Here is a 72,089-nt window from a genome sequence, read left to right on the forward strand (position 1 = left end):
ACTCCTGTAGAACAGCCGCCTTTCCCTTGTATCTACAACATCCTCCTACATCAGCCCCAGTTGTCAAGCCTAAGTGAGCACCCATTACCAGTGATGGCAAGTGCTCTTCAGATGGCAGTTCAAAGGCCTTCTGTTCAATAGGCTGAGGGGACAATGTACTTAGTGAAATTCCCCATTGATAGTTTATTGTGTACTTCCACAACTTCCTTGTGCATTGCACGGTAGACTCAGCCATCAGTTCTCTAAATATGGCGTCAGAGAGTGAGAAGCAGCGCATACCATGTCAGGACGTTTCCTAGGATCATTAACGGACTCTGTTCAATATTTGACACTGGCTGTAAGATGGGGTGCTCCAAAGAATATTGACGGGGACAGCTATCGGTGAGACCCAAGTTTCCTCCCCGTTCAACAGTATATTGTGAGCTACCATATTACATGTGTCCATTGAAACCTATTAGGACAATAATTGACACCTTTTCCAAGTCAACCTTAACATTATTTAGCATTTGGGTGAAAGCTAATTCTGGTTTCTAATTAGATTCGCTTCGACAGTTTGACAAAAAGAAAACCAATGAGTTCGACAGCAGTTTGTGATGGCTGGAGTCATCTTTCCAAAATCTGATAGGTAGCTGCTACAAGTTGCATTGGTAGTCCAGTGGTAGGATTCTTGCCTGCTACGCGGGAGGCTCGGGTTTGATTCCTGGTCAATGCAGTTTGCTGTGAGTAAATTCATACATACATACTCCACGGTCTTGAGCGGGTACAGGTCCAGGTGGTTTTGGCTGCACCAGTGGACCAGCTGCTCCACTTCTTGTCTGTACGCAGTCTCGTCACCGTCCCGGATCAGTCCGATGAGAGTGGTGTCGTCCGCATACTTCAGGAGCTTCACCGAAAAGTCGCCTGAGGAGCAATCGTTGGTGTAGAGAGAGAAGAGCAGTGGGGAGAGTATGCACCCCTGGGGGGCGCCAGTGCTGGTGGTCCGCGTGTCAGAAGTGATGGTCCCCAGCCTCACATATTGTCTCCTGTTGGTCAGGAAGCTGGTGATCCACTGACAGGTGGAGGCAGGCACCGCGAGCTGGATGAGCTTCTGGTGTAGGATGTCGGGGGTGATGGTGTTGAACGTCGAGCTGAAGTCCACAAACAGGATCCTGGCGTACATTCCTGGGGTGTCTAGGTGATGCAGGATGTAGTGCAGTCCCATGTTGACCGGATCATCCACCGACCTGTTTGCCCGGTAGGCAAACTGCAGGGGGTCGAGCAGGGGGCCCGGGATGTCCTTCAGGTGGCTCAACACTAGCCTCTCAAAGGATTTCATGACCACAGATATCAGGGTGACAGGTCTATAATCATTCAAACCTGTGATGGCGGTCTTCTTGGCCACTGAAACGATGGTGGATCTTTTGAAGCTTGAGGGCACCTCACACAGCTCCAGGGAATGGTTGAAGATCTGTGCAAAGGTGGGTGCCAGCTGTTCAACACAGACTTTCAGACAGGAGGGGGACACGCCGTCTGGGCCTGACCTTCTTTCTCCGGAACATCTGACACACCTCCTTCTCACGGATCTGAAGTATTGGCGCGGCTTCTGAAAGAGAGAGAGTAGGTGATAACGGAGATGGAGGTGTGAACAGGGGTGTTGTTGGAGGAGGTGTGGAAGTTGATTGTGCTGCAGGAGGTCCCGTTGTGTGGCTGGACCGTTCAAACCTGCAGTAAAAACTGTTTAGCTGGTTTGCAAGCAGGATGGGGGGTTGGTCTCTTGAAGCTTGTGATGCTCTGCAGGCCTTTCCACACTGATGAGGGATTAGGATTGGCAGAGAGGTGTCTCTCCAAACTCTGCCTATAGCTTTTCTTAGCTTTCCTGATCCCTCGGGTCAATGTGTTCGTGGCCTGCCTGAACAGGTCACAGTCCCCACACCTGTAGGCCTCCTCCTTGGCTTTGCGCAGCATCCTGAAGTTTGGTGTAAACCACCGTTTGTTGTACGTGCAGAAGATCATAGTCTGCACACAGAAGTCCTCAGAAAAGCTGATGTATGATGTCACAGTATCAGTAAATTCATGCAGGTCTGAAGTTGCAGCTTCAAAAACACCCTAATCGGTGCAATCAAAGCAGTGTTGGAGGTTCTGCTTTGACTCGACTGTCCATTTCCCCACAGTCCTCACCACAGGTGACGAACTAAAACAGAAGTTTGTAGCTTCTGCCTGTAGGCTGGGATCAGATGAACTAGACAGTGGTCCGAGTCCTAAAGTTGCACGGGGCACAGAGCGGAAAAGGAGTGGGGGTGGTGGGGGGGTGGGGGGGAGAACGCTAACAGAACAGATGCGCTTATAACTATGATGTGGATTTTAACCGTCTGTAAAGGTTTCTAAAACAATTCTGCTGGTCCTGTTCGTATATGCCTGCCTTCAAGTTTAGATACCACTACCTTTCGGGGGAGCATTAGAGATTAGGGTTAAACATAAGTCAAGTCAAGTCAAGTCAAGTTTATTTGTATAGCCCTAAATCACAAGCAGTCTCAAAGGGCTTCACATAGACAATCAATTGACAATTATTCTCAAAGCATCCCCTGATCTTGGGCTCCCAAAAATGGCAAGGAAAAACTCAAAAAACCCTACCAGGGGAAAAATGAGAAACCTTGAGAAGGGACCACAGATGGAAGGATCCCCCTTTCAGGATCACCAGGCTGCAATGGATGCAAAGAGGGCACATAAAATACATAATATGGAAATCAAAAAGTGGATGTCCAGGCCAAAGCCAAGAGCTGTCGGAGGTGCCTTCGATTGTCCTGGCAGTGTCCTCTAGGAGGGTATTCCGCTGCAGTTCCCTCATGCTGAATTGGTCCACGAGAATCTAGATAGCCGTCGTCAGCTTGGGTGTCACCTAACCACCTCCCCAGCCGGGGAGGGGTGGTGGGAGTGGGGTTGGGGAGAGGGAGCAAAAACACACTCCAGCCGAATCGGCTACTACAGGTTAATTAAAGGCCATATCATAGAAATACGTCTTTAAACGTGTCTTAAATGTTTCTACTGAGGTAGCAGTTCTAATATCCATTGGTAGGGCATTCCAGAGCTCTGGAGCCCGAATAGAAAATGCTCTAGCCCCTGCAGACATTTTCTTGGCCCTCGGTGTCACTAAAAGACTAGCGTTTTGCGAACGAAGGTTACGAGACAGAACATAAGGAACAACTAAGTCGACGAGATATGAAGGCGCTAAGCCATGCAATGATTTATAGGTTAATAGAAGAACCTTGAAGTCACATCTTAAATGGACTGGGAGCCAGTGTAAATTGGCTAATATAGGGGTAATGTGATCACATTTTCTTGTCCGTGAGAGCAGCCTTGCAGCAGCATTTTGTACTAACTGTAGACTTTTGATGCTGGACTTGGGAAGACCAGAGAATAATGCATTACAGTAGTCCAGGTGCGACGTGATAAATGCATGTATAATAATTTCCGCATCACCGGTCGAGAGGATTGGGCGAATCTTAGCAATATTACGAAGGAGAAAAAATGCTATTCTGGTTATATTCTTAATGTGCTTTTGAAAGGAGAGCGTTTGGTCAAATATTACCCCGAGATTAGTTACAGTATCACTCTGAGTGATAGTACGGTTATCTAGAGTTATAGCAGTTTCCTTAAATAAATGTTGATAACGAGCTGGACCAATTATCAACATCTCAGTTTTATCTGGGTTCAGACGAAGGAAGTTGAGAGACATCCATTGCTTGATCTCCGCAAGGCATGCCTCAAGATTACAACAGTCCCGCGGATCTGTCATTGATAATGGCATATATAATTGGGTGTCATCCGCGTAACATTGAAAACTAATATTATATTTACGTATTATGTCCCCAAGCGGAGTCATATAAATATTAAATAGAATTGGTCCTAGTACCGATCCCTGTGGGACACCACACGTAACTTTATAGAGCTCAGAGGATGCATTGCCATGGACCACTCGGTGCGTCCTGTCTGATAGATACCAATGAAACCAGCCTAGTGCTGACCCCGAAATACCAACACAACCTTTAAGACGCTCTAATAAAATATTGAAGTCAACAGTGTCGAAGGCAGCACTAAGATCGAGTAGTAACAATACCGATGAAGTATTTGAATCCATAGCTAAGAGGAGATCATTAGTCACTTTAGCAAGTGCTGTCTCAGTGGAATGATTAGCTCTAAACCCAGACTGAAAAGATTCATATCGATTATTAGCGACCATGTAATCAATAAGCTGCTGCGCTACTACTTTTTCAAGCAGTTTTGCTATGAATGGGAGATTTGAAACTGGCCTATAGTTACTAAGACAATCCAGGTCAAGATTTGGTCGCTTAAGTAGCGGTTTAATAATAGCGGTTTTAAAGGCTGTTGGCACTATCCCAGAGGAGACAGACAGATTAATTATATTTAAAACGGACGGTCCTAAGATTTGAAATAATTCTTTAGTTTGGCTGGAAGCAGGTCAAGTAAACATGTTGTTTGTTTAGCCGCACTAACTAATTGTGTAAGCCTTTCGAGGGACACGCTTTTAAAATTTGAAAGGAGGTTAGGTAAGGAGGTTACGGTTCGCGGGTTCGCAGGTTAAGGGTTAATTATTAGGGTTTGCTTATTGTGAGGGTTTTAGGGTTAGCGTTAGGGCTTGACGTTAGGGAATTGGGAGGCTTAGGCCAACCAGATTCCGTTTATTCCATTAATCACTGACATTCAGTCTTCAGGTCCATGTCACATGGGCTACCAGTCATAATATAACGAGGTCAGCTGGTCTACTATGGGGCTCATTGGTGCAGGGGAATGATTCTCCCTTAGGGTGCCTGATTACCTCGGAGTAACTCCCGGACGAGCTCTTCTTTGAAACACTGTTGTCCATTGTTGTGTGGAGTGTTTGACAGGCCAACGTTACACGGAATGTACCATGGTCTGCAAGCTTTCATTGCGGCTAAATAGTTGAATTGTGTTCATTATGTCTTCATTAATGATAGCCATTCTGTTGGCCTTCATTGCGCCTCGTTGGTCTAGGGCAGGGGTGGGCAAACTTCTTGACTTGCGGGCCGAATTGGGTTCTAAATTTTGACCGGGGGGCCAAACCAGAAGCAGATGAATGTAGTGTTTGTGTGAAGTAATATCAATGACACTTAAAGGTCATTGCATAAAAGGTTTTGGCCTTTAGTAGGTAGTAAAGCATGGATATTCAAAAAAAAGCTTTTTGAAAACAAATGCATTTATTAACAGCATTAAAAAAAATATTTCACCAAAAAACAACTATCAGTGATTCTCATTTAATACGACACCGTTATTATGAATAACAGTTCCCATCACTTCAGCGGCTGTGTCAGATGGCCCGAATCAATGCATGGTGGATGACGGCAGTAATAAACACAGTGATATTTGAGAAGTGAAATGAAATTTGTAGGATTTGCAGACAGTGTGCAATCATTTAAACAAAAGTAGGCAGGTGCATACATTTGCACCCCAACAGTAAAATGACATCAATATTTAGTAGATCCTCCTTTTGCAGGAATAACAGCCTTGAGACCAGGGGTTCTTAACCTGGGTTCGGTCGAACCCTAGGGGTTCGGTGAGTCGGTCTCAGGTGTTTGGCAGAGCCTCCAATGCGGAGGTCCAAACAAATCTGATTTATAAATTTGTGATAACGCATATCTGAACTGGTCCCGCAAAGGCAACAGCAGAAGTTGCACTGATTTGCTGGTATATTATTTTTTTGTGAAATCATGCATTGTGTTGGTTTTATTCTTTGAACAAGGGGATGTTCATACACGGTTTATTTTGTGCGCCAGTAAAGAACATCTATGTTTTGAATTTGAAAAAAACCCAAAAAAGATTTCCACGAAAGAGGTGTTCTGTGATTGCGCATATAAAACTGAAGGGATTGCTCTGAACACTTCCTATAGGTTCCAATGATAGTCTGGATTCTGTTTGAAGGTATATTTGACCATTCTTCTTGACAAATCTGTAACTCCTACAAACTTCATTTCACTTGACGAGTGACATAGAGGTTAAGATGGTGCGTGAAAAAGTGTTGGATTTGGCCTAGACCAGGGGTCGGCAACCTGCGGCTCCGGAGCCGCATGCGGCTCTTTAGCACGCCCCTGGCGGCTCCCTGGAGTTTTGCAAAAATGCGTAAAAATGGAAAAATACGTTTTTTTTGTTGTTGTTGTTGGTTTTTTAAATATGTTTTTTTAGATGGTTATCATGACACAAGAATTTTTATGCTTTAAAAGTGTATGTAGTTGTAAATATATTAAAAATACTGAATTTAAGAATGACGCCAAACAGGAAAATTGCGTCATAGCCTGCGTCACATCACAGATGAGTTGTAAACAAAGTGATGAGTGTGCGTGAGTGATGGGCCATGGATTCAAAAGGCAAAAAGAGAATGATTGATGATGAGAACAGAGGCTTTAAGAAAGAATGGACTGAACTCTTTGCTTTCATTGCCAATGCTGAAGCATTGCCTGCATGTTTGATTTGGAATGAGAAGTTGTCGAATAACAAGAAGAGGAATTTGGACCGACATTTTCAGCTAAAGCATGCTAAATTTGCTGTTGGAACTGAGAGGAAAGGTGTAATTTGAGGAACGAAAAAACAGTTTTAATAAGTGGATTGCATCTCCAAATTTTACTACTGCTGCAAGTTTTGTGGCAGCCCGGGAGATAATAAAGCGCGGAAAACCATTCACCGATGGCGACTTCATGACGGATTCATTCTTAAAATATCAGAGTGTCTATTTTCGGACTTCAAAAACAAAACCGAGATCATTCAGAAAATTCAAGACATGCTTCTCCGTACAAACAATATCACCGATCAGCAGATCAAGGACATCAATTCAGCTCCAGCTTTCTCAATTGCCTGTAATGGATGAGTTGTGTGACATGACCGATATCGAACAGACAGCTCTGCTATGCAGGTACGTGAACTCTAATGGGCCGCAAGAAGAAATTATCAAATTGATACCACTATTTTTCTTTACATTATTTTAATGGTAGGCATACAACTTGTGTATTGACAGTCTATGTTGCATTATAAAAGCCTTTTAGATTTTTGCGGCTCCAGACAGGTATGTTTTGTTTTTTGGGGGGGGGGGGGGGCAATATGGCTCTTTGAACATTTTGGGTTGCTGAACCCTGGCCTAGACAATTGGCTTGAATGAAAATCAAAATTTCGCCAGAAGATGGTGACAAAAGCTTGACATGAGAGACCTGAGGAAGGGGGCCGAGTTATAATAGGTTAATAGTTAGTTTTTCCAAATTAATAATTCATAATAATAACAATTTCACCAGCAGATAGTGTTAATGTTAAATTGACCTGATAATAGATCAGTAATCACAATTGTTAATTAATCAGAAGGACATATTCTGGATGAAACAGGGACACACAACTTTGGTTGACAAAATTTGAGCTTTAGAAAGGAGAAGAGAAAAGGATAGGCATAGAGAAAAACAATGCCAAATTAGGACGGCGCTTCTCTTCTCCGAGGCCATTTAGATTTATATAGAGATTTTGGAATTAGCTGACCTCTATGTTAAAATACCAATATCGCAATGGATAACTGCCAATATCATATTCCGTGCAGCAGTCATACTGTCACATAATTCATACTGACACATATGTAAACAGGTTCACATAAACAGAGAAATTATGCCAAGTGCAGACAGACAATCACGCTTAAGCCCTCGTTTATCAATGCAGTTTTGTTTCTGGTGGTACCCATTTGAATGGGCACATGTCAGTCTATTGTAATTTGGCAAAAAATATTGTTCTTGAATAAAAAACAATAACCATTACCCTCAATTGCACAAGCACTCCTCTTTGCTGTTCACAAACACAATCACAAGTCATCTTCATCCATAAGCACATCAGTCTTTTCTTGTTAAAACAGAGCAGCCCTTCAAAACATAATGTGTTCCATCAACCTCCAGTGATGGTATTTATTTACATATTGAAACACTATATTTCACCTGCTTCAATGTTACACGTGAATGCACATACAGAGAGAAGTTTTATTTATTTTGATCAGGTAACATGAAGCAAAATATAAAAGTTATTGTAATTCTCATTAATGGAATAAATGACTCATTTTGACCAGTAGGGTCGTTTGTGTCATTTTTTATGGTTTATTATTGTTGCTGCCATCACCACGAGATGGCGACTCTAAGAAAAAGGAGGTGAACAAAGGTGCTCGGGTCAGGGCAATTTCGGGTAGAAAAAGAAGCAAAGCATGATGGTAGTGTTTTTTAATCTATTTTTTTTACCTAATTTATAATGCTTTGGTTTTGTAATAACTAAAAGTACTATTTAAACAGTTCTACAAATTCTGCTTCATCCACTGAGTGTGTGTGTGCCACACGCTAGTAGCAATTAAGCCCGTGACTGAAGATGGGATGAAAACGACGGCCCGGCAACTTGTACAACTCATACTTACCTGTCAGGGAAGACACCATGATCAAAAAGGTGGTTCACCCAGGGCAAGCCTCAACCATTGCACTCCAGTTGTGCTGACCCCTACATTAAGTGGGAGTTCTCTTGTTTATGTTGTTGACTACGGTCCATCTCTCTCGACCTTAAATTTATGGTATTGCGGCTTTTGGGTGTCAAATTTAGCCATATTTGAAAAAGAGATTTCATTTGCTGAGTAGGAATTGAATACTCTGGACTTTTCCAGCTCACTATCTGGGCTCCCAGGCTTTCCTCTCTTTTCTGATGTCGACGGCGATTCAGAGGACCGTTCAGATGCGAGTCGTTTAGCTTTTTGCGCACAATGAATCTGGGTGTCTGCACTCAACTCATCTGTGGCTATTTTTTGTGACATGTCACTTTCCATTTGTCTGCTTCCCACATGCCCCTTTCCTCAATTGTTTCCTCTCCACTACTTGTAGGCATTTCTTCTACTTTATCGATTTCCTTTGCGTTCTCTGTTGGTGGTGGTGACACACGTCCCTTCCCTCTCCTCATCTGTTCCCTCATTACCTGTTCTCTCATCACCTGTTCCCTCATCACCTGTTTCCTCCTCACCAATTACAGGCCTTGGAGGGAAATTAGAATTTCCACAATGCTTGTTAGCTTCATTTTCCTTCACCTATAAATTCTCTCCCGGCCTTCAGTTGGCAAAAGACTTTGGGCACTTTCTGTAGAGATTATCAGGTTCTTGACAGAGATTGCACCTTCTGCCATTGGTACACTCTTCAAAAGTGTGACCAATTACTCTACATTTCCGGGATATTATTTACTCACACGCTTCTGTAAAGTGCCCATGCTGTCCACACTTGCGGCAGAGCTTGGGTTGGCCCTGATAATCTATGTAGCCTTGGTTTCCTCCCAAAACTATCATTGATGGGAGATTTTTGAGGCCCTGGAACCCCTGAGGGTCCTCCCATTGTTGAATGGGGGCCCGCCAGGAACAATTCCAGATGCCATCTTCATCTCTCACCGTTAGTGATGGGTCCATGAGGCCTCGTTTATCGTTTAGACACATTACCAAACTGTATTGACACTGTGTCGATACTGTGTCGCTCACTGCTGACACCCGGTAGACCTTAAAAATACTACAGGCAACGTTGCTGGCAGACTCGACTCACACTGATTTGATGACTTAGTACATACATTCATTAATTTAAGTAATTATATTTTATATTGTATTCTTTCACATATTCATTTAAATTGAAAATATATTTTATTTTTTAGTTACATTCAATCAATAATGTGAACATGTATCATAACATGAAAATCTAAGTGAACGTGTTGTGAAAGAGGATGCTAGTGCACTGGGATTAGTTTTTTACAAATCTTTATTTAAAACAATAAGTTTTTCGAATGTTTTGAAATTGAGCCTGTTGCACTTTTTGGACACAATTTCCCGCCTTTGAAAACACCCACTCACACGGCACAGATGAGGCTGGAGTGCAATGTCTTTTTATTGTCCCAGTATCTGGCTTGGGGCTGCTCCAGAATTCTTGATATCTTCAAGGATGAACCGCAAAAGATCAGATATTTTTTTAGCAGATCCATCCCGTTGACAATGCGCTTCCTTTAACAGAGCTTTGGCACGCTTCCTTGACAGACTATACTGCTGCTCCTTCGGTCACGTGACTTGTTTAAAGCGATACGCGGACCGACACAGGGCTTCGCTCTATGAGCTCGACACATGCGCCGACGCATCGATGTTACAGGACCCATCACTACTCACCGTCATAGCCTGGCCTTTAACCGTGCAATATCTTCCCAGAAAATAACAAATGTCCTCTGCATTCACTGTCTCATTAAACATTCTGACAATAACCGTTTTCGCAGCATTGTCGGTCAGCTTTTCTACATTAAACAAAGAGAACAGGGATTTAACATTTTTATACCCATTCCAAAACTCACGGAGGTTTACCGCAGAGCAAAAGCTCACATCAAAGCCTTTGCTAAAAGGCAACGTTATAATGCAGTTCAAATCATCTGCGTAAAATTTCAGGGTTTGTTGGATTAGCTTTCTGGAAAAGTTTAACCTTGACATTACCAGCGGCTCACCATTCATTTCCTTAAAAGTAAAGCGTACACTATGGTTCCTCCGCATGGCAGCATGGGGAGCTACCATAGCGGAAGCACCACTTAAAGAGATTTAGATTAAAGGAAAGAAACAAAGAATACCAAACAACTACAAAATAATGCAAAGTCAATTAAAGTAATTTACCATAGTAGATTCTGTAACAAAAGTATAAGGTTATTTGTAACACAATGCTCTGTCACTACTTCCTCCACAAACTGAGTCAAGTTCACTGCCATGGCTGAGAACTTGCAAATTAGTCGAGGTGATTGCCTTACGAGCTAGCTAAGAACAGATACTACAATTGATCTTAGCCTTAGGGCCAAGAAGCGATGGAATATATGAGTGACGGACTCGCTTACAGGCTTCCCTGTCTACCCATTCTCACAGACGGTTACAGTACGGAACAGAGTGCTGCTCTTCTGGGCACTAATAAATCGGCAAACTTGTCTGCCGACTTATTTGTTCACGAGGCATATATGTGTCTCCTTTCAGCAGTCTCTATCCAAATACACAGTGTAGGTACCTCTTAAAAAGGTAGTCCCGATGAACATGAAAGGCAAAGATTGATAAATCGCAAAGAACTTTCCAGGGTCATCATATGTAACCAACGGATGCGCCGAAAAGAGTCGGGCCATAAGTATAGAGTGAAACTGATGCAGAAGTGGCAGTGGTGGGATTTGAACCCACACCTCAGGAGAGACTGGAGACCAAATCCAGCGCAGTCACGAAAGGCGACGACAGCGGGAGCCTAATTTATGGTCCTTTTTCTTATTATTTTCTTCTTCTTCGTTTTCTGCCACCTACCACTTGCAGTTTCGACATTGAATTTTGTTGACAATTCTATTAAAACGTGAGGGCGGATAAGTTGGTTTCTCCACCAGCATCCAGGTTAGTGCTTCCCGACTGAGCTTTATTCATAATGTAATGAAGCCTGTACACAACAGAGGTGAAACAATATGACCTTTGAAGGGTCTTGATACTTTGCAGCTGCACTGATAGGAGTTGGGCAAGGAGACCAGACCTGAATTGATGCAGAAGGGGCTGTGGTGGTATTTCGAACCGACACCTCAGGAGAGACTGGAGCTTTAGATCCAGCACCTTAGACCGCTCGGCCACAATACTTAATTGCTGGGCCACTGTATGGAATTTTCTTGACAATTATATTAAAACTTTGGAATCGGAGGATACATAGCTGGTTTCCCCACCAACAACCAGGTTAGTGCTGTCCTACATCGCCTTATTTATAATGTAACAAGAAAGAAACAACTCGCAGAAGGCCTGGTGATCATCCACAAGAGCCAGTTACCCGGAAAGCAAAAATACGCAGAAGAGGTAGGTTGGTCCACGACCACCTACCCTGTTGAAGAGGGCTGTCGGGGCTACGCCAGAGCCAGCTATCCGGAAAGCAAAAATTGTGGTGCTACAACTTTACATTGTACCAAAGGGTCATGTGCAGTGTTCCCTCTTAGCTGCGCAGCTGCGAAATTGCGCACTGGTCGCGCGATCTCTGCGCACAAGAAACTAAATGCTGCGCACCAAATAACGTTTTGCATAAACTGATTGATTAATATCTAATGTTAGACGTAATCTAATCTAATTAAGTGGACGAATTATTTTCTTTCTCTGCCTTTTTGTAGTGTATATCAGTAATTGACAGGTGTCCAGCCAATGATATGATATGGTTCACTTACGCTACATAGCCAATCATAGGATTGACAGTGCCTGAACATTTGTCCTGCCCATTCGCAGGTTAGCTAACTATCGACAGCGGCGGAGTCAAGCGATGCAAATGCTAAATTAGCTAATCATGGTGAAACAAATGAGCAGCGACAAATCCACTCGCCAAGTCAAAATAAATAAGAGATGCGGCAGTTCTTTTTAGATTGAATGGCTGTCGGAGCGTGTGCGAGTACAAGAGGAAACGATGAAACTGGGTGACATTTTGTCTTTTTCGAATGAGAACGGTCTCTACAAAACATGCAGTGAAGCCAAAGTGGCGGCCGCGTTTACAGAGGGATAAATATGGAAGGAATGGAAGTTGGAGGCAGCTCGGTGGCGCATTGGATAGCACGTCCGCCTCACAGTTAAGAGTGTGAGTGGGAAAGGTTGTTTGTCTCTGTGTGCCGTGCGATCGGCTGGCAACCGGGTCAGAGTGTCCCCCGCCAACTGCCCGATGACAGCTGGGATATGCTCCAGCATGCCTCCGTGACCATTGTGAGGATAAGCGGTACGGATGGATGGATGGATGGATGGATGGATAGATGGATATTTAAGTGCATTGTACATTTAAAAAAAAACTGATTACAGTGATTGTACAATGTTTTAAAACATTTAGTCAACAGTTTTGTGGAACCTAAAAACACTGCCTTGGACGTTAACCACATCTAAATTTAGAAATCAACGAATTTAAAATCCATTTTCCACACACTTGAAATTTCAAGTGGCAGCTGTTTTAAACAGACATTTGATTAAGTACATATTGCCCCTTCTCTGTTAATGCATAACATGTAAAAAAAAAAACACACACATAGATAACATATGTGCCATGCATAAGACATAATATTTCACTTAACAATACTCTTCTCTTGTAAATCTGTTTCTAACTTTCACAGCAATTACCAGTGAAAATATTCACATTTGTTTATTTTGGAGTGCAACATTCAAAGCAGCATTCCATAAAATTCAGTCTTACTCAGTACTTCTCCCTGAACCTTGGCATTTTATAGCCTGCACAACTGCATCAATATCAGGCATCATATCCTGGGTAGTAGCCAATTTCAGAATCTCATTTAAGTGCTTATGTGTAAGCTTTGAGCGTAGCTTTGTTCATTTACTGTTCATTAGTGAGAAAATTTGCTCACAAAGGTAGGTAGTCCCAGACACGGACAACATTTTTGCAGCCAGTGCTGTCAATTTAGGATAGCATGGTAGGAGATACTTATAAAATGTGTCCAAGCCCACAGAGGCAAATGTATCCTTTAATTCTACATCACACTACAAATCAATGATTTCAAGTTGCATGTCAACAAGCACATCAGAAGCTCTGACTGTGAATGGTGAGCAAAAAACTGCGAATTCTGTCTCAAGTCCGCTAAAGACCTGAAATTGTTTCTCAAACTCCCTCAGCAACCTCGAAATCTTGTCTGTGTACGGTTTCACATCAGGATTACGCTTTCTGCGTAATCTTAGTCGCTCCGGAGTATAAGTCGCACCACCCATAAAATGCACAATAACGTGAAAAAAAACATATATAAGTCGCTCCGGAGTATAAGTCGCACTTTTAGGGCAAATGTATTTGTCAAAATCCAACACCAAAAACAGACACGAACCAGCAACAACAGGCTAAACGATACGGTATGCTAACGTGACATACACAAACGAGAGGCTTAAATTGTTGGAATTTATTTCTAATTTAACATAAACTCAAGTTACTAATCTGACTCCAATTTGTGACCTTACCCAACTGCCACTCATCCAACAATATGCGCGCTCGTTCTGCAATAGAAAGGTATCAGGAAGCCGGCCTTTAAAACACACGAGCGGATTTATTCCTAACACACAAACCTAATACATCACCTGGGTCTCGGGTCCCTCTCAATACACCTCTGTACGCCTCTGTTGCCACCAGCAGACGTACTCTACATCCGAGTTGCCCAGCCATGAGTTATACTACACAATATGCAAATGGCACATCAACAAAGGCATTCTGTCATTATTCTATTGGCTATGTGTAAACTGCAGTTAACTTTAGCTTGCTCTCATTGGTCTTTCTTCTCCTGCAGAATCACTTGCTCGCTCCTCCTGGTTGTAGTTTTCCTTCCAGGGTCACCAGTTGTTATCTACCAGCTGGCCCTGTGGTTATCTTGTCCTCCTTGCTGCTCCTGGGTTATCTTTTGTTTTGGAACTCAGACGTCCTTGCACCACATATCTTGTTTTGTTCCCACCGTCACACACTCAGCACTTTACAGTTTCATACTCTCATGCACAGGATGTCTAATGAACTACTTTAACATCAAACTCTTATGTTCCTTTATTCCCTCTCATGACCTCAGACTACTGAGGTCATCACTCGAATACCTTGTTTTATTGTTAAACACGAGCTAAAAATCACTAGCCATAAGCTAAAAATCAGTAAACAATTTCATTCTAGTAGAAAATCAGTAGAACATTTCATTCCCTCCTCATGGCCTCAGGTCCCTGAGGCCACCTTCACATACTCACATCCCGAACTCCCGGAGGGCCACAGCTGTCTCCGCCTCCTGGGGGTCCTTCTGAGGGATCATCATGTACTGGCCACCCGGAGGGAGTGGCCCCAACGTGCGTTCAATTGTCTTAACAATTAATGATCTGATACATGGAATACAGCAACATCCGCATAACACCATAATAGCGGCAAACACAGCGATAGAAATCAGTACTGATGCAATCAAGCTTTTATATTTGCCAAAGACGTTTAACCAGTCAGAGTACCAACTGGTGTCCACACCTGAGTGCTCCTTCATTGTGTTACTTAGCGTGCGCAGACCCTCCAATGCCTTAGTAAGGCGACCGTCAGGAGACGTATTGTTGGGAATCAGAGTACAGCACTGATCCCCAAAAATACCACACTCCTCTTTCCGCTAACACCATATCTAAACCCATTCTATTTTGGAATGCCATAAGAGACGTGGCTGCTAATTGCTCATGCACTGCCTGGAGTGCCGAGGTGGTGAAGTTCGCCAATCGTTGGACATTGTAGTGGACATAATTAATCCGGTCCACATTTTTGTTTACTGTAATGAGCAGGAAAATACTCTCCCATCCTGCCGCCACTTGATCCACCAATTTGTATTCATCAGGGACCCCTCTCGGAACTCCAATTGCATCTATGTATGTGGGGTCTCCTGCATTCAACCATTCTTGCATGTCCCTTTTCTTCCTCACAAGGAAGGGGATTCTTCCCCACCGTCCAACGCCTTCTCAATTTATTCTGGACACGTCTAATGCTGTCACACTAATTGGCATGATCAGCGTTACCAGGGCGCACATTCCTGAGGCATTGGGGGAAGCCTATCGTACAACACTTTCGCTGGCAGGGCCAGTCCCATTTAACTTTAGGCAGGTGAAATATTGTTGTGCAACATGGGCGTCAAAAATGGGCTTTTTCTTTCCTGTGGGCGTACCAAGGGCCAGTCCTGGTACCGTGGTTGATAATTGTCCAATTTATCTAACAAATCAAGCCATTGTTGCGTCCAGTTGAAAATTGTCACCCAAGCTTTCACCTGTGTCGGTTGTTTACACTTCAGATTTAGCAGTAATTGTTGTGTCTGTGTCAGCGTCTTACTTGCTCTTCTTCATACCATACCGTTCCATTACAGGAATGATACACCATCACTCGTTCTCCTTTCGCTCCATCACTTCTGTCATCCCGCACCATATGTTCAAATGCCAACATAGTCCACACAAAGCACAAGCCAGCAAGCAAAATAGTCAATAAAGTTAAACATTTGCATCGTCGTCGTCTTTGTTCAGACACTTTCGAGTCCGACTTTGATCCAATTCTCGCCATCGTCACATTCCCTCTTTTGACCTGCCTGTCCGGGCGGTCAACCTTTAAGCCCACCATTGGCAGGCACTGTGCCCCTGTGTCCTCCATACCTTTGTCTGCTTCCTTCGGCCATCGATATTGAGGACGGCGGACCGGACTGGAGCAATCAACTTCCAATTGGATTGGCTGAACCGTATGACAAAAACCAACATCAAATGGACCCTGTGACCACAAGGTCTGTGGCATTTGATCCAGCATCGCCTGTGCAGACTCATGGTCCGTCTGTTCCCGCCCATGATGGCGGTCCAGGAAGACCAATTCAAGGTCTGACTCATCTACCATTTTTGCCATTATCCTGTAACTTTTGGTTGCGGCCGAATGCCACACATCTGGAATCTCAGTCATCATCCAGTCATGTTGTGTTAATCGTTTCACCATGGCCCCCAATTGGCGGGGCTCATGGCCTGGCGACACAGCCATTGACACGTGAGGCAAACCTTCCTCACTCATTCGATACCATTGCTCTTGCTCCGGCGACAACTGTACATATGCTGCCACCCCCTTGGGGCCCACAAAGATGCATGGTGATTGTAATGTCCAATCATCTCCCTCAATTTCTTCAAACGCATCTCTATATATCTCATCTGATTCTCTATCATAATATAGAGTGCAATAAAATGGATCCACTGGGGGGTGGTACGGTGCTAATGCCTGGATCCACAGTTTCCACAAGAGGTACGTGGAGTGGACACCTCCCCCAAATGGAGTCTCAGGATTCAATCTCGCCCAGTAGATTCGTGCCGTTTCTGGTACTGTGGGGAGTGGTGCCATCAACCACTGACCCTGAGGTGTCACAGGCTGGGAGCATTCCAGAACCTGTCCGTCAGGAAATGTCACTGTAAGTCCCTTCTCGCCGCACAAAATCTGGGCTCTCAATGCTGACAACATGTCTCTGCCCATCAAATTGATGGGTGTGTCCATTGCATGAACATATGAATGATATAGTTTCTGTCCGGTGTTTGTGATTTCCGTTTTCAATGGCCGAGTAAAGGGCAGAGTCTGAGGACGTCCCGAGAAGCCGGCCAACGTTGTAACTCGTTTCGACAACGCTGTACTTGGCAGTGGCATGTTGATCGATGAATGTGTTGCTCCAGTGTCCACCAACATCTGGACCGGAGTGTCCGCCACTGTCAACCGAAGCATTGGCTCTGCCTGGCCAGTGCTTCCCGAGCTTCCCAGGCCCCCCTATTCGTCCGGGCCGTACCACGGGTCGGCTTGGTAATACTGCCCCTGTGGATTCGGCTGTGGCCACGGGCGGGGCTGCTGCGGTCCCCTTTGGTGTGGTGGCCCTGCTTGCTGGTTCTGCTGCTCCGCCCCCGGTGGTGGTGGTGGGTGGCCATTACAATCTCGTGCCCAGTGATCAGGGGACCCGCAGTTGAAGCAAGTCCCTGGAGCGAACCAATTCCGCCCCCGTCCCAGGGGGCGCCACGACCATGCCCTCTGTATCCACCACAGAACCCTTGGCCTCGGCCCCGTCCAGCCCCCACTGGAGTCTGATACATCTGTTTATGTTTAACCTTTTCTTGTTTTGCCTCACCATGCAACTTCGCCAACTGTAGTTTAACCAAACTAGTCGCCAGAGCGTCAGTTTCCTTTTGATCTTTATTTGCTTTTTCCATGTAGATGCGGCAATGGTGTATCAAATGCCTCTTGAATCTCGGTTCCGGACAGACCAAAATGTCCCGATCAATTCTCATAATCGCTTGCACCTCATTTGGGAGGCCGTTCAGCATCGCCGTCCTGAACATCATCTCAGCTTCAGGGTAGCTGCCTGGGTGTTTACCTGTGGTCTCAATCCACATTCATTTTAAAGATATTAATTTCATTCTTTAACATCTACATCGGTTGTTGACAAAGTACACAAATAAACATCATACTTTCTCCATGGCCAGATGCAACACAGCGGATCACACTGCAAAGGCCAAATTGATCTTTTTTAAATCAACACAATGCAGCATAATTTTGGGAGTGTTCTATATAAATTGCCAACTCATCTCTCCCCTATTCATTATGACTCTTAGTTCCCACAAATACCATATTGTTAAAGTTAACAAAACGGCAACCAAGATGGCCACCTAACATGCAATAACGTCATTGTTTCTTTACATAACGTTTTTGCCACTGTTAAGGCATTCAGTGTTAATTTTGAAACAATTCAATCCATTTTGAGAATGCATCTATTATGATCAGGCATTATAACCCTATGGATTCTCTTTAGCACATGTCAAACAAGCTCTACAAAGTGTATGTTTATGTAACTTAGAGAACCCATATAAGGTGTTGTATTACTACATACGATTACATTATCATTTAATTTGACACATCTTTCAAAATTGCTTTTGTTTTGCGGTGCAAACAAGATAGACTACAGTCTAATAAATTCTTTTTATTTACCTATTTTAGCCAATTTCATCCTTTTAACACATAACACTGACAGCACACAGAACAACACAAAAAACAGCAGAGACACAGCTCACAAACAATACCAACAAATAACGCTGCGCAAACGTCATAGAGGATGACGTTTTGGTTATACTTTTTTTTTTTTCATCAGCGCCTTTTATCCTTCATGCAAATGTGCATCACTCTTCTTCAAACATTCTCTGAAAAACTCACACTTTCTCTGCCTCACCTGCAGCCATAGCACCCCCCGTGCGAGGGGGGACGCGGCATCAATGTTGATTGCTCACAGGCTGGCCATTTCCTGCAACAATCATGATGCCGGCCCACCACCCACACGAGCATAGCACAGACCCACGACTACGCGCAAGCGCAGGCACACTCCTCAATCTCACCCCCTCAAAGGGCAGGCCTACTTTACTGTTCCCCTTTCATCATGTTCACATTCAACATCTTTCACTGTCTACTACACAACATTTGTTGTCTCTTATTCTCATCCTATCAAGCCACCTTTCTAGTCACTTTCTGTCACACACTTTATAGTCTCTACTGCCACACACCTTATTTTCTCTACTGCCACACCTCGATCATCTTAGTTTCTCCAACCAACTTAAACATACTCATCGTCTACTTCTCAACTTCCCTATTATCGCTCAACAGGCTCCTGAACATTCTCCATGACTAATTTCTTCCATAGGACACACATCTCACTCACACACACACACACACATACACCCACACACTCATTCATGAGGATCCTCTGCGCGCACACGCATGCACACACACGCTACACACACGTTTGGCGCACAACATAAAAGACCACAAAGAGCACACTAAGAACACCTTTTTGCTCATCTTACATGTCTGATTTATTCTCTATTTTACTTTTAGACACTATTTGTAATTCTTTTCCTTTTATTTTGCAAATTTTAACTTCAGTGTTTCTCTCTTACTTTTCCTTTTAACGCGAATATCTCCTGTACATTTAAGATAATTTCCGTTTCTTTTTTTTTTTTTTTCCTCAGCCAGGTTCCCACTCTGTTACATGGGTTTGATCTGTTTATCTAGATTTTTAATTCGATCAGGATCCTGCCTTTCACTTATTTTCCAATCTTTACATTTTAGACTATCTCGGATATTAATTTTGCTCTTTCTCCGTGAAACAATTCATCCTTCTTTAATTTCAGAAACAACTTCTGACACCGTTCTTTTTCCTTCTTAATTTTCTTACTTTCTATTCCACTAATCAACTGCGATTCAAGTTTATCATAATGACCCATAATCTCCGACCAGACTTCAGTCCGTTCGTCTGAAGTGCCACAGAGGGACCCTGAGGGACCCTTAATTTGAAGGGACCCTGAGGGACCCTTAATTTGAAGGGACCCTTAATTTGAAGGGACCCTTAATTTGAAGGGACCCTTAATCTGAAAGGACCCTTAATTTGAAGGGACCCTTAATTTGAAGGGACCCTTAATCTGAAGGGACCCCTAATTTGAAGGGACCCTTAATTTCAAGGGACCCTTAATTTGAAGGGACCCCTAATTTGGAGAGACCCGAGACCATTATCCCACTTCCTCTTATCCGCCATCTTTAAATCCACTCGTGTGTCTCCCAACCACTTTTTACGCAGAACAATTTTAGTTTTCACACTCACACCGCTTCCACACTGATACGTAAATCCCAGATTTTAAACCGTATCGTAACCACGAATAGTTCCAAACTATTCTAGTAGGTAAATCCCAGATTTTATACCCTACTAACGTCCACACTATTATACTGATACGTAAATCCCAGATTTTAAACCGTATCGTAACCGCGAATAGTTCCAAACTATTCTAGTAGGTAAATCCCAGATTTTATACCCTACTACACACTTTCGCTGTTCCGCTCATCCTTCCTCTTATAATTTAGCGTTGCCAATGTGCAGAATTTGAAAAGGAATCTGCTTACCTTGTCTCACTGTGGGCCCAAGAGGAAAGATGGTCGGACGTGTGGCGTCTTTATCAGGTCGTCACCTGGTGTGGACGTGGGTCCCAGACCTCGAGTCCCAGACTCTTGTGTTTTTTATCGAAGTCCCAGACTTCTTTTAGAGTCCCAGACTCTTTTACCTCTCTTGCATCACGTCAGGATCACCATAAATTGTTGGAATTTATTTCTAATTTAACATAAACTCAAGTTACTAATCTGACTCCAATTTGTGACCTTACCCAACTGCCACTCATCCAACAATATGTGCGCTCGTTCTGCAATAGAAAGGTATCAGGAAGCCGGTCTTTTCACACACGAGCGGATTTATTCCTAACACACAAACCTAATACATCACCTGGGTCTCGGGTCCCTCTCAATACACCTCTGTACGCCTCTGTTGCCACCAGCAGACGTACTCTACATCCGAGTTGCCCAGCCATGAGTTATACTACACAATATGCAAATGGCACATCAACAAAGGCATTCTGTCATTATTCTATTGCCTATGTGTAAACTGCAGTTAACTTTAGCTTGCTCTCATTGGTCTTTCTTCTCCTGCAGAATCATTTGTTCGCTCCTCCTGGTTGTAGTTTTCCTTCCAGGGTCACCAGTTGTTATCTACCAGCTGGCCCTGTGGTTATCTTGTCCTCCTTGCTGCTCCTGGGTTATCTTTTGTTCTGGAACTCAGACGTCCTTGCACCACATATCTTGTTTTGTTCCCACCGTCACACACTCAGCACTTTACAGTTTCATACTCTCATGCACAGGATGTCTAATGAACTACTTTAAGATCAAACTCTTATGTTCCTTTACTGAGAACGGGCCTAACGTAACATTCTGAGTTATTCAAATGATTATTACATAAATAGCACGTTTATCAAACCATCTGTGTCACTCCAAATTATAAAATACATCGATCATCGATCGTGTAAACAATGCCGCGTACGTGCGCCGTCGGACTCGTGATTTGCATGTCTAATTATTCCACAGACCCATATAACGATATATAAAGTATATTTCAAATAACTATCATATAGCAACAATATTACCGAACCATTTGTCACTCCAAATCATAAAATACATCGATCATCGATCGTGTAAACAATGCCGCGTACGCGCGCCGTCGGACTCGTGATTTGCATGTCTGGCGTGATGTGTGCCCGCATGCTGTCCATCACAAAGAGCTTGCATCCTAAATTGCCCCTACTGTTTTTTTGTTTTTTTTTAACATCACCACACTAAATTCTCTTCACCAGACCTGTGCTTTTTAAAAACTCAAAAAAACTGCGCTTTCCCCTCCCAGTTGTTGCGTCACGGCCAATGGTGAAATTTAAATCACCCTCGTTCAGTTTAGTTTGAAAATAACTATTTCTTTTTCAGTTGTTTTTTTTTGTTTTGTTTATTTGTTTCATGAACTTGAATATTGTGCTTTAAAGTTTGAATTGCTTTATTCGTTTTTTCAGTGTATTAAAAATAATATGTGAGGTGATCAACTGTACTAGTAAGTAATGTGTTAATGATCAATTAAATTTTTTTGAAAAAAAACACATAAGTCGCTCCTGAGTATAAGTCGCCCCCCCCACCCAAACTATGAAAAGAAACGCGATTTATAGTCCGAAAATTACAGTATTTTATCAGGCCTCAGAGAGAATTGAACTCAGGACCCCAGGTTTACTAGACCAGTGCTCTAACCACTGAGCTACAAGGCCTGTCCTATTATTGTTAATAATCAACTATAAACTATTCAAGTACAATATTGCGAATCTCAGTCTTCTGGATGTCACAAATCAACAGCCACGTTTAACTCCCATGTTACTATCCTGCGAGCAAGCTAGATAGCTTGGCCATGTTTGAGAACCAGTTAGCGTGCTCGAACCTCATAGCTGGTTGAAGCGCTGGTCTTGGAAAGCAGGATCGAGTCCTGATTTTGATCCTGCTTTATGTACAAGTTTGAATGTGACAACAGCCAGGAACAGCCATGATAAATGAGCAACAGGACCAGGTGTGGCGGCTCGGTGACGCAGTGGGTAGCACGTCCGCCTCACAGTTAGGAAGGTGCGGATTCGATTCCACCTCCGGCCCTCCCTGTGTGGAGTTTGCATGTTCTCCCCGAGCCCGCGTGGGTTTTCTCCGGGCACTCCGGTTTCCTCCCACATCCCAAAAACATGCTTGATAGGCCGATTGAGCACTCCAAATTGTCCCTAGGTGAGAGTCCGAGTGCGAATGGTTGTTCGTCTTTGTGTAACCTGCGATTGGTTGGCAACCACTTCAGGGTGTCCCCCGCCTACTGCCCGTTGACAACTGGGATCGGCTCCAGCCCGCCTGCGACCCCCGTGGGGACTAAGCGGTTCAGAAAATGGATGGATGAAGGTCCCTTCATCAAAAAAGAGGAGGCGGAGCCAGAGCAACTTTGATAAAAGAGGAGGGGAAAGAGAAGGAAAAAGGATATCTACAGTATGTCCTCAACTTGTCTCTCATTTAAAATTATAGATGAGGGTCAACACAAGGTGAGCAAAGGGCCTGCAAGAAGCATCTCTCGTCAACACATGACAACAGAAGATAATGGAGCCCACCGTGGAGGATTGAAAGCAGACAACCTCTTAGCTCCAACATCAGATTGTGATGACATGTTGTCACATGCCTCTGACACTACAGATGATGAGTCAGAAGCTGATATTTTATACCACTCTGAAAGCAAACACTGGAAATGTTCTCAGTGTTGGAAAATGTTTGTTCATAAGAGGAGTTTGAAACTACACCTAAGAATACACACAAGAGGGAATTTTTTTCCAAAGGTAAAAACACACACAAGAACCCACACTGGTGAAAAACCTTTTTCCTGCTCAGTTTGTGGCCAAAAATTCTTTCAGAAGGGTGACTTAAAAACACACACAAGAACCCACACTGGTGAAAAACCTTTTTCCTGCTCAGTTTGTGGCCAAAAATTCTTTCAGAAGGGTGACTTAAAAACACACACAAGAACCCACATCGGTGAGATATCTTTTTCCTAATCACTTTGTGGCCAAAGATTTTCTCAGAAGATAAACTTAAAAATACATGCACGAACACACAGAAGTGAAACATATTTTTCCTGCTCAGTTTGTGGCCAAAGCTTCTCTCGGAACAGTCACCTAAAAATAATCACAAGAACACACACACACAGGTGAGAAACCTTTTTCCTGCCCAGTTCCTGGCCCAAGATTCTCTCAGAAGGGTGACTTAAAAACACACACAAATACCCACATCCGTGAGAAACCTATTTCCTGCTTAGTTTGTGGCCAAAGATTCTCTCAGATGGGACAGGTGAGTAACAGGTGAGTAACCGTTTTCCTGCTCAGTTTGTTGCCAAAGATTCTCTCAGAAGATAAACTTAAAAACACATGCAAGAACACACACAGGTGAAAAATATTCTTCCTACTCAGCTTGTGGCCAAAGATTCTCAGGGAAAGGAAGCTTATAAAGACACACAATAACCCACACTGGTGAGAACCCTTTTTCCTGCTCTGTTTGTGGCCAAAGATTCTCTCAGAAGGTAAACTTAAAAACAAATGCAAGAACACACACAGGTGAGAACCCTTTTTCTTATTCAGTTTGTGGCCAAAAATTCTCAGAGAAGGGAACATTAAAAACACACACAAGAACCCACACTGATGAGAAAAACCTTTTTCCTGCTCAGTTTGTGGTCAAAGATTATCAGAGAATGGATAGTTCAAAACACATATAAGAACACACACAGGTTAGAAACCTTTTTCCTGTTTAGTTTGTGGCCAAATATTCTCTCAGAAGGTAAACTTAAAATCAAATGTAAGAACGTACACAGGTGAAAAACCTTTCTCCTGCTCACTTTGTGGCCAAAGATTCTCTCTGAAGAGAAACTTCAAAATCCACTATTTGTCGGACCCCACGAGCGGTTTCCAAATATGCAAGGCCTGGAAGTGGCTTTTGTTTGTCTTTTTTTTTTTGGTATGGCGCTGCTGTGAGTGGCAGCCTCCCAGCAGTGTTCTCTCTTTTCCACTTTATTTCCTACTTTTTTCCTTTTTCTTTCTTCCTATTTGTCCATCGGCCGCACTTCGACATGTGCAGATCGTTTTGGATATTTTTTCCCCCGGCTGTGCACATCGGTCGCGACCGGCGTGACTCTCCGACGGCCATCCTGCTCATCAGGCCGGTGCTGACTGGGTCCCTCGCCTTGGCCTCGCAGCCGCGACCCCTGTGGGAGGTCCGCTCCCTCGTGCTCGTCGGAACCAACGACCTTAGCCGTGCCAGCCCCATGGGGATCATCTGCACGTGCCTCGACTGGGTGCCCAGGACGCTGCTCACGTTTGCCTGTTTTGTGATGTTTTACCAATTCACGACCACGGTCCATTGGGCGCCGTTGAACTTGACTGCCCTTACACCTGTTTATGGACCCCGTGGAGGCTATTTTGTGAGTTTTGGGGTGTTCTTTGGTATTGAGGGGGGCTGGTCGGCTGCTGTTACGTTCTTCCTTTGTCTTGTTGCTTTGTTTTGATGGCTTTTAACTTTCACACTTACTGGCTTACTTTGTGGCGCCGTTGTGTGGCAGTCTTATAGGAGCCTATTGAGTTGCGCTCATGTCATCTGAGTGTCTTTTATATACCCGCTCTGTGGTATGAATACTGCAGGGGCCTGAGTTTCCCCACCCCCTGGGATCTATAAATTTTCAATCAATCATCTGACTTGGCCCACAATAGCTCCTACAAGATGTCTTGGCGCTGGGCGGATGCCAGAGCTCTGCAGAGCCGTGGGCACTTAGAAAATATTCGCCAAGTTGGCGTTGACCTCCAGGGGGAGAGGTTGATTTTGCGTCATTTGAGGCCGGCTGCAGAACCGGCGCGGGTCGGACGCACAAGCCCGGCAGAGACGTGGGCACTTAGAAAATTTTCGCCAAGTTGGTGGGGACTTCCAGGCGAAGACCGGCATTTTTCGTCATTCGAGGCCGACTGCGGAACCGGCGCTGGGCGGACGCCAAAGCTCGGCAGGGCCGTAGGCACTTAGAAAATATTCGCCAAGTTGGCGTTGACCTCCAGGGGGAGAGGCTGATTTTGCGTCATTTGAGGCCGGCTGCAGAACCGGCGCGGGTCGGACGCACAAGCCCGGCAGTGCCGTGGGCACTTAGAAAATTTTCGCCAAGTTGGCTGTGAGCTCCAGGCGGAGACAGTTATTTTTCGTCATCCGGGTTCGACCCGGGAACCGGCGTTGAGCGGACGCCGTAGCCACGCAGAGCCGGTGGCACTTAGAAAATATTCGCCAAGTTGGTGGGGACTTCCAGGCGGAGACCGACATTTTTCGTCATCCGGGTTCGACCCGGGAACTGGCGTTGGATGGACGCCGTAGCCACTCAGAGCCGGTGGCACTTATAAAATATTCGCCAAGTTGGTGGGGACTTCCAGGCGAAGACCGGCATTTTTCGTCATCAGGGTTCGACCCGGGAACCGGCGTTGGACGGACGCCGTAGCCACGCAGAGCCGGTGGCACTTAGAAAATATTCGCCAAGTTGGTGGGGACTTCCAGGCGAAGACCGGCATTTTTCGTCATCCGGGTTTGACCCGGGAACCGGCGTTGGACGGACGCCGTAGCCACGCAGAGCCGGTGGCACTTAGAAAATATTCGCCAAGTTGGTGGGGACTTCCAGGCGGAGACCGCCATTTTTCGTCATCCGGGTTCGACCCGGGAACCGGCGCTGGTCGGACGCCTTAGCCACTCAGAGCCGGTGGCATTTAGAAAATATTCGCCAAATTGGTGGGGACTTCCAGGCGAAGACCGGCATTTTTCGTCATCCGGGTTCAACCCGGGAACCGGTGTTGCACGGACGCCGTAGCCACGCAGAGCCGGTGGCACTTAGAAAATATTCGCCAAGTTGGTGGGGACTTCCAGGCGGAGACCGACATTTTTCGTCATCCGGGTTCGACCCGGGAACCGGCGCTGGTCGGACGCCTTAGCCACTCAGAGCCGGTGGCACTTAGAAAATATTCGCCAAGTTGGTGGGGACTTCCAGGCGAAGACCGACATTTTTAATCATCCGGGTTCGACACGGGAACCGGCGTTGGACGGACGCCGTAGCCACGCAGAGCCGGTGGCACTTAGAAAATATTCGCCAAGTTGGTGGGGACTTCCAGGCGGAGACCGACATTTTTCGTCATCCGGGTTCGACCCGGGAACCGGCGTTGGGCGGACGCCGTAGCCACGCAGAGCCGGTGGCACTTAGAAAATATTCGCCGACTTGGCTGGGACCTCCAGGCGGAGACCGACATTTTTTGTCATCAGGGTCCGACCCGGGAACCGGCGCTGGTCGGACGCCTTAGCCACTCAGAGCCGGTGGCACTTAGAAAATATTCGCCAAAAGTTTGTCACGAACTCTGGGCGGAGACCGGCATTTTTCGTCATTCGGGGCCGACCCGAGAACCGGCGCTGGTCGGACGCCGTAGCCACGCAGAGCCGGTGGCACTTAGAAAATATTCGTTTGTCATGACCTCCGGGCGGAGACCGGCATTTTTCGTCATTCGAGGCCGACGGGGGAACCAGCGCGGAGCAGACACTTTAACTCGGAAGAGCCGGTGGCACTTAGACAAAATTTTGTGTCTCATGAGCTCCAGGGGGGACAGGCTGGTTTTATTCATCCGTAGCCGACATGGGAACCAGCGCGGAGCAGATTGGTGTTGCGCTGGCATTACCCTAAGGGGTCCCCCCCATACTCGTTCTTATGGTGTTTTGGAAAACGGGGGAAAAGTCGATGAGTACACTGACTAGTGGGACCAAATCAATGTACTCTGGCGCACCTGAAGACCAAAAAGGGTACTGCAGCTTAGCCCGGGTACCCCACCCCCTGGTACCTAAAATGTATGCTCTCCTGGTACCTAAACGCAGCTGCCCTGGTACCTAAACGCATCACCCTGGTACCTAAACGCTTTCCCCTGGTACCTAAACGCAACAGCCTGGTACCTAAACGCAACAGCCTGGTACCTAAACGCTTCCCCTGGTACCTGAACGCATCTCCCTGGTACCTAAATGCATCACCCTGGTACCTAAACGCATCACCCCTGGAAGTAGAGAGGCCGATTTTCGGCAATATCAAGCCGACTTAGGCTTCCAGGACCTCGGCTAAGCATTTTTACCGGGCCATGGATGAATTTTTGGACTTCCAGCTGGAAGTATAGAGGCCGAATTTAGGCAATATCAAGCCGACTTAGGCTTCCAGAACCTCGGCCAAGCATTTTTACCGGGCCATGGATGAATTTTTGGACTTCCAGCTGGAGGTATAGAGGCCGAATTTCGGCAATATCAAGCCGACTTAGGCTTCCAGAACCTCGGCTAAGCATTTTTACCAGGCCATGGATGATTTATTGGCCTTCCAGCTGGAAGTAGAGAGGCCGAATTTCGACTAAGTGACGCCGAACCGGGCTTCCAGAACCTCGGCTAAGCGTTTTTACCAGGCCATGGATGATTTTTCGAACTTCCAGCTGGAAGTAGAGAGGCCGAATTTCGACTAAGTGACGCCGAACCGGGCTTCCAGAACCTCGGCTAAGCATTTTTACCCGGCCCTGGTTCTTTTTTCGAAATTCCAGCTGGAAGTAGAGAGGCCGAATTTCGACTAAGTGACGCCGAACCAGGCTTCCAGAACCTCGGCTAAGCATTTTTACCGGGCCATGGATGATTTTTCGAACTTCCAGCTGGAAGTAGAGAGGCCGAATTTCGACTAAGTGACGCCGAACCGGGCTTCCAGAACCTCGGCCAAGCATTTTTACCGGGCCATGGATGATTTATTGGACTTCCAGCTGGAAGTAGAGAGGCCGAATTTCGACTAAGTGACGCCAAACCGGGCTTCCAGAACCTCGGCCAAGCATTTTTACCGGGCCATGGATGATTTATTGGACTTCCAGCTGGAAGTAGAAAGGCCAAATTTCGACTAAGTGACGCCGAACCGGGCTTCCAGAACCTCGGCTAAGCATTTTTACCGGGCCCTGGTTCTTTTTTGGGATTTCCAGCTGGAAGTAGAGAGGCCGAATTTCGACTAAGTGACGCCAAACCGGGCTTCCCGAACCTCGGCTAAGCATTTTTACCGGACCATGGATGATTTATTGGACTTCCAGCTGGAGCTGAGGAGCGGCTTTTTGGGCAAGATCACGCCGAACCAGGCTTCCAGAACCTCGGCCAAGCACTTTTACCGGGCCATGGATGATTTATTGGACATCCAGCTGGAGCTGAGGAGCGGCTTTTGTGCAAGATCACGCCGAACCGGGCTTCCAGAACCTCGGCTAAGCACTTTTACCGGGCCCCGGTTCTTTTTTTGGACTTCCAGCTGGAGCTGAGGAGCGGCTTTTTGGGCAAGATCACGCCGACTTAGGCTTCCAGAACCTCGGCCAAGCACTTTTACCGGGCCCTGGTTCTTTTTTTGGACTTCCAGCTGGAGCTGAGGAGCGGCTTTCTGGGCAAGATCACGCCGAACCGGGCTTCCAGAACCTCGGCCAAGCACTTTTACCGGGCCATGGATGATTTATTGGACTTCCAGCTGGAGCTGAGGAGCGGCTTTTTGGGCAATATCACGCCGAACCGGGCTTCCAGAACCTCGGCTAAGCACTTTTACCGGGCCCCGGTTCTTTTTTTCGGACTTCCAGCTGGAGCTGAGGAGCAGCTTTTTGGGCAAGATCACGTCGAACCGGGCTTCCAGAACCTCGGCTAAGCACTTTTACCGGGCCCTGGTTCTTTTTTTGGATTTCCAGCTGGAGCTGAGGAGCGGCTTTTTGGGCAAGATCACGCCGAACCAGGCTTCCAGAACCCCGGCCAAGCACTTTTACCGGGCCCTGGTCCACCCCTGCCAGCGCATTTCAAACCTTGGCATTAATTTCGACCTAAAAGACAAAGTCTGATTTTTTTTCTACCACTCGGGGGGCCTTTTTGCACCCAGAACACCGGCACCGGCACCATAAGTTCACCGGGTGCCGAGTGCGTCGGCGCAGGTTCTGCGACGGAGTAACGCTTCCCTCTAGCGGACAATCGGCGGTAGGTGAAATGCGCACTCTGACGCCTCTTTTCTTTTCCTTCCAGTGAAACTTTGTCTACATTCTGCGAGCCGCTGGCTTCCAGAACCTCGGCCAAGCAGGTGGAGGATTTTTTCCACTTCCAGCTGGAGGTGAGGAGGGACTTTTTGGAAGGAAGAAAGAGCCACCTCCGTGACTGGAAGTGTGGAAGTGCCAGCATGCTCCGTGGCTGGAAGTGTGCAAGTTCCAGCCACCTCCGTGGCTGGAAGTGTGGAAGTGCCAGCATGCTCCGTGGCTGGAAGTGTGGAAGTGCTAGCATGCTCCGTGGCTGGAAGTGTGCAAGTGCCAGCATGCTCCGTGGCTGGAAGTGTGCAAGTGCCAGCATGCTCCGTGGCTGGAAGTGTGCAAGTGCCAGCCACCTCCGTGGCTGGAAGTGTGGAAGTGCCAGCATGCTCCGTGGCTGGAAGTGTGCAAGTGCCAGCCACCTCCGTGGCTGGAAGTGTGGAAGTCAGAGCCACCTCCGTGGCTGGAAGTGTGCAAGTGCCAGCATGCTCCGTGGCTGGAAGTGTGCAAGTGCCAGCATGCTCCGTGGCTGGAGGTGTGGAAGTGCCAGCATGCTCCGTGGCTGGAAGTGTGGAAGTGCCAGCATGCTCCGTGGCTGGAAGTGTGCAAGTGCCAGCCACCTCCGTGGCTGGAAGTGTGGAAGTGCCAGCATGCTCCGTGGCTGGAAGTGTGCAAGTGCCAGCATGCTCCGTGGCTGGAGGTGTGGAAGTGCCAGCATGCTCCGTGGCTGGAAGTGCCAGCATGCTCCGTGGCTGGAAGTGTGCAAGTGCCAGCCACCTCCGTGGCTGGAAGTGTGGAAGTGCCAGCATGCTCCGTGGCTGGAAGTGTGGAAGTGCCAGCATGCTCCGTGGCTGGAAGTGTGGAAGTGCCAGCATGCTCCGTGGCTGGAAGTGTGGAAGTGCCAGCATGCTCCGTGGCTGGAAGTGTGGAAGTGCCAGCATGCTCCGTGGCTGGAAGTGTGGAAGTGCCAGCATGCTCCGTGGCTGGAAGTGTGGAAGTGCCAGCATGCTCCGTGGCTGGAAGTGTGGAAGTCAGAGCCACCTCCGTGGCTGGAGCTATGGAAGTATGGAAGTGCCACCTCCGTGGCTGGAAGTATGGAAGTGCCAGCCACCTCCGTGGCTGGAAGTGTGGAAGTGCCACCTCCGCGGGAATGCTGCTCAACCACGCCGGCCCAGAGTTCCAGCCGCTCGGCTTCACTCTCTCACAAGCCCCGCCTGGATGTCCCCAGGCCACCCCTGGTACCTCAACTACCGAGGCCAGCCGCTCGACCACGCCGTACGCAGAGTTCCAGGCGCTCGGATGCGCTCGGATCATCTCCCGCCGACGCAGCCAGTGGTAACGGGGAAATGTCGCCGCCTTGCGTACACGCCGTTGTAAATGAATGGGCTTTCGCACTTAGTGCAATTTTCGCCAGTGGCGTGGCTGCAAGTATGGAAGTATGGAAATACCGGCCAGCCACCTCCGTGGCTGGAGCTATGGAGCTAGGGAAGTATGGAAGATCCAGCCGCCTCCGTGGCTGGAGCTATGGAAGTCTGAATGTGCAGCCACCTCCGTGGCTGGTGGTATGGAAGTGCCACCTTCGTGGCTGGAGCTATGGAAGTGTGGAAGTGCCACCTCCGTGGCTGGAGCTATGGAAGTCTGGATGTGCAGCCACCTCCGTGGCTGGTGGTATGGAAGTGCCACCTCCGTGGCTGGAGCTATGGAAATATGGAAGTGCCACCTCCGTGGCCGGAGCTATGGATGTATGGAAGTGCCACCTCCGTGGCTGGAGCCATGGAAGTCTGGAAGTGCCACCACCGTGGCTGGAAGATCCACCCAAAGTGCCGAGGCCAGCCGCTCAACCATGCCGGAAAAGAGTTCCAGCCACTCGGATGCGCTCTGTCAATCTTCCGCCGCGCAGCCACCGGTAACGGGGAAATGTCGCCGCCTTGCGGACACGCTGTTGTAAATGAATGGGCTTTCGCACTTAGTGCAATTTTCGAAAGCTCCGTGGCTGGAAGTATGGAAGTACCGGCCAGCCACCTCCGTGGCTGGAAGTATGGAGGTATGGAAGTACCGGCCAGCCACCTCCGTGGCTGGAGCTATGAAAGTATGGAGGTAGGGAGGAACCATCCAGCCACCTCCGTGGCTGGAGCTATGGAAGTATGGAGGTACCAGTCAGCCACCTCCGTGGTTGGAGCTATGGAAGTATGGAGGTATGGAGGTACCTGCCAGCCACCTCCGTGGCTGGAGCTATGGAGCTATGGATGTATGGAAGATCCAGCCACCTCCGTGGCTGGAGCTATGGAAGTATGGAGGTATGGAGGTACCAACCAGCCACCTCCGTGGCTGGAGCTATGGAGCTATGGAAGTATGGAAGATCCAGCCACCTCCGTGGCTGGAGCTATGGAAGTGTGGAGGTACCAGCCAGCCACCTCCGTGGCTGGAGCTATGGAAGAGCCACCTCTGTGGCTGGAAGTGTGGAAGAGCCACCTCCATGGCTGGAAGTGTGGAAGTGCCACCTCCGTGGCTGGAGCTATGGAAGTATGGAAGAGCCAACTCCGTGGCTGGTGGTATGGAAGTGCAGCCACCTCCGTGGCTGGAGCTATGGAAGTATGGAAGAGCCACATCCGTGGCTGGAGCTATGGAAGAGCCACCTCCGTGGCTGGAGCTATGGAAGTCTGGAAGTGCAGCCACCTCCGTGGCTGGAGCTATGGAAGTATGGAAGAGCCACCTCCGTAGCTGGAGCTATGGAAGTCTGGAAGTGCAGCCACCTCCGTGGCTGGAGTTATGGAAATATGGAAGTGCAGCCACCTCCGTGGCTTGAGCTATGGAAGTATGGAAGAGCCACCTCCGTGGCTGGAAGTGTGGAAGAGCCACCTCCGTGGCTGGAAGTGTGGAAGAGCCACCTCCGTGGCTGGATGTATGGAAGTGCTGGAGGTGACCGCTGTCTTCCGCCGCGGCGTAATTTATTCAGAGTCGGATGACTCCCCTGGTAGCAGCCTACCCCGGCGGGCGGGATGCCGAACCGGCCCCCGGAGGTGACACCGGCCGACAAAAGGTTGGATCGAGGGCTGACTCTCAATAGATCGCAGCGATGTAGCTGCTCTGCTACTTACGAGACCCTGACCCAGAATCAGGTCGTATGCAAGTCATTTAGCACCAGGCTCTTCTCAAACATGCTATATCGTTTACCGGGAGTGGGATGCCCCACAGTCATCATGGAGCACCCCGGGCCAGTATCGTACGGCTCCGTGCACCGGCCGGCTATCGCTGGACCAACCGGAGTGCCGTGGGTTGGGTGAGGGGGTACTCGGAGGCCCGCCGGGAGAAGACGGGCGACCGGGGATGGGGGGCGTCCGCGGGCGGGCGCCAGGAGAAGACGGCCCGTCCGGGGCGAAACTCGGCCTGTGTTTAAGGAGCCGGCCCTCACGCTCGTTCCTTGGATGGACAAAGTTCGCAGTTGACACTCGGTCATTTTTCGGCCCGTGTTTAAGGAGGCAGCCGTTACGCTCCTTCCTTGGATGGACAAAGTTCGCAGTTGACACTCGGTCATTTTTCGGCCCGTGTTTAAGGAGGCGGCCGTTACGCTCCTTCCTTGGATGGACAAAGTTCGCAGTTGACACTCGGTCATTTTTCGGCCCGTGTTTAAGGAGGCAGCCGTTACGCTCCTTCCTTGGATGGACAAAGTTCGCAGTTGACACTCGGTCATTTTTCGGCCTTTGTTTAAGGAGGCGGCCGTCCTCCACTTCCTTCCCTGCACCACATTCGCAAACTATACTTTCGTTTCTTCGCAGAGGTCTTCGCGCACCGGGAACGCACGCTCGCGCCGCGGCGCTGGAGTGCGACCCGCAGTGGGTAGGAACCGTCCACCCGACGTTGGCAAGCCGAGGCCGATGGGGGCCCTACCAAGACGGGTCATGAGTGCCCGTCGGTCAGTTGGGTGAGGGGGTACTCGGAGGCCCGCCGGGAGCAGACGGGCGACCGGGGATGGGGGGCGTACGCGGGCGGGCGCCGTGAGAAGACAGCCCGTCCCGGGCGAAACTCGGCCTGTGTTTAAGGAACCGGCCCTCACGCTCCTTCCTTGGATGGACAAAGTTCGCAGTTGACACTTTGTCATTTTTCGGCCTGTGTTTAAGGAGGCGGCCGTCCTCCACTTGCTTGCATGCACCACATTCGCAAACTATACTTTCGTTTCTTCGCAGAGGTCTTCGCGCACCGGGAACGCACGCTCGCGCGGCGGCCGCGGCGCCTGAGTGCGACCCGCAGTGGGTAGGAACCGTCCACCCGACGTCGGCAAGCCGAGGCCGATGGGGGCCCTACTAAGACGGGTCATGAGTGCCAGTCGGTCAGTTGGGTGAGGGGGTACTCGGAGGCCCGCCGGGAGCAGACGGGCGACCGGGGATGGGGGGCGTACACGGGCGGGCGCCGGGAGAAGACAGCCCGTCCGGGGCGAAACTCGGCCTGTGTTTAAGAGCCGGCCCTCACGCTCCTTCCTTGGATGGACAAAGTTCGCAGTTGACACTTGGTCATTTTTCGGCCCGTGTTTAAGGAGGCGGCCGTTACGCTCCTTCCTTGGATGGACAAAGTTCGCAGTTGACACTTGGTCATTTTTCGGCCTGTTTTTAAGGAGGCGGCCGTCCTCCACTTGGTCTGTGTTCAGGGCGAAACTTGGTCTGTGTTTAAGGAGCCGGCCCTCACGCTCCTTCCTTGGATGGACAAATTTAGCAGTTGACACTTTGTCATTTGTCGGCCTGTGTTTAAGCAGGCGGCCGTCCTCCACTTGGTCTGTGTTTAGGGCGAAACTTGGTCTGTGTTTAAGGAGCCGGCCCTCATGCTCCTTCCTTGGATGGACAAAGTTCGCAGTTGACACTCGGTCATTTTTCGGCCCGTGTTTAAGGAGGCGGCCGTTACGCTCCTTCCTTGGATGGACAAAGTTCGCAGTTGACACTTGGTCATTTTTCGGCCTGTGTTTAAGGAGGCGGCCGTAACGCTCCATTCTTGGATGCACCCCATTCGCAGTTGACACTTGGTCATTTTTCGGCCCGTGTTTAAGGAGGCGGCCGTCACGCTCCATCCTTGGATGTATAACATTCGCAGTTGACACTTTGTCATTTTTCGGCCTATGTTTAAGGAGGCGGCCGTCCTCCACGGAGCTTTCCTTGGATGCGGAGCGTTCGCTCTCGGCCTGTGTTTAAGGAGGCGGCCGTCCTCCACGGCGCTTTCCAGGTCGCTATCAAACCTTCGGGCTGTCGAGGACGGGGTTTTCACCGCCGTAGAGGAGACCAGCCCCATCTCCTCCATACTCGTTCTGGTGGTGTTTTGGAAAACGGGGGGGAAGTCGATGAGTACACTGACGAGTGGGACCATTTCATTGTACTCTGGCGCACCTGAAGACCAAAAAAGGTACTGCACCTTAGCCCAGGTACCCCATCCCCTGGTACCTCGAGTAGAACTTAGAAAAATTTCGCCAAATTGGCGGTGAGCTCCAGGGAGAGAGGCTGATTTTGCGCTATTTGAGGCCGACCGCCGAACCGGCGTTGGGCGGACGCCATAGCCACGCAGAGCCGGTGGCACTTAGAAAATATTCGCCGAGTTGGCTGGGAACTCCGGGCGGAGACTGACAGTTTTCGTCATCCGGGTTCGACCCGGGAACCGGCGTTGGGCGGACGCCATAGCCACGCAGAGCCGGTGGCACTTAGAAAATATTCGCCGAGTTGGCTGGGAGCTCCAGGCGGAGACCGACAGTTTTCGTCATCCGGGTTCAACCCGGGAACCGGCATTGGGCGGACCCCATAGCCACGCAGAGCCGGTGGCATTTAGAAAATATTCGCCAAAAGTTTGTCATGACCTCCAGACGGAGACCGGCAGTTTTCGTCATTCGGGGCCGACAGGGGAACCAGCGCGGAGCGGACACATTTGCTCGGAAGAGCCGGTGGCACTTAGAAAATATTATGTGTCTCGTGAGCTCCAGAGGCAGACCGACGTGTTTCGTCATGCGTGGCCGACAGGGGAACCAGCGCGGAGCGGACTTTTGTTGCGCTGGCATGGCTGTGAGGGGTCCGCCCCCATACTCGTACCGATTGTGTTTTGGAAAACAGGGGTAAAGTTAATGAGTACACTAACTAGGGGGACCAACACATTGTACTCTGGCGCACCTAAAGACCAAAGTTGGTACTGCACCCCTGTGACTGGTGGCACTTAAAAAATATTCGCCGAGTTGGCGGGGACCTCCAGGCGGAGACCGTTATTTTTCGTCATTCGAGGCCGGCTGCAGAACCGGCGCTGGTCGGACGCCGAAGCTCGGCAGGGCCGGTGGCACTTAGATACCTATTCTGAATTACACCTAACACAACTTTAGATCAATTGAATGAATAAATAATAATAAATGCCCCTATGATCCTAGGAGCCATTTTGTCTGGGGCTTCATGCCCCTGGTAGGGTCACCCATGGCAGAAGGGTCCTAGGTGAGGGGCCAGACAAAGCACGGCTCAGAAGACCCCTGAGGATGAATACAATAAATGGATGTCGTTTTACCTCGCCCGGACGCGGGTCACCGGGGCCCCTCTCTGGTGCCAGGCCTGGAGGTGGGGCTCGAAGGCGAGCGCCTGGTGGCCGGGCCTTTGCTCATGGGGTCCGGTCGGGCATAGCCCGAAAAGAAAACGTGGGTCCCCCTTCCAATGGGTTCACCACCTATAGGAGGGGCCAAAGGGGTCGGGTGCATAGTGAGCTGGGCGGCGGCCAAAGGCGGGGACCTTGGCGGTCCGATCCCCGGCTGCAGAGGCTGGCTCTACGGACATGGAATGTCACCTCTCTGGCTGGAAAGGAGCCCGAGCTGGTGTGTGAGGCAGAAAGGTTCCGACTAGACATAGTCGGACTTGCCTCCACACATAGCTTGGGCTCTGGTACAAGTCTTCTCGAGAGGGGGTGGACTCTCTTCCACTCTGGAGTTGCCCACGTGAGAGGCGTCGAGCAGGTGTTGGCATACTTATTGCCCCCCGGCTGGGCGCCTGCACATTGGGGTTCACCCCGGTGAGCGAGAGGGTAGCCTCCCTCCGCCTTCGGGTGGGGGGACGGGTCCTGACTGTTGTTTGTGTCTATGCACCGAACGGCAGCTCAGAGTACCCACCCTTCTTAGAGTCCTTGGAGGAAGTGCTGGAGAGCGCTCCTTCTGGGGACTCCATCGTTCTACTGGGTGACTTCAATGCTCACGTGGGCAATGACAGTGAGACCTGGAAGGGCGTGATTGGGAGGAACGGCCCCCCCGATCTGAACCCGAGCGGTGTTCTATTATTGGAATTCTGTGCTCGACACGGATTTTCTATAATGAACACCATGTTCAAGCATAAGGGTGTCCATGTGTGCACTTGGCACCAGCACACCCTAGGCCGCAGTTCGTTGATCGACCTTGTAGTCGTGTCATCGGATTTGCGGCCGCATGTTTTGGACACTCGGGTGAAGAGAGGGGCGGAGCTGTCAACTGATCACCACCTGGTGGTGGGTTGGCTCCGATGGTGGGGGAAGATGCCGGTCCGACCTGGCAGGCCCAAACGCTCTGTGAGGGTCTGCTGGGAACGTCTGTCAGAATCCCCTGTCAGGAAGAGCTTCAACTCCCACCTCCGGCAGAGCTTTTTCCACGTCCCGGGGGAGGCGGGGGACATTGAGTCCGAGTGGACCTTGTTCCGCGCCTCCATTGTTGAGGCAGCCGACCGGAGCTGTGGCCGTAAGGTTGTTGGTGCCTGTCGTGGCGGCAATCCCCGAACCCGGTGGTGGACACCGGCGGTAAGGGATGCCGTCAAGCTGAAGAAGGAGTCCTATAGGGCCTTTTTGGCCTGCGGGACTCCGGAGGCAGCTGACAGGTACCGGATGGCCAAGCGGAACGCGGCTTCGGCGGTTGCTGAGGCAAAAACTCGCGCGTGGGAGGAGTTTGGCGAGGCCATGGAGAATGACTTCCTGACGGCTTCGAGGAAATTCTGGTCCACCATCCGGCGTCTCAGGAGGGGGAAGCAGTGCACGGTCAACACTGTTTACAGTGGAGATGGTGTGCTGCTGACCTCGACTCGGGATGTCGTGAGTCGGTGGGGGGAATACTTCGAAGACCTCCTCAATTCCACCGACACGCCTTCCATTGTGGAAGCAGGGCCTGGGGACTCTGAGGCGGACTCTCCAATCTCGGAGGTCGAAGTTACTGAGGTAGTTTAAAAACTCCTCGGTGGCAAGGCCCCGGGGGTGGATGAGATCCGCCCGGAGTTCTTAAAGGCTCTGGATGTTGTGGGGCTGTCATGGCTGACACGCCTCTACAGCATTGCGTGGACATCGGGGACGGTGCCTCTGGATTGGCAGACTGGGGTGGTGGTTCCCCTCTTAAAGAAGGGGGACCGGAGGGTGTGTTCCAATTACAGGGGAATCACACTCCTCAGCCTCCCTGGTAAGGTCTATTCAGGGGTGCTGGAGAGGAGGATCCGTCGGGAGGTCGAACCTCGGATTCAGGAGGAGCAGTGTGGCTTTCGTCCTGGCCGTGGAACAGTGGACCAGCTCTACACCCTCGGCAGGATCCTCGAGGGTGCATGGGAGTTCGCCCAACCAGTCCACATGTGTTTTGTGGACTTGGAGAAGGCGTTCGACCGTGTCCCTCGGGAGGTTTTCTGGGGGGTGCTTCGGGAGTACGGGGTGCCGAGCCAACTGATAAGGGCGGTTCGGTCCCTGTATCACCGATGCCAGAGTTTGGTCCGCATTTCCGGCAGTAAGTCGGATTCGTTCCCAGTGAGGGTTGGACTCCGCCAAGGCTGCCCTCTGTCACCGATTCTGTTCATAATTTTTATGGACAGAATTTCTAAGCGCAGCCGAGGCGTTGAGGGGGTCCGGTTTGGGGACCTCAGCATCGCGTCACTGCTTTTTGCAGATGACGTGGTGCTGCTGGCTTCTTCAGTCCGTGATCTCCAGCTCTCACTGGAGCGGTTCGCAGCCGAGTGTGAAGCGGTCGGGATGAGGGTCAGCACCTCCAAATCCGAGTCCATGGTCCTCGGTCGAAAAAGGGTGGAATGCCCTCTCCGGATCGGGGATGAGATCCTGCCCCAAGTGGAGGAGTTCAAGTATCTTGGGGTCTTGTTCACGAGTGAGGGCAGGATGGAGCGCGAAATCGACAGGCGGATCGGTGCAGCGTCGGCAGTAATGCGGACTCTGTACCGGTCCGTCGTGGTGAAGAGAGAGCTGAGCCAAATGGCAAAGCTCTCGGTTTACCGGTCGATCTACGCTCCTACCCTCACCTATGGTCACGAGCTATGGGTCGTGACCGAAAGAACGAGATCCAGGATACAAGCGCCTGAAATGAGTTTCCTCCGCAGGGTGTCCGGGCTCTCCCTTAGAGATAGGGTGAGAAGCTCGGTCATCCGGGAGAGACTCGGAGTAGAGCCGCTGCTCCTCCACGTTGAGAGGAGCCAGATGAGGTGGCTCGGGCATCTCATCAGGATGCCTCCTGGACGCCTCCCTGGGGAGGTGTTCCGGGCATGTCCCACCGGTAGGAGACCCCGGGGTCGACCCAGGACGCGCTGGAGAGACTACGTCTCTCGGCTGGCCTGGGAACGCCTTGGGATCCCCCGGGATGAGCTGGAGGAAGTGGCTGGGAGAGGGAGGTCTGGGAGTCCCTCCTAAAGCTGCTGCCCCCGCGACCCGACCCCGGATAAGCGGAAGAAGATGAAGGTGAAGATGAAGGTGAATGAATAAATGAATGAGGTCGTTTAAATAATGATTTTGGTTAAATACTAGGTATATACAGAAATAGAACGTATTAAACACTTAGTTAAATTGATAGAAGTTGTTAATAAGAGCGAGTGGAGTAACATGAGACCTTGTTTGAAAAGGAGTGGGAAGAAGACCTATTTAATTTATTTAATGGGAAAAAGTAAGACTTATTTAGCTTATTTAATCTATTTTTATTCCCAGGCAAAATTGGATGTGCTGCAATTCAAAATTTCACCACATGATGGTGCTAAATCTTGACTATAGATCTGATAGGACGTACTAAACGCTTAGTTAAATTGATAGAAGTTGGTCATATGAGCGAGTGGAGTAACGAGATCTATTCTGAATTACACATAGCGCACACAACTTTGGATCTTTTGAATGAGACCTGAGGACGTATTAAACGCTTAGTTAAATTGATAGAAGTTGATAAGAGCGAGTAGAGTAACACGAGATATGTTCTGAATTACACATAGGTACACACAACTTTGGATCTTTTGAATGGATGAATATTTGATAATGATAATTTAAATTATGACGTATAAATACTAGGTATAAACAGAAAATCTACTACACAAAATAGGCAGAGTTTACTTGTTTGAAAAGGAGTGGGAAAAAGACTTATTTAATTTATTTTGACATGAGACTTGTTGTGAATTACACAACACAACTTTGGATCTTTTGAATAAATAAATAAATGAGTAAAGTCATTTAAATTTTGATTTTGTATAAATACTAGGTATAGACGCAAAAACTACTACACAAAATGGGCAGGCTTTACTTGTTTGAAAAGGAATGGGAAGACGACCTACTTAATTTATTTAATGGGAACAAGTAAGACTTCTTTAATTTATTTCATCTATTTTTGTTCTCAGGCAAATTTGGATTTGCTACCATTCCATATTAATGAGAAGGACACTAGGAGTTAATTGCAAGTTGCAATACTGTTGGTGGATCAAACACGGCTGTCTGCAGCCAGTGGAAGTTTTAATAGGAGGTGTTTGACATAAATAGAGGAAGAAAGGGGTACTCACTTGAGAAGTCTTCGCCAACGTCCAACCATTGTGGCTCCTGGTGAATGATGTGAGCCTCCAACTGATTTGTATTTTTATTCTTCTTACAGTGGAAAACACAGCCAACAAACACCGTGGAATGTAAAGGAATAAAATAGAAGATAAGCATTTAGCCTCAACCAACATTCACAGATACAACTACGTTTCAGCTAGGGTTAGCTACACAGCTACACATTGCTATTGCTATGTGAACGCTAGCTACATCGACAACTTTAGTCAAACTAAGTCAAGTCAAGTCAAGTTTTTATATAGCCCTAAATCACAAGCAGTCTCAAAGGGCTCTGTCCTCTGCATTTAACCCATCCCCATGTGATTTTGATCCATCCCCTGGGGGAGAGGGGAGCAGTGAGCAGCAGCAGCGCCGCGCTCGGGAATCATTTTTTTGGTGATCTAACCCCCCAATTCCAACCCTTAACAAAAACTACACAAAAGTAAATCTCTTTAAACACAATGAGTCGTATTTACCGTGTACGCTCTAGACGTTCCAGTTATAAGCAGAAAATAAAGATATTTTGGGCATTAGTGGCAGGCAGCAGACGCCGAATTCGACGTATACCCCCCCCCTCCACACACACACACACACACACACACACACACACACACACACACACACACACACACACACACACACACACACACACACACACACACACACACACACACACACACACACACACACACACACACACACACACACACACACACACACACACACACACACACACTGGCGCACTCACTCGCTCGCTTTTCAGGGCTACAAAAGTACTTATTTTTAAAAACAATGAGTTGTATTTACCGTGTACGCTCTAGACGGTCCAGTTGCGAGCAGAAAATAGAAACATTTTTCTCATTAATCGTCGTGTCAATAACCGCTCTGTCGCTTGCCCATTGCAGTCTCGCTCTTTCCTACTCCCTGTTGAAAGCCGCGCCCACGGATTTGAATCTTGGCGGAAGTTCCGCCTAGTGACGTCATTTCCGCAGCACGTGACTGCGACGTAATATTTTCTAAAAGGGTAAATTAGAGTTAAATAAAGTTCTTTTTTAAACAACGCAATCATTTACAGCCGTTGACCAGGAAAAATTGTCAAAATTCGGGCATTTGTGGCTGGCAGCAGACGCCGAATTCGACGTCGTCCGCCCCCCACCACCCCAAATTCGACGTCGTCGTCTCCCCCCCCCACACACACACACACACACACTGGCGCACTCACTCGCTCGCTTTTCAGGGCTACAAAAGTACTTCTTTTTAAAAACAATGAGTTGTATTTACCGTGTACGCTCTAGACGGTCCAGTTGCAAGCAGCTCTGGTTTCGTAGATATTAGACATTTATTTATATCGCGATGACGTCACCCAGCCACCCCTTTTTCTCCAAATGGACCCAAATTGGTATCGTTCGTTTGTGCTTCGTTTGTGCTGGTTTGTGCAGCAAAAATTTTCGTTTGTGCTGCTCTGGTTTCGTAGATATTAGACATTTATTTTTATCGCCCCCCCCCCCCCCCCCCCCTTTTTCTCCAAATGGACCCAAAATGGTACCGTTCGTTTGTGCTTTGTTTGTGCTGGTTTGTGCAGCAAAAAGTTTGGTTTGTGCTGCTCCGGTTTCGTAGATATTAGACATTTATTTTATAGCGATGACGTCACCCAGCCCCCCCTTTTCCTCCAAATGGACCCTGGTTTGTGCAGCAAACATTTTCGCTTGTGCTGCTTGTTTTTTTCTGTTATTACACATTTAATTTATAGCGATGACGTCACCGTATTTTGTCGGGAATGTCAACAATGTCAATCTCCTGGACTGCTCCTGATGCAAGACGATTGGACCCAGATTGTTACAGATTGTTAGTGCCGCAAAAATGTTTGTTTGCGCTCAGTGAATAATTCAATTTGCCATTTATTTAATATTAATTTATTTTCGAGAGATGTCAAATCCTTGCTCCATAGATCGTTGATTAACCATTTGTTTGTGCCATTGCAATTTTTCATTATTAAAATCATGCATCTTCGTTAACCCCCTGTCATGTATTTTATTCTAACAATTTTTCACTTGACATCCTGATAACTCCTCAATTCTTACACATGTATTATCCAACTAATTACCATGCAAAGTGACCTCTGCAGGCCGGTAAGACATATCGCAACAGGGTGGCGAAAAACAAAGACGTACAACTTTTTCAAGCGAAGATTTAATAACAGTGAGTGACAAAGTGTTTTTTTTCTGGGAAGTGACGATCGACCATCAACCAATGTAAGTAAAATGTGTAAAGAAAAACCGAGTTCATACAATATAGAATTAAAAACACCACAGGTAGTCTGAATAGCTAATTAGCTAACATTGTCTTATTAGACGCGTGTAATTTGCACAGACCAAGAAAACTAAATTTCTAAAGAAAGCATGCTCGATACATTTTGATGTCAAAATAAATTTCCCTTTGCATCATTTTTCCGTCCATGCATAGCAATTATAATTAACGCGCATGTGTAATTTTAATTATTCAAGCAATGAATCCTGATTATATTTATTTGTCCTTAAACTAGATGCCAAAACAACCAGCAGTAGACAATGATTTAATTGTTACAGTTCTCTGCTCATCAAAAGAGGCCATATTTGAAAATGCCAACATAGCCACTCCAAGCGCTACTGTGTGGACAGATCTGAGTGACCAGTTGGAAAAGAAGATGTCTGCAAAGGCTCTGTACACCTTTGTAAAAACAAACCGACACAATATCTGGTCAGCTCTGGGATTCAGTCATGATGAACCTGATCCTGAAATTAGCAGTGAAGCAAGCTCGGAATCAGGTCCTAAACTGCCATTTCAGCTTCATATTCCTTTTGACAAGTGGATGGAATTTATTCCGAAAAAGGCTGAATACAAAGATAAGAACCGTCGAACCCAAAAAAGAAACTATACCATTTTGAAGCCTGGCACCTGAACCCACCTCATAAATGAACACATCTGGAAAACAGTCAAAATTCCTTGCACATTTGTTTTTAAAAGAGCCAAGGTCTATCCATCGGTCTCAAATAATTATATTGAAATCAGAGGATACTGCAAGGAGTGTCATGGCCTTCTCAACATTAATTGTGGCGGAGAGCCAGAAATTAACAGCCCAATAATATTGAACTGTTTCATTAAGAACCGTGATGACTCCCTTCACACTGGTAGCTCAAAGCGGTTTCTATCTGGACAGTTGCGTGAGCAGGTAGCCAAGGAACTTTGTGAGGGCAGGATGGAACCACATGTATGGCGAGCATCACAGGCAAATAAACTGATGGACTTCGGAGAGTCTGAGCCAAGCCACCTGCCAAATTTGGCCACCCTGCGCAAGGCAAAGCAAGAGAAAAATGATTTGGCATTAGGTGACAAAAATCCAATTTTCTCATTGCAGATGTTGAAATACAGTTCACCTCACAGTGACAGCATCAAAGACATTGGACTTGACAAGTTTTTCTGTCACTATTGGAGTCAAACACAAACGCATGTGTACAAGAGCTTAAAGAAATCTCACCCAATATTATGTGTTGATGCAACTGGCTCAATAGTTAAAAAACTGATGAGACCGAATGGCACGTCTGGCCATATCTTCCTGTATCAGGGTGTTATGACAGGGCATACCAGTTCCAGTGTCCCAGTTGTGCAGATGCTGTCAGAGAAGCATGATGTTAATGCTATCACACAGTGGCTGAAGGAATGGATCCATGCAGGTGCATCTGTTCCTAAAGAAGCAGTGAGTGACTTTTCTCTGGCAATTCTTGGAGCTCTCGTCAAAGCTTTTACCCCTCATCCTGACCTGAAGAGCTACATCAATGAGTGCTTTAACATTTCACGTGGGAATCAACCTGGACATATACCCCCATGTTTTGTCAGGGTAGATGTAGCACACTGTATTAAGATGATCTGCCGATGGGACTGCCTGAAAAACAAAATACCTCGTGTTAAGGATTTCTTTGTCAGGTCAATAGCACAGCTTCTTAAGTCACAATGTTTGCAACATGCAAAAGAACTTCTTCGTGATATCACCATTGTGGCACTGAGTGAGACAGACGGTAATGACAATTCTGGAGCCCCTATCTCATCAGAAAAGTCCAAGAAATACTTGAGAGCGCAAATTGCAGAAGAATTTGTCCCCATTTCAGATGAGGACGTTGAGGGACAAGAACCAGGTGATGCATTAAATCAGCACATCCAGACTAATGTCCGACAGTGGGTGACAGAAATATGTGAGGAGAGCAGGTCACTTGCCATGGCTGATGGGGATCGGGACAACATCCACTTCCTCCCTGAGATCATTCCCCACATAACAAGACTTGCCTGGGAGATCTATAATGACCTGGGAAGTGGAGTGAAAGCAGCATCAGTAAATACTAAGATCTTCCCACATGCTGTGTTCTACACAGTGCAGTGATGCATTGTTTGATTTGTTGAAAAAAAAAAGTGTTGATAAGGTTCCCTTTGAAAAATAAAGTTATTTTTTCACGTTTTCAAGTTTCTTTTTCTCGCTGTCATCAACTTCACATACATGTATTAATTGTTGCATTAATTAATGTTTTGGAACAGACATAGACTCACCAGGTAATTTAGGTTGCGGTGAACCTTTTTCACGTCAGATGTAATTGAAATAAATTATCATATAGGCTTATTGATAACAAGGAAATTAATCAATGAGCACGATAACACTAAAAGCACTAAAAGCCATTTCCCGCAGTGAAAGTTTTCTGTAAGCTAAAAGAAAAAAAAAAAGGCTAAGAACATATTTACCTTGTTTACCTTGCATCGGGAGCATTCAAAGAGATTGACATTTGCGACGACATACGGTGACGTCATCGCTATAAATTAAATGTGTAATAACTAAAAAAAACAAGCAGCACAAACAAAAAATTTTGCTGCACAAACCAGCACAAACAAAGCACAAACGAACGGTACCATTTTGGGTCCATTTGGAGAAAAAGGGGGGGCTGGGTGACGTCATCGCGAAAAAAATAAATGTCTAATATCTACAAAACCAGAGCAGCACAAACGAAAATTTTTGCTGCACAAACCAGCACAAACGAAGCACAAACGAACGATACCATTTTGGGTCCATTTGGAGAAAAAGGGGGGGGGGGCTGGGTGACGTCATCGCGATAAAAATAAATGTCTAATATCTACGAAACCAGAGCAGCACAAACGAAAATGTTTGCTGCACAAACCAGCACAAACGAAGCACAAACGAACGGTACCATTTTGGGTCCGTTTGGAGGAAAAGGGGGGGGCTGGGTGACGTCATCGCTATAAAATAAATGTCTAATATCTACGAAACCGGAGCAGCACAAACGAAACATTTTGCTGCACAAACCAGCACAAACGAAGCACAAACGAACGGTACCATTTTGGGTCCATTTGGAGGAAAAGGGGGGGCTGGGTGACGTCATCGCGATAAAAATAAATGTCTAATATCTACGAAACCGGAGCAGCACAAACGAAACTTTTTGCTGCACAAACCAGCACAAACGAACGGTACCTTTTTGGGTCCATTTGGAGAAAAAGGGGGCCTGGGTGACGTCATCGCGATAAAAATAAATGTCTAATATCTACGAAACCAGAGCAGCACAAACGAAATTTTTTGCTGCACAAACGAAGCACAAACGAACGATACCATTTTGGGTCTTCTTCTTCTTCTTCGTTGGGGTTTAACGGCAGCTTGCATCCTATTAGTTGCATTGCCGCCCCTACTTTTTTTTTTTTTTTTTTCACAACACTAAATTCTCCTCACCAGACCAGTGCTTTTTAAAAACTCAAAAAACCAGCGCTTTCCCCTCCCACTTGACCCTACTTCCAGAATGGTTTTCACCGATATTCCCTCAAGCCCTTCTGTCCGCAGCTTCTCCACCAACTCAACCCTTTGCCCATAATATTTCCTACAGGAAAGCAGCGCATGTTGCACCGTCTCCTCCTCCTGACACTCAGAGCACAGCCCATCCCGGTGTTTCCCCAGAAGGTGGAGAGAGTGCTGTTAAGAAAAGTATGTCCTATCCTCAGTCTGGCAATAATGACTTCATCCTTCCTTTTCCACCCTCCTCTCCCACACTCATGAACTGACTCAGCCACTCTACTAGACACTGAGAACAGGTGCCTCCCTTTGCTCTCCTGCTCCCACCGCTGTTGCCACTGCAGCATCACTTCCCTCCACACAATACTTTTACCCTCAGACTTAGACAGCGCTGTTGGTCTCCACACGCTATTTTTTCACTGCCTCTTTTGCCAGTTTGTCAGCCCTCTCATTCGCCAGGATACCGACATGTGCTGGAACCCACATCAGTGCTACCTTAACCCCCCTCGCTGCGACATCCCTAACAGCCAAAAGAATTTCCTGAATAAGGTCCTGTCGGCTCAGAGAACTGCCCCTCCCAATACTTTTAACTGCACACACAGTCACTACACACCAAGAAATTACAATTTACAAGTTGCTCCGCCCATTGCACTGCCATCAGGATAGCAGCCAATTCCACAGTGAACACACTTAGATTGTCCGATGTTCTCTTACATGACTGTACATTTAATTTATTTATGTAAAATGCTGCCCCTGTAGCCCCAGTTTCCTGGTCCTTTGAACCATCCGTAAAGGCTAGTATATGGTCAGTGTAGTTCTCCACCACCCGGCATTGAAACTCACGCACCAGATTTGCCTCTTTGTCCCTTAACTTGACTTCAAGCAGCTTTAGATCAACCTCTGGGGCCCTCAGCTGCCACAGAGAAGTCACTGGCCACAATACCACTGGGCAGAAATTCATGCCGTAAACAGCCACCTCTTGCGCCACTGTCTCCCCAGTCCAGCCAAAGCTTTCCCCTCTCCCTGCCCCTCTCTCCCAGCTCGCCTGAAATGCCGACTTAACTGGATGGTCATCCCCTTGGCACCTCAGGCTAACCCAGTAATTAGCCTGGAGCTGCTTCCTTCTAAAACTGAGTGGCATTTCTCCTACCTCCACTTGCAATGAGCACACTGGAGAAGACCTCACAGCCCCTGTGCACACCCTCAATGCTGCCGCTTGAACTACATCCAGCCTAGCTAACTGGGACTTTGACGCAGACCCATAAACCACGCTCCCATACTCTATTCTGGATCTTATCAAGGATACATATATCTGCCTCAAAGATGACTTACTTGCTCCCCACTCTGTTCCAGCCAGACATCTCATTACATTTAAAACTTTCTTAGATTTATCAATCACGTATGTAATGTGGTCCCTCCACGTGATCCTTACATCAAAAAATACTCCCAGAAACTTAAAACACTTTACCTTCTCCAGGCTCTTTCCATACAGCTGCACCTGCATACTCTCCTCAACCTTCCTTCTAGTAAAAAACATACATTTAGTCTTATCTACAGAGAATCTAAAACCCCATTTCCTTCCCCAATTCTCTACCTGCGTTACAGCTTCCTGCACTTTCTTCACAATATGTTTAATATTTTTTCCCCTCTTCCACAAACCCACATCGTCTGCAAACAATGACTTGCCTACTCCTGGGTGCAGGTCTGTAAAAACATCATTAATCATTACATTGAACAATAATGGGCTTATCACACTTCCCTGCGGGATCCCATTTTTAACAAAGCACCTCCTGGAGATTTCTAGGCCTATCTTAACCTGAATACTTCTGTTACTTAAAAACTCTATTACCCAATTAAACATACTTCCACCCACCCCCAGTAAGTGCAACTTTATCAAAAGACCGTCCATCCACAGCATATCATACGCTTTCTCTACATCTAAAAACACTGCCGCAACCGTCTCTTTCCTTACCTGAGCTGTCCTGATTTCATGCTCCAAGCATACCAGTGAATCAGTAGTATTTCTCCCTTTTCTAAATCCACTCTGACAGCTGGCCATCAGTCCTCTTTCCTCCATAAAATACATCAGTCTCTCATTCACCAGTCTCTCCATTAATTTACCCATATGCGATGTTAAGGCTATAGGCCTATAATTTGCCGGATTGCTTGCATCTTTCCCTGGCTTTCTAATGGGTATAATAACCGCTTCTTTCCACCCTGATGGGATCTTCCCCTCCTCCCAGACTTTATTATACAAGTTCAACAACTTCCGCAATCCCACATCCCTTAAATGCCTTAACATGATATAACAAACACCATCTTTACCCGGAGCCGAGTTCTTACATTTAGCCAGTGCCCTCCTCAATTCCCCTACAGTGAATGGGACATTATACTTATCTTCCAATAAACCTTTCTTGTGAAAAGCCCCTGCATACACACCTTTAGTTTCCTCTCTGCCCCTACTCTCTTCCTCTGCCAGGTTATTGGGACTATGTACTTTGCTCAGAGTGTTCACCATCATTTCTGCCTTTTCCACATTTGTTATAGCTATCTGGCCCCCATCCAAGAGGATTGGGTAACCCCACTCCCTCCTATTACCTCCCATTTTTCTAATCATCCCCCACACTTCACCTATTGTGGTTGTGCTCCCAATAGAACTACAGTACCCCCTCCAATACGCCCTTTTCGTTTCTCTGATAGTCCTCCTGACCACTGCCTGCATCCTCTTATACTCAATCAGATGTTGGCAATTATGAGTCCTCTTCAGTACTCTTAAAGATCTATTTCTGTTCTTAACTACCTCTCCACACTTATCATTCCACCATGGAACTGCTTTCCTCTTATTCCTGCCTGTACTTTTGGGTATTGTAGTCTCTGCCGCCAGAAGAATAAACTGCCGCACCTCTAATTCATATTCCTCCACATCACTAGTTTCTCGCCCTGCACTGAGAAATGCATCACTCACTACCCCAAAAGTTTCCCAGTCGGCCTTACTGTACACCCACCTTCCACTCCTATCCTCTACATTCAACGCCACACTAACGTCCATTTTACACAGAATTGGATAGTGATCACTCCCTATGGTCCCTCTTTCATATACCTCCCATTCACACCTCGGCGCCAGTCTACCAGACACTAAAGTAAGATCTAATACGGATTCCTTTCCAGTTCTTACATCTATCCTAGTCTTTCTACCATCGTTAACACACACTAAGTTTCTACCATTCAACATATCTTCGATTACCTGCCCATTATTATCTGTTTTTTCCCCTCCCCATAATGTATTATGAGCGTTAAAATCCCCGCACCATATAACACTATCACCATCCTGTCCCTCTACCTTCTCCAACTCATTCAACTTCAGCTGCTTACTTGGATTATAATAGTTTATTATCCCTACCTTCCTCCTGCCCGCCCAAACTTCCACCACCACATACTCCTGCTCTGCCCCTCGACCCACTACCCTATATGGCACTCCCTTCCTTACAAATGTTGCACACCCCCCTCCATTACCGTGGTCTCTATCCCTCCTGAAGACAACATAGTCACTCAATACGAAATCCAGGTTAGGTCTTAACCATGTCTCCTGTACACATATAATATCAGGCTTAACACTCCTGCTGTCAATAAATTTCTTAAAATCTTGGCCATTCGCTACCAAACTCCTAGCATTCCATTGCAAGAGTAACATAATCAGTAGATTATCCTACACTACCTGCTTCCTGGTTTGGCTGTCCATTCAGCCCCTCCCTTATCTCCTCCCACTTTAGTCCTACCAAGCCTAGATGTTGAATAGCAGCCTTTGTGATGATTTGAATCCTCTCAGTCTTGGACTTAACCTCAGCCGTAGCATTAATTACCCCTGCAATGAATATAACCAGCTCCTTCTTCTCTCCCTGTGCCCTGGACTCCTTTTCCCTGCTTGTTTCCTGCCTCTGGCTCCCAGCATTCCCTGAGCCGACCTCCACCGACCTTCCCTCCACCATTCCTCTCCGTTCCCCCGACCCGTCTGGCTGCCTCAGCATAGAGGCTTCTTCCTTTGTCCTTCACCTTTACATTCTAAATCTCCGCCTCCCTTCTCATCACTTCACATCCCCAGTACGCTGCGCTGTGCTTCCCACCACAATTGCAGCATTTTGGACTCACTCCCTCACCACACTCCCCATACTCATGGTCTCCCCCACACTTAGCACATCTATTGACCCCTCTACAGAACTTTGCCACATGTCCAAACTTCTGACACTTAAAACACCTCATTGGCTTCTGCACATACTTTCTCACTCTGTACCTCATGAATCCGAGATACACCTCCTCAGGTATCTCCTTCGAACTGAATAGCACTAGCACAGACTCAGCGACACTCCTCAACCCCCCTAGTCAACCGCTGCGCACCCTGCACCACATCACACTTCATCTTGAGGCTCCTCACAAGCTCCTTCACATCCATAGACACTGGAATCCCATATATCACACCTTTACTTCCTTCTCCTCCCACCCTCGCCACCTTTTCCACCACACTCTTCCCAACTACTTGCAGCCTTTGAGCTTTTGCAACCTGCTCCTCAGAGGTACACACAAGCAACAGATTGCCGTCATTCAACACTTTCGCAAACTCCACCTCTCCAACCTGTTTTCCAATTACTTTGGTCAATTTAACTGGATCCATACCCTTCACTCCACCCTCTCCTTCAAACCTCACTACAACCCTCCATTTCTCCTCTTTCCTCTGCCTTTCTGCAACTTCCCTGAGACGCTTCACTCCCCTACTCCCCACCATTTCCCAACTCCCACTCCCCTCCTCTTCCTTATCCCCCTCATCCATACCCCAACTACTATCTTCCTGTGACCCAGCCATGGCCAGAGAAGAGAATAAAAGCAGGCGTAATGTGTTATGTTTTTTTTTTTTTTACCCCCTCAGCCCAGCGCCGCCATAACTGGCTCGCTACCTTCGAAATATTTAAAGCCTAGGTTCTTTTTTAAGAATTTCCATACAAGTTTTGTGCAGTTCCAAGCAAACGCTCCTTGATTACGTGTCAGTGCGAGTGCTCTTCCGCCTTCCTCTCCAAATCGAATGGGCAGTTTGCTGGGAAGTTCATCCCATTTTGGGTCCATTTGGAGAAAAAGGGGGGGGGGGGGCTGGGTGACGTCATCGCGATATAAATAAATGTCTAATATCTACGAAACCAGAGCTGCTTGCAACTGGACCGTCTAGAGCGTACACGGTAAATACAACTCATTGTTTTTAAAAAGAAGTACTTGTCCTGAAAAGCGAGCGAGTGAGTGCGCCAGTGTGTGTGTGTGTGTGGGGGGGGGGGGGGGGGGTGACGTCGAATTCGGCGTCTGCTGCCTGCCACTAATGCCCGAATTTCGACGATTTTTCCTGGACAACGGCTGTAAATGATTGCGTTGATTAAAAAAGAACTTTATTTAACTCTAATTTACCCTTTTAGATAATATTACGTCGCAGTCATGTGCCGCGGTTATGACGTCATGAGGCGGAACTCCCGCCAAGATTAAAATCCGTGGATACAAACACGACAATTTTCATACAACAGAAATATCTTTATTTTCTGCTTATAACTGGAACGTCTAGAGCGTACACGGTAAATACGACTCATTGTGTTTAAAGAGATTTACTTTTGTGTAGTTTGACTAAAGTTGTCGATGTAGCTAGCGTTCACATAGCAATAGCAATGTGTAGCTGTGTAGCTAACCCTAGCTGAAACGTAGTTGTATCTGTGAATGTTGGTTGAGGCTAAATGCTAATCTTCTATTTTATTCCTATTAAAACTTCCACTGGCTGCAGACAGCCGTGTGTGATCCACCAACAGTATTGCAACTTGCAATTAACTCCTAGTGTCCTTCTCATTAATATGGAATGGTAGCAAATCCAAATTTGCCTGAGAATAGATGAAATAAATTAAATAAGTCTTACTTGTTCCCATTAAATAAATTAAGTAGGTCGTCTTCCCATTCCTTTTCAAACAAGTAAAGCCTGCCCATTTTGTGTAGTAGTTTTTGCGTCTATACCTAGTATTTATACAAAATCAAAATTTAAATGACTTTACTCATTCATTTATTTATTCAAAAGATCCAAAGTTGTGTTGTGTAATTCACAACAAGTCTCATGTCAAAATAAATTAAATAAGTCTTTTTCCCACTCCTTTTCAAACAAGTAAACTCTGTCTATTTTGTGTAGTAGATTTTCTGTTTATACCTAGTATTTATACGTCATAATTTAAATTATCATTATCAAATATTCATCCATTCAAAAGATCCAAAGTTGTGTGTACCTATGTGTAATTCAGAACATATCTCGTGTTACTCTACTCGCTCTTATCAACTTCTATCAATTTAACTAAGCGTTTAATACGTCCTCAGGTCTCATTGAAAAGATCCAAAGTTGTGTGCGCTATGTGTAATTCAGAATAGATCTCGTTACTCCACTCGCTCATATGACCAACTTCTATCAATTTAACTAAGCGTTTAGTACGTCCTATCAGATCTATAGTCAAGATTTGGCACCAACATGTGGTGAAATTTTGAATTGCAGCACATCCAATTTTGCCTGGGAATAAAAATAGATTAAATAAGCTAAATAAGTCTTACTTTTTCCCATTAAATAAATTAAATAGGTCTTCTCCCCACTCCTTTTCAAACAAGGTCTCATGTTACTCCACTCGCTCTTATTAACAACTTCTATCATTTTAACTAAGTGTTTAATACGTTCTATTAAGACGTATGTGAAAATTTGGCACCATCCTTTGGTTAAATCAGGATTTAGAGCAAATCCAAATTTTCCTGGGAATTAAAATAGATTAAATAAATTCAATAAATCCTCTTCCCACTCCTTTTCACATAAGTAAACTCTGCCCATTTTGTGCTGTAGAATTTCTGTATATACCTAGTATTTAACCAAAATCATTATTTAAACGACTTCATTCATTTATTCATTCAATAGATCTAAAGTTGTGTTAGGTTTAATTCAGAATAGGTCTCTAAGCCGAGCTTCGGCGTCCGACCAGCGCCGGTTCTGCAGCCGGCCTCGAATGACGAAAAATAACGGTCTCCGCCTGGAGGTCAACGCCAACTTGGCGAATATTTTCTAAGTGCCACCAGTCACAGGGGTGCAGTACCAACTTTGGTCTTTAGGTGCGCCAGAGTACAATGTGTTGGTCCTCCTAGTTAGTGTACTCATTAACTTTACCCCTGTTTTCCAAAACACAATCGGTACAATCACAGCCATGCCAGCGCAACAAAAGTCCGCTCCGCGCTGGTTCCCCTGTCGGCCACGCATGACGAAACACGTCGGTCTGCCCCTGGAGCTCACGAGACACATAATATTTTCTAAGTGCCACCGGCTCTTCCGAGCAAATGTGTCCGCTCCGCGCTGGTTCCCCTGTCGGCCCCGAATGATGAAAACTGCCGGTCTCCGTCTGGAGGTCATGACAAACTTTTGGCGAATATTTTCTAAGTGCCACCGGCTTTGCGTGGCTATGGCGTCCGCCCAATGCCGGTTCCCGGGTCGAACCCGGATGACAAAAACTGTCGGTCTCCGCCCGGAGCTCCCAGCCAACTCGGCGAATATTTTCTAAGTGCCACCGGCCCGTCCGAGCTTCGGCGTCCGACCAGCGTCGGTTCCGCAGCCGGCCTCGAATGACGAAAAATAACGGTCTCCGCCTGGAGATCAACGCCAACTTGGCGAATATTTTCTAAGTGCCGCCGGCCCTGCAAAGCTCTGGCGTCCGCCCAGCGCCGGTTCTGCAGCCGGCCTCGAATGACGAAAAATAACGGTCTCCGCCCGGAGCTCTCAGCCAACTCGGCGAATATTTTCTAAGTGCCACCGGCTCTGCGTGGCTATGGCGTCCGCCCAACGCTGGTTCTGCAGCTGGGCTCGAATGCCTCAAACCCTCAAGCCCCTATTACACCTCCCTATTCCAAAAATCAATTTAATATGTAGTCTCCAGAGAGGGGACGTATCAGATATTAAACTGATAAGAACAGATACTACACTTGATCTTAGCCAAAAGGCCGAGAAGCGATAAGCAGAAATGGGTCTGAGGTAACGACTCCAATCAAGAGACTACCAATTCAAGTTAACGGCCGACCTCGGATGCGTCATCGCGAAGCTACTAAGTTAAAACAGTTGAAGTAAAGTACCCAGTTTTTAACTGGCAGGCTGTTAGGGTTGAATAGATTAGGTTGATCATATTATGTTGGAATGTAATCAGTGGTGATTGACCTAGATTAGGGTGATCATATTATGTTGGAATGTAATCAGTGGTGATTGACCTAAGCTTGTCCTGTCTTAACAAAGGAGCAGAACAAAGTGCTAAGATCCTTTGCACTGATTGACCAATTGTAGAAGACGCAATCAAAGTTGTTTTGTCTACTCAACATTGTAAAACATCCCCCGCTATGATGTGATCAGAGGCCAGGTGTTTCAACCCCCACCTTGGCCACCACACATGTAAATTGTCACCCCCACCCTTCTTTTCTCAATAAATACTCTCTTGCATGGGTGCAGCGGCAGACTTTGTTCGGACAGTGCTGTGTCAACAGCAACGAACAGATTCTCCACTTGCAGAATTTGTTCGGACATTGTAATATCTACAATGACGAACAGATTCTCCACGTGCAAGTGTTCAAAGGGCATACTGTCTCCTGTGTTGTTCTTGCACAGTAAGTTAGAGTCGGAACATCTCTAACATTTTGGTGCCGTGACCCGGATCCAACATACCCGCTGCTGATCGACGGAGGACGACGTGCTGCATTGTCGACAAGCCAGCGTCCATTAGGAGGACCTGGTAAAGAAAAGACCTGGCAAGTAAATTCTTCGCTGGGCCAGCATCTAAGGTCTGCCTTCGTCGAACAGCAGTGGATTGACGGAATCCGAACGTGCAACGAACCAGGGGACAAGTAAGTTAAAGCCCTAAGTGTAAACGCGTAAAGGTGCACAAGATATACGGCTTTGGTTTGTCCGAGCTATGAGATACGCGTAAAAAATTAATGGTGCACAAGATATACGGCTTTTGGTTTGTCCGAGCTATGAAGTTTACGGTTTGGTTTGTCCAGGCAAAGAACAGCTTGGGTTAAAGTCCCAGTGGAAGGAACAGACTAAGAAAAACAGAGCTTCCTTTTCATTCATTGAAGAGGTGCGTAGATTCTTTTTTGTCTGTTCTTCCAGCGGGATCTGGCTTGGGTTAGAGTCCCAGTGGAAGGAACGTGCTAAGGAACACAGAGCTTCTTTTTTGTGATTCAAAGAAGAGCGTAGATTTTTCTTTGTACGTTTTTCCGAGCCAAAGAACAGCTTGGGTTAGAGTCCCAGTGGAAGGAACAGGTTAAAAAAAAAAAAAAAAAAAAAAAAAAAAAAGACAGAGCTTCTTTTTCTTAATTGAAGAAGGGCGTAGATTCTTTTTTTTGCCTGTTTTTCCGAGCTGTTTGCATGAAAGTTGTGTGGTTGAGAGTGTGAATGGTAGGATAATTTGACTAAGAGGCAATTGTTGTTGAACGGTCAATTTAATCCTGCATTGAGGATCCTCAAAAAAGTAAAACAAAAAATTGAATAAAAATTGGAAAAATCGAAAAATACCAAGTTAAGATAGGAAACAAAAAACGGTAAATCTCTAACTCTTGAAGGTGATGAGAAGTACATGGCAAGTATGCGATACATGCCAAAGTGGAAGAAAAAGTATGGAGTAGAAGGGAAGTTGAAATGTGGAAAATAGTGGTTGATGTTTTGGAGGAGAGTGTGGCTGGGAAGACAAAAGGACTGAGAAAGGAAAGATAAGAGGGAGAATTGCAATGTGCTAGAGTGTGGTTGAAAACTTCACGAGCGATGTGAACAAATTCAAAAGACCAAAAATGGAAAGATAAAAAGTGATGAGGCTGCCATTCCATTAACATTTGAAAAAGAATTTAGGGTGCATAATGGCATCCCATTCAATGATGCAGCTGAGAGTGCTTATCAGCAACAGCTAAAATATGCGCTCCCCAATGGTTCCCCGCCTGAATTAGACAACAGGGTGCGGAAACAATTGGTGGATACAGATAATATCCACCGCATCAATGACAAACCTGTTTTACCAAAATCACTTTTTAAGGCAGCAGCAATTGCGACACATGGGCCTTGCCATGTGTCGACAGGAGGGATGAGGTCAATTAACTACCTTTGGTTCAGATGCTTACTTAATTTTTTTTTTGTAAAGCATGTCCTGTTTGTGTAGGTCAATTCACTACCTTTGGTTCAGATGCTTACTTAATTGTCTTTTTGTAAAGCATGTCCTGTTTGTGTAAAACATAATCCACAAGGAAACATGAGACCTAAGAGAGGCTCATTTCCAAAACCATCTTACCCATTCCAAATCATGCACATGGATTTTATTGGACTCACAGAAAAGAACCTGTGATCAAACTCTTTTTGGATTAATGTCAACGCAACTGTTAAAGGACGAACGTTGCCGCAAGTGGCCTACACAGAGAGACCAGCTGAAGTGAACTATACATGTTACATCCAAGGAAACAAGACCCACAAATGCATCAACAACGACTGCTCTCCAGGAGGACACTGGATGGGAGCTTTGGATGTCACTGCTAAGTGTCAGGATGAGAGAGCCATTTCAAGTGGTTGTCCGATGCTGCCCGCCAACTGGACAAGTGTCTGCACCAGTGTGGGTGACAGACCACACCTACAGGATACAACATCATCAGCTGACGACAGCACGCAACTCTTCTGCACGTCCAACTCTTCTGCACGTCGACGCAGGACCGTTGTGACCTTTGACTCTCATGATCCTGTCTGGGGATGGTTCTGGACTTGATGACTGCAACACGACGGTTCCAGTAAGGAAGCATATCCACCATCACCAGCGTCCCCGCCCCCAATTCAAATAGAGGCAGAATAATCCTCTTCCCCCTTGGTGGCCAGGTAGTCTACCCTGGCCACTGAAGACGACAACCACACGGCAGACACTTCCAGGTTCTCCCCCGACGAAGCAGTGCTGCAGAGGGGGTGAGAATTGTGCTCACCCTCCAACAGTGGGCGTACCAAGCCCCCGACGGCTGAACAATCACGAGCAATTTTTGTCTTGACTGTTGTTATTGGTAACATTCTGGTCGCCTAAGGCAGAGGGACCGTGTGAGACTTCCTGCATTATAACATCTTGCCGCAGGTTTTTCACTCACACACTAAAATTGATCTACGTAGATTGCAATGATACGCTGTTTCTGTGTGTTTGTTAAATTTTTTTCTTGACAACATCATATGATAAACAGGAGGGATATGTTAGGGTTGAATAAATTAGGTTGATCATATTATGTTGGAATGTAATCAGTGGTGATTGACCTAGATTAGGGTGATCATATTATGTTGGAATGTAATCAGTGGTGATTGACCTAGATTAGGGTGATCATATTATGTTGGAATGTAATCAGTGGTGATTGACCTAAGCTTGTCCTGTCTTAACAAAGGAGCAGAACAAAGTGCTAAGATCCTTTGCACTGATTGACCAATTGTAGAAGACGCAATCAAAGTTGTTTTGTCTACTCAACATTGTAAAACATCCCCCGCTATGATGTGATCAGAGGCCAGGTGTTTCAACCCCCACCTTGGCCACCACACATGTAAATTGTCACCCCCACCCTTCTTTTCTCAATAAATACTCTCTTGCATGGGTGCAGCGGCAGACTTTGTTCGGACAGTGCTGTGTCAACAGCAACGAACAAATTCTCCACTTGCAGAATTTGTTCGGACATTGTTGTATCTACAATGACGAACAAGTTCTCCACGTGCAAGTGTTCAAAGGGCATACTGTCTCCTGTGTTGTTCTTGCAGAGTAAGTTAGAGTCGGAACATCTCTAACACATACTTCCACCCACCCCCAGTAAGTGCAACTTTATCAAAAGACCGTCCACCCACAGCATATCATACGCTTTCTCTACATCTAAAAACACTGCCGCAACCGTCTCTTTCCTTACCTGAGCTGTCCTGATTTCATGCTCCAAGCATACCAGTGAATCAGTAGTACTTCTCCCTTTTCTAAATCCACTCTGACAACTGGCCATCAGTCCTCTTTCCTCCATAAAATGCATCAGTCTCCCATTCACCAGTCTCTCCATTAATTTACCCATATGTGATGTTAAGGCTATAGGCCTATAATTTGCCGGATTGCTTGCATCTTTCCCCGGCTTTCTAATGGGTATAATCACCGCTTCTTTCCATCCTGATGGGATCTTCCCCTCCTCCCAGACTTTATTATACAAATTCAACAACTTCTGCAATCCCACATCCCTTAAATGCCTTAACATGACATAACAAACCCCATCTTTACCCGGAGCCGAGTTCTTACATTTAGCCAGTGCCCTCCTCAATTCCCCTACTGTGAATGGGACATTATACTTATCCTCCAATAACCCTTTCTTGTGAAAAGCCCCTGCATACACACCTTTAGTTTCCTCCCTGCCCCTACTCTCTTCCTCTGCCAGGTTATTGGGACTATGCACTTTGCTCAGAGTGTTCACCATCATTTCCGCCTTTTCCACATTTGTTATAGCTACCTGGCCCCCATCCAAGAGGATTGGGTAACCCCACTCCCTCCTATTACCTCCCATTTTTCTAATCATCCCCCACACTTCACCTATTGTGGTTGTGCTCCCAATAGAACTACAGTACCCCCTCCAATACGCCCTTTTCGTTTCTCTGATAGTCCTCCTGACCACTGCCTGCAACCTCTTATACTCAATCAGATGTTGGCAATTATGAGTCCTCTTCAGTACTCTCAAAGACCTATTTCTGTTCTTAACTACCTCTCCACACTTATCATTCCACCATGGAACTGCTTTCCTCTTAGTCCTGCCTGTACTTTTGGGTATTGTAGTCTCTGCCGTCAGAAGAATAAACTGCCGCACCTCTAATTCATATTCCTCCACATCACTAGTTTCTCGCCCTGCACCGAGAAGTGCATCACTCACTACCCCAAAAGTTTCCCAGTCGGCCTTACTGAACACCCACCTTCCACTCCTATCCTCTATATTCAACGCCACACTAACGTCCATTTTACACAGAATGGGATAGTGATCACTCCCTATGGTCCCTCCTTCATATACCTCCCATTCACACCTCGGCGCCAGTCTACCAGACACTAAAGTAAGATCTAATACGGATTCCTTTCCAGTTCTTACATCTATCCTAGTCTTTCTACCATCGTTAACACACACTAAGTTTCTACCATTCAACATATCTTCGATTACCTGCCCATTATTATCTGTCTTTTCCCCTCCCCATAATGTATTATGAGCGTTAAAATCCCCGCACCATATAACACTATCACCATCCTGTCCCTCTACCTTCTCCAACTCATTCAACTTCAGCTGCTTACTTGGATTATAATAGTTTATTATCCCCACTTTCCTCCTGCCCGCCCAAACTTCCACCACCACATACTCCTGCTCTGTCCCTCGACCCACTACCCTGTACGGCACTCCCTCCCTTACAAATGTTGCACACCCCCCTCCATTACCGTGATCCCTATCCCTCCTGAAGACAACATAGTCACTCAAAACGAAATCCAGGTTAGGTCTTAACCATGTCTCCTGTACACATATAATATCTGGCTTCACACTCCTGTCGTCAATAAATTTCTTAAAATCTTGGCCATTTGCCACCAAACTCCTAGCATTCCATTGCAAGAGTAACATAATCAGCAGATTACCCTACACTACCTGCTTCCTGGTTTGGCTGTCCATTCAGCCCCTCCCTTATCTCCTCCCACTTTAATCCTACCAAGCCTAGATGTTGAATAGCAGCCTTCGTGATGATTTGAATCCTCTCAGTCTTGGACTTAACCTCAGCTGTAGCATTAATTACCCCTGCAATGAATATAACCAGCTCCTTCTTCTCTCCCTGTGCCCTGGACTCCTTTTCCCTGCTTGTTTCCTGCCTCTCCTCCTGGCTCCCAGCATTCCCTGAGCCGACCTCCACTCCGACCTTCCCTCCACCATTCCTCTCCGTTCCCCCCACCCGTCTGGCTGCCTCAGCATAGGATACTTTGTCCTTCACCTTTACATTCTGAATCTCCGCCTCCCTTCTCATCACTTCACATCCCCAGTACGCCGCGCTGTGCTTCCCACCACAATTGCAGCATTTCGGACTCACTCCCTCACCACACTCCCCATACTCATGGTCTCCCCCACACTTAGCACATCTATTGACCCCTCTACAGAACTTTGCCACATGCCCAAACTTCTGACACTTAAAACACCTCATTGGCTTCTGCACATAGTCTCTCACTCTGTACCTCATGAATCCGAGATACACCTCCTCAGGTATCTCCTTCGAACTGAATAGCACTAGCACAGACTCAGTGACACTCTTCTCAACCCCCCTAGTCAACCGCTGCGCACCCTGCACCACATCACACTTCATCTTGAGGCTCCTCACAATCTCCTTCACATCCATAGACACTGGAATCCCATATATCACACCTTTACTTCCTTCTCCTCCCACCCTCGCCACCTTTTCCACCACACTCTTCCCAACCACCTGCAGCCTTTGAGCTTTTGCAACCTGCTCCTCAGAGGTACACACAAGCAACAGATTGCCGTCATTCAACACTTTCGCAAACTCCACCTCTACAACCTGTTTTCCAATTACTTTGGTCAATTTAACTGGATCCATACCCTTCACTCCACCCTCTCCTTCAAACCTTACTACAACCCTCCATGTCTCCTCTTTCCTCTGCCTTTCTGCAACTTCCCTGAGACGCTTCACTCCCCTACTCCCCACCATTTCCCAACTCCCACTCCCCTCCTCTTCCTTATCCCCCTCATCCATACCCCAACTACCACCTTCCTGTGACCCAGCCATGGCCAGAGAAGAGAATAATAGCAGGCGTAATGTGTTATGGCGCAATTTTTTTTTTTTTTTTTTTTTTCCCCCTCAGCCCAGCGCCGCCATAACTGGCTCGCTACCTTCGAAATATTCAAATCCTAGGTTCTTTTGGAAGAATTTCCATACAAGTTTTGTGCAGTTCCAAGCAAACGCTCCTCGAATACGTGTCAATGCCGCGCCGCAACCAAACTTCCGTCTCTACGTCACGACACCGTCCCTCTATGGTGTCGGATCACCTCGTCTTCCATTCGTCCAATCGCTCAGCCTCTCCAAGGGATGCCCTCCCTGACGTGACCCTCTCCGACTGGGCATGAGGGGCAGACAGGACTTATATACATGACAGGTAACAAGAGGCAGGTGAGAATAATCAAACTAATCAGGGGCACACAGGAGGGGAGGGGCGAGCACACAGACAGAAACCATGACAACAGACACATGGTGGAACGGCTGGGTACGAGACGTGACAAAAGCGTACACTCTGGTGCCTCCGCATGGCAGCATGGGGAGCTACCATAGCGGAACATATACTACAATTGATCTTAGCCAAAAGGCCGAGAAGCGATGGAATATACGAGTGACGGACTCGCTTACAGGCATCCCTGTCAACCCATTCTCACCGACGGTTACAGTACGGAACAGAGTGCTGCTCTTCTGGGCACTAATAAATCGGCAAACTTGTCTGCCGACTTATTTGTTCACGAGGCATATATGTGTCTCCTTTCAGCAGTCTCTATCCAAATACACAGTGTAGGTACCTCTTAAAAAGGTAGTCCCGATGAACATGAAAGGCAAAGATTGATAAATCGCAAAGAACTTTCCAGGGTCATCATATGTACCCAATAGCTGCGCCGAAAAGAGTTGGGCCAGAAGTATAGAGTGAAACTGATGTGGCAGGATTTGAACCCTCACTTCAGGAGTGCCTGGAGCCTAAATCCAGCACCTTAGACCGCTCGGCCACACTACCTACCGGCTGCAGTCTTGACAATGAATTTTGTTGACAATTCTATTAAAACGTGAAGGCGGATAAGTTGTTTTTTTCCACCAGCATCCAGGTTAGTGCTTCCCGACTGAGCTTTATTCATAATGTAATGAAGCCTGTACACAACAGAGGCGAAACAATATGAGTGACAATCAAAATCCAGCTCTAAGTTGGAACCAAATGCTTGTTTGCCAATTAGAGGACATTATGAATTACTAGCAGAGTGGCGCAGCGGGAGCGTGCTGGGCCCATAACCCAGAGGTCGATGGATCGAGACCATCCTCTGCTATTTGTAACTTGTATCCTTTGGAAAGCTTTGGACCCTCTCTCGAGTTGTTGTATTGAGAAGAAATGTCGTGCCCGTATTTTCCGCACGTTGGTTGTGCTGCATGGAAGTTGACCCATCCTCAATGCACACAGTTTATGAGGCATATATGTCCCTTCTTTCATCATTCTCACCCAAATACACAGTGCAGTTACATATTAAATGGGTACTCCAGGTTTGAATAAAAGGCAAAGATTCATATTTCGCAAAGACTTTTGAAGGGTCTTGATATTTTCCAGCTGCACTGACAGGAATTGGGCAAGAAAACCAGACCTGAATTGATGCAGAAGTGGCTGTGGTGGGATTTGAACTGACACCTCAGGAGAGACTGGAGCTTTAGATCCAGCACCTTAGACCGCTCGGCCACAATACCTGATCGCTGAGCTACTGTATGGAATTTTCTTGACAATTATATTAAAACTTTGGAATCAGAATACATAGCTGGTTTCCCCACCAGCAACCAGGTTAGTGCTGTCATACACCGCCTTGTTTATAATGTACCAGAGAAGAAAAAACTCGCAGAAGGCCTGGTGATCATCTACAAGAGCCAGTTACCCGGAAAGCAAAAATACGCAGAAAAGGTAGGTTGGTCCACGACCACCTACCCTGTTGAAGAGGGCTGTCGGGGCTACGTCAGCACATCGACTTCGACAAGGCTGCTTCGTGATGTGTGAACAACTGTGGCTAAGCTCCGAAGGGAAGGGCAACGAAAGCCCTGACTGAGGAAGCAGAGAAGGGAAGCTTCTGGCTGTGGCTGAGGAGGAGAGATAAAGATTGAAAATCAAGGCAGTAAAATGGGCCAGCTGCAGGGGGGGGGGCAGGGACGTCTCCACCAGGACGCGTTCCAGGGTTAAAATGAGCGAAACTCTGATGAGCAATGGTCCCCGGTTGATGACCCTGCCGCTCACTCAAGGCGCCGTAGGAGGCGCAACAGGCACATGTGCCCTACAGAAACAACACCATACCTTGATTGTACCGAATCAATCACAACAGGCGAAACGACTTCAAAGACAACCAGAATCCAGTTGCAAGTGTTGGTACCTAATGCTTGATTGGCGATGAGTGGACAGAAAGAGTTTTGACTGATCGGCTGCTGGGTAGCGCGGATGGAGCGTTCTGAGGCCATGGCCCGGAGCTTCATTGAGTAATTGAAAATATTTTCTGCAATCTGGAGCTCGTTGTTTCCTATTGTTAAACAGCCTCCAAACTTCTTTCAATCGTTGCTCTCGAATGAAGTATTGGGAAGTTCAGACTGTCTATACGTTGATTGTTGCACATGGAAGTTTACCCATCGTCACTTATGTTTCACATGGAATGTGTGTGCCTTCTTTTACCGGTCTCCTCATGAGAGACCGGAACCTTAATTCAGTGCTTTAAAGCAGTGGTCCCTGTTAGTGATGTTCACTCTAACTTATTTTGCAAGAACCACACGGGAGACCGTATGCCCTTTAAGCACTTGCAAGTGGAGAATTTGTTCGTTACTGTAGGTACAGCAATGTTCAAACAAAGTCTGACTTTAGATTCTTGCAAGAGAGTATTTATTGAGAGAAGTAGGGTGGGGGTGAGAGTGGCCAAGTTGGGGGTGAACCCCTGGCTTCTCAGGGTGTCACAGCAGGGGCGTTTTTACGATGTTGTGTAAACAGAACACCTCTGATTGCTTCCTCTGCAGTTGGTCAATCATTTCAAAGGATCTTAGCACTTGGTTCTAATACTTTTGTTGGGTCTAAATATGATCAGACATTAAATCACATGCTGGAACAAAGAGGAGAAGACAACTAGGATGAGTTTACTCGCGAGGAGAACGATAGAGAAAGAAAGCTCAGTTACAATCTCCACCAGTTCTGAGTTCCTCCTCCACGTGCTCCTCTTTTTAATGTCTTGGTTGCCCTGGTTACAGAGGCGTTGCCACACTAAAGGGAGGAGAGATAGTGGTTGTAGCAACGCTGATTAGCTAAGGAATGTAGTGTAGTGTGACCTAGCACTTGTCGGCCCTCGACCCCTGCAATGGGACTGCAGAGTCTGCTCTCTTCCCTCAACCAGTTGTCCTCTCCATGGGTGGCCGACTCCTCCTCGACTGTGATCAGATAACTTGAAACACGTTGAATGCCGCTTACCTGTGGAACAATGCAACTAAACCCTTGCTAAGTTTATCTTCTTAGTAAACTAACACAACACATAATAATAATAATAATAATATCTAGCCCTACCTAAACATTTCAACACATATTAAGTAAATGTAAGGTAACTGGTATACAGTTCCTTAAACGAACATTGAGTAAATATGGAATAACTTTAATGTGACTACGTCAAACTGTATATAACCAGTTTCGATCATCTACAATCATTGAATCAAAGCTACAGTTAACTAAAAGGAATGAAGTCCCTTTAAACTGAACAAAGAACATTTCGCCTATGCAAAGAAGCTCTGCTCATTGTTAGTGAAGGCCTCTTATAAAACAAACACAAAAGTAACATAAGGACAGGAAGGAACCATAAGGCTGTCGGAGATCAAAAGACATTCCTTAAACTCGTAAACTCGTAAAAGAAATTAAATGCGTGTAAAACTAAGTATTTAGTTTAAAGGAGAGTCGTAAACTCGTAAAAGATAAGGCCTCCTGGTCTAGCAGGCCAAGGCTCCCCCCGAGATTATTCCAACACCAAATTAACCAGAGTGACGGGAGAGCGACATTTCAGAAAACGTGCTTAACTCGGCGAGAAAATGCGATTTCGGCAATAAAAATTAAAACGCGTGTAAAACATAAAAAATACGTTAAAGGTGGTTATTTCTTCATGTATAATGATCAACTTGATACTCTCGACCCACCAACAGCCCTTTTTATTATGCCAAATTAACCAGAGTGACGGGAGAGCGACATTTCAGAAAACGTGCTTAACTCGGCGAGAAAAGGCGATTTCGCCAATAAAAATTAAAACGCGTGTAAAACATAAACCAAACGTTGAAGGTGGTCATTTCTTCATGTATAATGATCAACTCTATACTCTTGAGCCCCCAACAGCCCTTTTTGTTATGCCAAATTAACCAGAGTGACGGGAGAGCGACATTTCAGAAAACGTGCTTATCTTATGCGGCTCGGTGGAGCAGTGGGTAGCACGTCCGCCTCACAGTTAGGAGGGTGTGGGTTCAATTCCACCTCCGGCCCTCCCTGTGTGGTTTGCATGTTCTCTCCGTGTCCGCGTGGGTTTTCTCCGGGCACTCCGGTTTCCTCCCACATCCCAAAAACATGCTTGATAGGCCGATTGAGCACTCCAAATTGTCCCTAGGTGTGAGTGCGAGTGCGAATGGTTGTTCGTCTCTGTGTGCCCTGCGATTGGTTGGCAACCAGTTTAGGGTGTCCCCCGCCTACTGCCCGATGATGGCTGGGATAGGCTCCAGCACGCCTGCGACCACCGTGGGGACTAAGCGGTTCAGAAAATGGATGGATGGATGCTTATCTCGGCGAGGAAATGCGATTGAGGCAAGAAAAATAAAAACGCGCGTAAAACATAAACCAAACGTTTCAGGTGGTCATTTCTTCATGTAGAATGATCAACTTGGTGCTCTCGAGCCTCCAACAGCACTTTTTTTTAATGACAAATTAACCAGAGTGACGGGAGAACGACATTTCAGAAAACGTGCTTAACTCGGCGAGAAAAAGCGATTTCGGCAATAAAAATTAAAACGCGTGTAAAACATTAAAAAAACGTTGAAAGTGGTCATTTCTTCATGTATAATGATCAACTCTATACTCTCGAGCCCCCAACAGCCCTTTTTATTATGCCAAATTAACCAGAGTGACGGGAGAGCGACATTTCAGAAAACGTGCTTAACTCGGCGAGAAAATGCGATTTCGGCAATAAAAATTAAAACGCATGTAAAACATTAAAAAACGTTAAAGGTGGTTATTTCTTCATGTATAATAATCAACTTGATATTCTCGAGCCACAAACAGCCCTTTTTATTATGCCAAATTAACCAGAGTGACAGGAGAGCGACATTTCAGAAAACGTGCTTAACTCGGCGAGAAAAGGCGATTTCGGCAATAAAAATTAAAACGCGTGTAAAACTTAAAACAAACGTTGAAGGTGGTCATTTCTTCATGTATAATGATCAACTCTATACTCTCGAGCCCCCAACAGCCCTTTTTTTTTATTACAAATTAACCAGAGTGACGGGAGAGCGACATTTCAGAAAACGTGCTTAACTCGGCGAGAAAATGCGATTTCGGCAATAAAAATTAAAACGCGTGTAAAACATAAACCAAACGTTTCAGGTGGTCATTTCTTCATGTATAATGATCAACTTGGTACTCTCGAGCCTCCAACAGCACCTATTATGCCAAATTATTCAGCGTGACGGGAGAGCGGCATTTCAGAAAACGTGCTTATCTCGGCGAGAAAAGGCGATTTCGGCAATAAAAGTTAAAACGCGTGTAAAACATAAACCAAACGTTGAAGGTGGTCATTTCTTCATGTATAATGATCAACTCTATACTCTCGAGCCCCCAACAGCCCTTTTTATTATGCCCAATTAACCAGAGTGACGGAAGAGCGACATTTCAGAAAACGTGTTTATCTCGGCGAGAAAAAGCGATTGAGGCAAGAAAAATAAAAACGCGCGTAAAACATAAACCAAATGTTTCAGGTGGTCATTTCTTCGAGAAGAATGATCAACTTGGTGCTCTCGAGCCTCCAACAGCCCTTTTTATTATGCCAAATTAACCAGAGTGACGGGAGAGCGACATTTCAGAAAACGTGCCTATCTCGCCGAGAAAAAGCGATTGAGGCAATAAAAATTAAAACGCGTGTAAAACATAAACCAAACGTTTCAGGTGGTCATTTTGTCATGTATAATGATCAACTTGATACTCTCGAGCCCCAAACAGCCCTTTTTATTATGCCAAAATAACCAGAGTGACTGGAGAGCGACATTTCAGAAAACGTGCTTATCTCGGCGAGAAAAAGCGATTTCGGCAATAAAATTTAAAACGCGTGTAAAACATAAACCAAACGATGAAATTGGTTATTTCTTCATGTATAATGATCAACTCGATACTCCCTAGCCCCCAACAGCCTTTTTTTTCATAACACTTTAACCAGAGTGACGGGAGAGCGGCATTTCAGAAAACGTGCTTATCTCGGCGAGAAAAAGCGATTTCGGCAATAAAATTTAAAACGCGTGTAAAACATAAACCAAACGATGAAATTGGTTATTTCTTCATGTATAATGATCAACTCGATACTCCCTAGCCCCCAACAGCCTTTTTTTTTCATAACACTTTAACCAGAGTGACGGGAGAGCGGCATTTCAGAAAACGTGCTTATCTCGGCGAGAAAAAGCGATTTCGGCAATAAAATTTAAAATGCGTGTAAAACATAAACCAAACGATGAAATTGTTTATTTCTTCATGTATAATGATCAACTCGATACTCCCTAGCCCCCAACAGCCTTTTTTTCATAACACTTTAACCAGAGTGACGGGAGAGCGGCATTTCAGAAAACGTGCTTATCTCGGCGAGAAAAAGCGATTTCGGCAATAAAATTTAAAACGCGTGTAAAACATAAACCAAACGATGAAATTAGTTATTTCTTCATGTATAATGATCAACTCGATACTCCTTAGCCCCCAACAGCCTTTTTTTTCATAACACTTTAACCAGAGTGACGGGAGAGCGGCATTTCAGAAAACGTGCTTATCTCGGCGAGAAAAAGCGATTTCGGCAATAAAATTTAAAACGCGTGTAAAACATAAACCAAACGATGAAATTGGTTATTTCTTCATGTATAATGATCAACTCGATACTCCCTAGCCCCCAACAGCCTTTTTTTTCATAACACTTTAACCAGAGTGACGGGAGAGCGGCATTTCAGAAAACGTGCTTATCTCGGCGAGAAAAAGCGATTTCGGCAATAAAATTTAAAACGCGTGTAAAACATAAACCAAACGATCAAATTGGTTATTTCTTCATGTATAATGATCAACTCGATACTCCCTAGCCCCCAACAGCCTTTTTTTTCATAACACTTTAACCAGAGTGACGGGAGAGCGGCATTTCAGAAAACGTGCTTATCTCGGCGAGAAAAAGCGATTTCGGCAATAAAATTTAAAACACGTGTAAAACATAAACCAAACGATGAAATTGGTTATTTCTTCATGTATAATGATCAACTCGATACTCCCTAGCCCCCAACAGCCTTTTTTTTCATAACACTTTAACCAGAGTGACGGGAGAGCGGCATTTCAGAAAACGTGCTTATCTCGGCGAGAAAAAGCGATTTCGGCAATAAAATTTAAAACGCGTGTAAAACATAAACCAAACGATGAAATTGGTTATTTCTTTATGTATAATGATCAACTCGATACTCCCTAGCCCCCAACAGCCTTTTTTTTCCTAACACTTTAACCAGAGTGACGTGAGAGCGGCATTTCAGAAAACGTGCTTATCTCGGCGAGAAAAAGCAATTTTGGCAATAAAATTTAAAACGCGCGTAAAACATAAACCAAACGATGAAATTGGTTATTTCTTCATGTATAATGATCAACTCGATACTCCCTAGCCCCCAACAGCCTTTTTTTTCATAACACTTTAACCAGAGTGACGGGAGAGCGGCATTTCAGAAAACGTGCTTATCTCGGCGAGAAAAAGCGATTTCGGCAAAAAAAATTAAAACGCGTGTAAAACATAAACCAAACGATGAAATTGGTTATTTCTTCATGTATAATGATCAACTCGATACTCCTTAGCCCCCAACAGCCTTTTTTTTCATAACACTTTAACCAGAGTGACGGGAGAGCGGCATTTCAGAAAACGTGCTTATCTCGGCGAGAAAAAGCGATTTCGGCAAAAAAATTTAAAACGCGTGTAAAACATAAACCAAACGATGAAATTGGTTATTTCTTCATGTATAATGATCAACTCGATACTCCTTAGCCCCCAACAGCCTTTTTTTTCATAACACTTTAACCAGAGTGACGGGAGAGCGGCATTTCAGAAAACGTGCTTATCTCGGCGAGAAAAAGCGATTTTGGCAATAAAATTTAAAACGCGCGTAAAACATAAACCAAACGATGAAATTGGTTATTTCTTCATGTATAATGATCAACTCGATACTCCCTAGCCCCCAACAGCCTTTTTTTTCATAACACTTTAACCAGAGTGACGGGAGAGCGGCATTTCAGAAAACGTGCTTATCTCGGCGAGAAAAAGCGATTTCGGCAATAAAATTTAAAACGCGTGTAAAACATAAACCAAACGATGAAATTAGTTATTTCTTCATGTATAATGATCAACTCGATACTCCCTAGCCCCCAACAGCCTTTTTTTTCATAACACTTGAACCAGAGTGACGGGAGAGCGGCATTTCAGAAAACGTGTTTATCTCGGCGAGAAAAAGCGATTTCGGCAATAAAATTCAAAACGCGTGTAAAACATAAACCAAACGATGAAATTGGTTATTTCTTCATGTATAATGATCAACTCGATACTCCCTAGCCCCCAACAGCCTTTTTTTTTCATAACACTTTAACCAGAGTGACGGGAGAGCGGCATTTCAGAAAACGTGCTTATCTCGGCGAGAAAAAGCGATTTCGGCAAAAAAAATTAAAACGCGTGTAAAACATAAACCAAACGATGAAATTGGTTATTTCTTCATGTATAATGATCAACTCGATACTCCTTAGCCCCCAACAGCCTTTTTTTTCATAACACTTTAACCAGAGTGACGGGAGAGCGGCATTTCAGAAAACGTGCTTATCTCGGCGAGAAAAAGCGATTTCGGCAAAAAATTTTAAAACGCGTGTAAAACATAAACCAAACGATGAAATTGGTTATTTCTTCATGTATAATGATCAACTCGATACTCCTTAGCCCCCAACAGCCTTTTTTTTCATAACACTTTAACCAGAGTGACGGGAGAGCGGCATTTCAGAAAACGTGCTTATCTCGGCGAGAAAAAGCGATTTTGGCAATAAAATTTAAAACGCGCGTAAAACATAAACCAAACGATGAAATTGGTTATTTCTTCATGTATAATGATCAACTCGATACTCCCTAGCCCCCAACAGCCTTTTTTTTCATAACACTTTAACCAGAGTGACGGGAGAGCGGCATTTCAGAAAACGTGCTTATCTCGGCGAGAAAAAGCGATTTCGGCAATAAAATTTAAAACGCGTGTAAAACATAAACCAAACGATGAAATTAGTTATTTCTTCATGTATAATGATCAACTCGATACTCCCTAGCCCCCAACAGCCTTTTTTTTCATAACACTTTAACCAGAGTGACGGGAGAGCGGCATTTCAGAAAACGTGCTTTTCTCGGCGAGAAAAAGCGATTTCGGCAATAAAATTTAAAACGCGTGTAAAACATAAACCAAACGATGAAATTGGTTATGTCTTCATGTATAATGATCAACTCGATACTCCCTAGCCCCCAACAGCCTTTTTTTTCATAACACTTTAACCAGAGTGACGGGAGAGCGGCATTTCAGAAAACGTGCTTATCTCGGCGAGAAAAAGCGATTTCGGCAATAAAATTTAAAACGCGTGTAAAACATAAACCAAACGATGACATTGGTTATTTCTACATGTATAATGATCAACTCGATACTCCCTAGCCCCCAACAGCCTTTTTTTTCATAACACTTTAACCAGAGTGACGGGAGAGCGGCATTTCAGAAAACGTGCTTATCTCGGCGAGAAAAAGCGATTTCGGCAATAAAATTTAAAACGCGTGTAAAACATAAACCAAACAATAAAATTGGTTATTTCTTCATGTATAATGATCAACTCGATACTCCCTAGCCCCCAACAGCCTTTTTTTTCATAACACTTTAACCAGAGTGACGGGAGAGCGGCATTTCAGAAAACGTGCTTATCTCGGCGAGAAAAAGCGATTTCGGCAATAAAATTTAAAACGCGTGTAAAACATAAACCAAACGATGAAATTGGTTATTTCTTCATGTATAATGATCAACTCGATACTCCCTAGCCCCCAACAGCCTTTTTTTTCATAACACTTTACCCAGAGTGACGGGAGAGCGGCATTTCAGAGAACGTGCTTATCTCGGCGAGAAAAAGCGATTTCGGCAATAAAATTTAAAACGCGTTTAAAACATAAACCAAACGATGAAATTGGTTATTTCTTCGTGTATAATGATCAACTCGATACTCCCTAGCCCCCAACAGCCTTTTTTTTCATAACACTTTAACCAGAGTGACGGGAGAGCGGCATTTCAGAAAACGTGCTTATCTCGGCGAGAAAAAGCGATTTCGGCAATAAAATTTAAAACGCGTGTAAAACATAAACCAAACGATGAAATTGGTTATTTCTTCATGTATAATGATCAACTCGATACTCCCTAGCCCCCAACAGCCTTTTTTTTCATAACACTTTAACCAGAGTGACGGGAGAGCGGCATTTCAGAAAACGTGCTTATCTCGGCGAGAAAAAGCGATTTCGGCAATAAAATTTAAAATGCGTGTAAAACATAAACCAAACGATGAAATTGTTTATTTCTTCATGTATAATGATCAACTCGATACTCCCTAGCCCCCAACAGCCTTTTTTTCATAACACTTTAACCAGAGTGACGGGAGAGCGGCATTTCAGAAAACGTGCTTATCTCGGCGAGAAAAAGCGATTTCGGCAATAAAATTTAAAACGCGTGTAAAACATAAACCAAACGATGAAATTGGTTATGTCTTCATGTATAATGATCAACTCGATACTCCCTAGCCCCCAACAGCC

The 72,089-nt window shown here is 46.2% G+C and overlaps 2 long non-coding RNA genes, 2 other non-coding genes and 2 pseudogenes across 4 annotated transcripts; all 6 read right to left on the reverse strand.

Moving 5' to 3' along the window:
* Positions 1-1,305: 1,305 nt before the first annotated feature.
* On the reverse strand, positions 1,306-40,352 carry LOC147038571 (uncharacterized). Its single transcript, XR_015063821.1, has 3 exons — positions 40,309-40,352; positions 1,521-1,582; positions 1,306-1,447 (listed from the first exon to the last, which is right to left on the reverse strand). It is a non-coding gene; the product is annotated as an uncharacterized LOC147038571 (long non-coding RNA).
* On the reverse strand, positions 10,633-10,871 carry LOC147038572 (U2 spliceosomal RNA; annotated as a pseudogene).
* trnat-agu (transfer RNA threonine (anticodon AGU)) lies at positions 22,132-22,204 on the reverse strand. The gene has a single exon. It is a non-coding gene; the product is annotated as a tRNA-Thr (tRNA).
* A 2,193-nt stretch (positions 40,353-42,545) lies between the features above and the next one.
* Positions 42,546-46,345, reverse strand: LOC147038574 (uncharacterized). The gene is made up of 4 exons (XR_015063813.1): positions 45,843-46,345; positions 44,581-44,672; positions 43,851-44,251; positions 42,546-43,661 (listed from the first exon to the last, which is right to left on the reverse strand). It is a non-coding gene; the product is annotated as an uncharacterized LOC147038574 (long non-coding RNA).
* Positions 46,346-54,012: 7,667 nt separating this feature from the next.
* On the reverse strand, positions 54,013-54,194 carry LOC147038575 (U2 spliceosomal RNA). Its single transcript, XR_015063822.1, has one exon. It is a non-coding gene; the product is annotated as a U2 spliceosomal RNA (small nuclear RNA).
* Positions 54,195-61,504: 7,310 nt separating this feature from the next.
* LOC147038576 (U2 spliceosomal RNA) lies at positions 61,505-61,601 on the reverse strand (annotated as a pseudogene).
* Between the last annotated feature and the right edge of the window lie 10,488 nt (positions 61,602-72,089).

Source organism: Syngnathus leptorhynchus, unplaced genomic scaffold (assembly GCF_054491065.1).
Source record: "Syngnathus leptorhynchus isolate UIUO unplaced genomic scaffold, UIUO_Slep HiC_scaffold_48, whole genome shotgun sequence".
In the NCBI taxonomy this organism is placed as follows: Eukaryota; Metazoa; Chordata; class Actinopteri; order Syngnathiformes; family Syngnathidae; genus Syngnathus; species Syngnathus leptorhynchus.